The 72,089-nt window shown below is 40.5% G+C and overlaps 2 protein-coding genes, 1 long non-coding RNA gene and 1 pseudogene across 5 annotated transcripts; 3 read left to right on the forward strand and 1 right to left on the reverse strand.

Moving 5' to 3' along the window:
- The first annotated feature begins 15,137 nt into the window (after nt 1-15,137).
- On the forward strand, nt 15,138-28,028 carry LOC106022319 (leukocyte immunoglobulin-like receptor subfamily A member 6). Of its 3 annotated transcripts, none has more exons than XM_040734064.1 (4): nt 15,138-15,249; nt 16,093-16,314; nt 17,856-18,143; nt 26,438-28,028. In XM_040734064.1, the coding sequence occupies exons 1-4, from the start codon at nt 15,219-15,221 to the stop codon at nt 26,587-26,589; spliced, it is 693 nt and encodes a 230-aa protein (XP_040589998.1). In that variant the 5' UTR covers nt 15,138-15,218; the 3' UTR covers nt 26,590-28,028. The 3 variants fall into 3 exon arrangements, with proteins under 3 accessions (XP_040589998.1, XP_040589999.1, XP_040590000.1); XM_040734065.1 differs by lacking the exon at nt 26,438-28,028 and adding an exon at nt 23,950-24,220; XM_040734066.1 differs by lacking the exon at nt 26,438-28,028 and adding an exon at nt 23,870-24,003.
- Nucleotides 27,053-27,582, reverse strand: LOC110343537 (annotated as a pseudogene).
- A 6,362-nt stretch (nt 28,029-34,390) lies between the features above and the next one.
- LOC121135427 lies at nt 34,391-36,834 on the forward strand. Its single transcript, XR_005872552.1, has 2 exons — nt 34,391-34,773; nt 36,442-36,834. It is a non-coding gene; the product is annotated as an uncharacterized LOC121135427 (long non-coding RNA).
- Nucleotides 36,835-52,923: 16,089 nt separating this feature from the next.
- LOC121135316 (killer cell immunoglobulin-like receptor 3DL1) lies at nt 52,924-69,797 on the forward strand. Its single transcript, XM_040733840.1, has 5 exons — nt 52,924-52,957; nt 57,582-57,866; nt 66,950-67,255; nt 68,512-68,805; nt 69,667-69,797. The coding sequence occupies exons 1-5, from the start codon at nt 52,924-52,926 to the stop codon at nt 69,795-69,797; spliced, it is 1,050 nt and encodes a 349-aa protein (XP_040589774.1).
- The last annotated feature ends 2,292 nt before the right edge of the window (nt 69,798-72,089 follow it).

The following is a 72,089-nucleotide window of genomic DNA, read 5'->3' on the forward strand; positions in this document are numbered from 1 at the left end:
TTGACACCTCATGGGAGCTCTTACCCTTGTGAAACAAATAATTTTAAAAATATATGCATGAAGATCCAGTTGGCTCCATGGTATGTGACTTAATGGCTTTCACATACATTATCAAGAGTGGTGCATATGAAGAAAGAGGGGAACCTCATTTCTAAATATTTTATACAATTTTAAAATAGTAACGTTATCTTAATTTCTGTGCTAGTGTGTTATTTAGTTTTCAATGTCAACTTGCCACATGCTAGAATCACTTCATAATAGTGTCTAAATAAGAGTTTGCATAAATCAGAGAGAATTACTATAGGCGTATCTGAAGAAAAAGTTTTCCTGTTTAGTATAATTGATGTGAGAAAATGACAAATATTGGGGGATCTGATGCCATTCCCTAGGTATGATATCCTGAACGGTGTAAGAGTTAAGAAAGCAAGACAACTACATGCATACATCTTTGATTTCTGCTTTCTAACTATCGATGCATTATAACTAACCATCTGTTTTGACTGACTGTCTTTGTGACTCATACACAATGATGGAACTGTGGTTCAGGTAATCTTTTCCTCCATTAGAAAGTAAGGATAGGCTGGGCGTTGGTGGCACACGCCTTTAATCCCAGCACTTGGGAGGTAGAGGCAGGCGGATCTCTGTGAGTTCAAGGCCAGCCTGGTCTACATAGAAAGTTTCAGGACTGCCTCTAAAACAATGCAGAGAAACCCTCTCTCCAAAAACCAAAAAAAGTAAGGATAATGCATGGCTACAGATAAGTGTGGTAATGCATAGCTGTATTCCCAGCTTTTGGTAGGTTGAAGGAGGAGGAGCTCAAGTTTGAGTCCAATCTGTGCTTCCTAAATGAATTGAAGACTAACTGAAATGCAATATGAACCCTTCAAGAAAAAAAAAGAAATTTAAAATAAAAATAGAAGAGACTAAAATTTGAGACCCACTAGACACTGGTTTGAGGAAACGTCTTCTTCGTCATATGAAATATAAACAGATTCTTGGTCATTTCTAAAACTCTACCCAAGAGCAACTGAAAACTAAGTAGAAGAAACTGTTTCTTTTTCTTATGTAGTAACAAATGAAGAAATCCTGGGGTCAAGAACTCATACCTCACACATCCTGTGGGTCTTGCTTTCTCACAAGTATCTGTTGTTGTGAAAGCACAGGGACAGGAAGCTGACTGGGCTGGGGCTATAACAGCATTGTGCCCACACAGGACACCACCTTCCTTGTCTTTGTGAGTCCTGAAATGAAAGTGGCTTAGCAAGGAAGACAGGACTCCCACAAAAGTTAGAGACCTGCTGTTGACATGAAGACTGGGTGATTTTAGTGGCAGTCAATAATAGTCTAATCTCTTGGTCAGGCAGAGAGTGAAGTGTGGCCATATCTTCCTGCAGAGAGAGGAACAGAGCGAAAAATATAATTATCCTCCATCATCCCTGTGCACTTATCCTCCCCCTTTTCATTTCTTTTGGTCCTTTTTTATAACAGTTTTCTGTGAATTGAACCTTGCTTGATCCAAAGTGGTAGGTAGAGAATCTTGGGAGACTCAAGAGGAGAAACAAACTTCACAAGTCCTAGAAAGCTGAAAATGACAAGATTCACTATTACCCTTTCCAAGATCTGTAGGAGCAGTAAGCAACTAAGCTTGCTGAGATCTAAGAGGAGATTTCACAGAATTGATGAGGTACCTGAAAATTAGTCAGGCAGCTCCAGGATTTCTGCTTTGACAATAAGCTTTCAGTAAATGCTTTTGAGTCATCCCTTGCTTGTACAAGTTACCCTTTATCAATATAGATGTTAATAACCTCAATTAACTCATCAGTTCACAAAGTTGGATTTTAATGAAACCTTCCATTGGTCTGTTGTTAATTTTCTTTCTAGGGTGAGCAGATTTGTTTGTGTTGTCCTTTACCAAGAAAAGTCTCACTATAGGCTCATTTTCAAATGGTGGGTGTGAAAGACTGTAAATGTTCCTCAACTACCAAATACACAAGGTACATCTTTCTATGCTAAGATATATCAGTTTAAATTTTTAGTAAGTAGTTAATAATGAACTAGATTTGGTCATTAAAATTTTAAATCTAAAAAGAAATTACATCACATGAATTTAAGGTAATATTCATTTGTGTGTCCATCAAGTGGAAAATGAGGTTTGATGCCACCAAGAAAGTGGAAAAGTAATGTTCTTAATTCACACCCACAGACTCCAGAAATCTAAAACTGAATGTATCAGTTGGGGGACTTGGGAAGTCTATGGGGCTGCTGCCAGTGGAATCAGTATTTATCCCTAGTGCATGAACTGGCTTTTTGGAGCCCATTACCTATGGAAGGATACTTTTCTCAACCTAGATACAGCTAAGGCCCTCCCCCATATGATGTAATAGACTTTCGTGATTCTCCATGGGAGGCATCATCCTCTCTGAGGAGTGGGTAGTGGTTGGGATAGGGAGATGGTGGGGGTAATGGGAGGATGATTGGAGGAGGGAACTATGAATACTGTTTAAAATAAGATTGTTTTTAATTTAAAGAAAAAAGTATATAAAAGAAAATTATATTGTGAGCATCCTGTTATATATCAACTTCATTATGATAAAAGAAATGATAAGACAAAGAGATTAAAATAAATGGTGTATATAAGAAAGATGTGTGAGAAAGTTGTTAAACAGATAATTGAAAGATAAAGAATAGCAAATGGCCAGATGTTGCCTAACAGATTGATTGATACAATGAAGATGATAGAACAATGATGATCAACTGATAGAAAATATCTACATAGTTAGGTAAAGAGATGATAGATTATAGGTCAGTAGATAATACAGATAATAGATAATAGAGAGATAGATACAACATACTCTTAGATGCCAGTGATATACATAATAGACAACCCAAACATACAGGACACAATAAAGGCAGTTCAAAGAGGCAAGATCATAGCACTAAGTATCTAAGTAAAAATGCTTTATGGATAATATCCAAAGAACTTGACAGCACACCTGAAAGATTGAGAACAAAAAGTGAAAACCATACAAAAGAGGATTCAATGAAAAAAATAATAAAACTCAGGGCTGAAATTAATACAACAGAAAAATAAATACAAAGAATCAATTAAACAGAGTTGGATCTCTGAGAAAATCAGTAAGATTCACAAGTGCTTATCCAAATTAACTAAAAGGCAGAAGAAAATATATTAATAGCCTTAAGCTCATCTGCCAAGGAAAAGACTTTATGAACAAAACACAAATAATGCAGGCACTAAGATCAATAATTACTAAATGAGATTCAGGATATTGAGGAGATTCTACACAGCAAAGGACAATATCTATGAATTCATTCATAAGTGGATATTAGCTGTAAAGTAAAGGGTGATCATGATACAGTCCACAGACTCACAGAGGCTAAGTAACTCAGAAGGCTCAAGGGAGATATGCAAGTGTCTCTCTGGGAAGGGGAAATAGAATAAATTTTGAAGTTGGAATGGGGGTGGGCGGGAATGGGAACAGGAGCCATCAGGTGGAGGAAGGGAATGAGGTAGGTAGAGAGATGACTGTAATCAGGGTCATTTCAGGGGCAAGGAAGAAACCTAGTGTAATGGAAACTCACAGAAATTTGCAATGTTGACCCTAGCTAAAGTTCCTGGTAATGGGGATACAGAGCCCTAAATAGCCATCTTCTGTAACCAGATAAGGCTTCCAAGGGAAGGACTGAGATACAAACCCAGCCACAAAAATCTTTGACCTACAATCTTTCCTGTCTGCAAGATGTGCTAGGATGAAGGTGGTGTAGAACTTGTAGGAGTCACCAACCAATGACTGGCCCAAATTGAGAACCATGTCACAAGTGAAAGTCCACACCTTCGGCTGCCTTGAGGACCAGGAACAAGGGGCTGAATAGTCCAGACACCTAGGATAGAGCCAATAATGACCATCAAAAAAGTAAATGAAATGATTCCTAATGATACTCTGCTATACTTGCAGACCAAGATCTACCATGATCGTTATCAGAGAGGGTTCATCCAGCAACTGATGGGAGCATATGCAGAGTCACATTAGGTGGAGCTCTTGGAATTCCATGGAAAAGTGGACAGAACAATTGTAGGAGCCAGATGACTCAAAGACACCACAAGAAAATGGCTCATGGATTTAAGTCAGCAGGGCTCATGGGGGCTCACAGAGAATAAATTGACAATTAGGGAGACTATATGAGTATGACCTAAGTCCTCTGTATATGTTATAGTTGCAAAGCTTGGGGTTCCTGTGGGACTCCTAACAGTGGGAGCAGAGGCTGTCTCTGCCTCTTCTGCAGGTTTTTGTGATCCATTTTCTCCTTCTGGGTTGCTTTGCCCAGCCCTAGTATGAGGGGATGTGTCTTGTCTTATTGCAACTTCATATGCAATGCTTGGTTGTTATCCCTGCTCGGCCTGTCCTCCTCTGAATGGAAATGGAGGAGGAGTGGATCTGGCGGAGAGCAGAAGTGCAGGGAGGGATTAGGAGGAGAAAAGGCAGGAGAAACTGTGATCAAGATGTACTATATGAGAGAAGAATACATTTTTTAAAAGACTCCATCATTCAAAGTGGCAGACTAAAGAACGGGGCAATATTTTCCCTACTCCACATCTAATAGAAGACTTAAATCCAATATATATATATATATAAAGAACTCAAAAACCTAGTATATCAAGATAGAAAATAGCCCTATTTTAAAATGGGTTTCAGATATAAACATAATTCTCAGAAGAGGAAACATAAGCACAAATGGCTGAAAAGCAGAGATAGAGAGAGACAGAGAGACACACAGAGAGAGAGAGACAGAGAGAGAGAGACTCAGAAACAGAAAGGGCTGAATAAAATGGAGAAATACTGTCAGATGCTGTGTATTTCAAAACAGTCCAAGGGCGGTAAATGATAGATAACCCTTTAGCGGTACACACTAAGAGGAACAAGAGAGGGAAAGTCATAATAGCTTCTTTTCAAGGGAGACAACCACATTCATGGGAACGTTCAATCATTTAAGAAGACAGTTTAACAAAGGTTTGTAAAAAAATGAGGACAGAAAATGAGTAACTTAGAATAAAGTCAGATTCTAGAGTTTTAATGGACTTAAGAAGAGGGAGTCATAAGTCATGAGTTTTGGAAGTCAACCTCCAGAAAGGGGAAGAGCTGAACAGAGAGGATGTGACATGAAAGAGGAAATGAGGGTGAGGGAACTGACTAGTGGAGGGGATACAAAGGAGAAGCAGGGGAAGAAAATAAGCAAAATGAACATTATGAGGATGTGTTTCTTTTGTTTATGCAGCATTTGTTTAATTGTGTAAAGATGTGTTGCTGCTTTGCCTTGCCCACCTAAGGTACTTAATTTGTCTAATTGAAATCTGAAAGTCCAATATCTAGGCAGGGGAGTTACAAGTGGGACTTGCAGGCATGGAGAAAAGGTGATCCAGGCAGACAGTCAGTGATCAGCTGGAGAAGGGGTCTGCTTGCCAACCACCAGATAGCCAGATTTGGAGGAAGCAGGGGAGAAGGACAGAAAGAATAAATGTTTATTAAAAAGCCTCTAGGAAAACCACAGATGAAGGTAAACAGATTAAATTAAATTAAATTAAACTACTAAGTCTTGTGTCATCATTTGGGGGCTGGTAGTCCAAGAAAGCCTGCTAAATAATGAATCCTCCAGTCTAACAGTGAAGTTACATTAGTACCTTCCTGCATCACAGTGCTTCCTTGCATATGAAAGGCACCCCATCCTGGATTTTATACTCTAAAATATCTAGCTAAGTTACAAGCACTTTCTAGTGAAGATAGTAACAGAGTAAAAGGGATTCTGAAAGATCCTCCTTGCCTCCAATCACAGAATGGGTATCACATCTCATGTTTATTCTAAGAATTACAAGTTAGAAAATACAAATGGCAATATCAGGTAGATCCTTATTATATTTTAATTTTGTTTTTGCTAGTTATTTGATTACAAGCAATGTGCATTGATCACATTCATCCCCTGCCCCAACTTATCCTGGACCTACCTAGCCAACTGTGTGTCCTCTTTTAATCCATAAAGTTCAATACGTGGGACAAGATCCTCTGAATGGATGGGGAACACGGTGAGGGGGGGGAATGGGACCTGGGAAGAAGAGAGGGGGTGAAGAGGAAGGGAGTTGGTCATGGGGGAACAGGAAGTTGAGGGGGTGGGGGTAGAATAGGGGGAAAAGGGAATCATAGAATCGAAGACAGATCAGGCACCAGAGTGACCTCGAGTGATCTAAAGGGATAACACCAATTGGCAAGCTAAGCAATAGTGGAGGGACCACCTCGAATGCCCATTCCTGATAATGAACTTGATGTCTATAACCAACCGGGAGCCTTCATCCTGTGACTGATGGAAGCAGAGGCAAACACACAATTAATCACTGAACTGAACCCAAGGAACCCAGTGACAGAGAGAGAGGAGTGATGAGCAAATTGGCAAAGAATGGGCTGGCAAAGCCAGCAGAGACAGCTGATCTGAACAGGGGAGAGCTCTTGGACCCAGACCGACAGTGGGGAGGCCAGCATGGGACTGATCTGGACCCCCCCAAATGTGAGTGTCAGTGAGAAGGCCTGGGCAACCTATGGGGCCCTGAGCTGTGGATCAGTGTCTATCCCTGGTATACAAACTGTCTTCGTGTGCCTATAGCACAAAGAGAGATGCTCTCTCAGCCTGGACTCTTAGGGGAGTGCCTGGACCCTACCAAGAGTAAAATGACAGACTCTAGATATCCCCTATGTGGAAGGATTTGGCAATAGGGTGGGAGGGAGGGGGGGAAGGGGAGTGCAGGAGGAGGGGAGGGAGAGGGAACTGGGATTGACATGAAAAACAAGCTATTTAAAATTAAAATAAAAAATGATAAAAAAGTTCAATACATGGTGCCCATATGTTCATGGATGTGTGTAAGAGAGAGAACTAATGCTTATCTTTTATGACGATCTATGAAACTTATAGAGACACGTGTAATGTAGAGATTAAGGGAGCATATGGGAAGTAGAGAATAAAGAATTTTGGGTATCAAATTCAAGTAATAGGAAACCAGAAGAAACAACTAGAAGCAGAAAGATAACCAGATTTAGGACAGAGCTGTGACCTAAGTCTCCCAAGAACAAATTCAGTCATTTCTCAGACACTTCAGCTCCAGTGATCTAAAACAGTGTGTAGAGGAAAAACAGTCATCTTGGAACCTCTACATTAACCCCTTTCAAGCTTCAGAGAACATCACAAAAGAGGATCAGTGAAAAGACCATACAAGCTAGATGATGAAAGGAGTGCAGTGAGATGCTGGTCTCTGAACAGGGCATGGCTGCTACGCAGATGAATGCACAACAGCTGTGATTACCTAATGCATCAAAAAGTATGAATATGTTGGAGGTATGGGTATGAACATGTTGTAGTCTCTGACATGAAGGGTATAATCATAGAGAGTCTAGAAAGCAATTCAGTACAGACAGGAAATCTGGAAAAAAAACTTTGAACATCCGTGTGGTAGTTTGAAAGACAATGCCCCCAAAGGGAGTGGCACTATTAGGAGGTGTGGCCTTGTTGAAGTAGGTGTGGCCTTGTTGGAGGAAGTGTGACACTTGGGGGCAGACTTTGAGGTCTTCTATGTTCAAGACACTGGCTTCTATCACTGTCCACTTCCTGTTGCCTTTTGATGAAGATGTAGCCATCATCATGTCTGCCTGAATACTGTCATGATCCCCACCATGATAATAAGGTGCTGAACCTCTGAAACTGTAAGCAAACTACACCAATTAAATATTTTCTGTTATAAAAAGTATGAATATGCAACTGTATCTGTGGTATGCTGATGACAAAATTCCTTCAGATACATCCTCAAGGGAGGAGTAGCTGATAAAGTAGTGACACTTGTTTCCAAATATATTGGACAATTGAAATGGTAATATTATCTTGGTATTCAAATGCCAATTTGCCAGAATCTAGAATCACTTCAAGACAGAGTCTGAGAATTTATCAAAATCACAGAGTTGGCCTGTGGGTGTCTCAGGGGAAAATTTTTCTGTTTGGTAGAAAGATGTGAAGTAGCACCATTTCCTAAACAGGATGTTCTTAAATGTATAAGAGTGATGTAAACAGGCTGACTGTAAAAACTCATTCCCTGATAGCTCATTTTTAATATGGATCCAAATTGACCATCTGCTTCTCAATGGCAGTCCATTCATTTCACCCACAATGATGAAACTATTAAAAAAAGCATTTCTCCACTGAAAACAAAAATAAAGATGAAAAATGGTTAGACAAGTGTGGTAGTGTTTATTCACATGTATTACTCGCATTGGGCAGGATAGGGGGGAAGCAAATCATTTAAGATCACTCTGTCCTTCATGAGTGAACTCTGGCATAAACTGGGCAGAGTAATAAAGGCTGGTAGGAAACAAATAAGAAATTTAAGGTGAAAGATAGGAATTTGGGCACCACTAAACATTTTTAGAATAACCCTCATATTTCATTTGAAATTTAAACAGAAGAATGCCTTTTTGTTTCTTTTAAGTGTTCACATGAGGCCAACTAAGTATTTCAAAAAGAGCTGTTTATTTTGCATTTGAAGTAACAAATATACAAATGTGCGGTCAGAACTCAGAGTTCACACATCCTGTAGGTCCTAATGTCTCACAAATACCTGTTGTTTTCAATGAACACAGACAGGAAGCTGACTGGGCTGAGGCTGTGTCAGCATCTGGCCCCACAGGACACTACATTCCCGTGGCTCAGTGACACTTAATGAAAGTGAGTTATCAAGAAAGAAATGGCCCCCACAGAAACTAAACTGTCTCTTAACAGGAAGGTAAGCTTGTTTTAGTGCTAGCCAAGGATAATCTAATCTCCATAGTGTTCTGTTAATGTGACTGTAACTGTGTCTGAAGAATGGATGGAGAAAATGTGGTACATTTACACAATGGAGGATTACTCCGCAGAAAAAATGGAATCTTGAAAAATCATACCCAAGTGAATGGAACTGGAAGAAACCATTCTGAGTAATGTAACCCAGTCACAGAAAGACAAGCATGGAATGCATGGATATTAGACATAGAGCAAAGGATTACCCGCCTACAATCCACACCATCAGAAAAACTAGGAAACAAGGCAGACCCTAGGAGAAAAACATATGTTCCCCCAAAGAAGTGGAAAAGGTCAAGAACTCCTGAGCAAATTGGAAGTATGGGAGGAGGGCAGGGAGGTAGGAAAAAGAGAAGGGGAGAAGAAGAAGAGGGGGAGGACAAGAGTGATCACAAAGACTGATGCAGGTGAAGAACAGAGGAGAGCAAGAAATGAGACACCTTAATAGAGGGAGTCAGTATAGGTTTCAAGAGACATCTGGCACTAGAGAAATGTTCAGATATCCACAAAGTCCCCAACTAAGAATCTAGGCTATAGTGGAGAGGCTGCCTTCGATGCCCTTCCTGTATAATGAGATTGATGATTACCTTAATTGCCATCCCAGAGTCTTCATCCAGTAGCTAATGGAAGCAGAAGTAGGCACCCACAGCTAAGCACCAAACCAAACTCCTGGGATCCAGTTGCAGAGAGGGAGAAGGGATGAGCAAAGCCGTCAAGTCTGTGCTGGAGAAACCCACAGAAACAGCTGACCTGACCTAGTGAGAGCACATGAACGCCAGTCATAAAGCTGAACCAAACCCTCTGAATGTGGGTGCCAGTTAGGAGGCTTGGGCAGTCTATCGGACCTCTGATAGTGGAATCAATATTTATCCCTAGGACACAAATGGACTCTAGGAGCCTATACTCTATGGAGAGATCCTGTTTTAGTCCCTCCCCAAAATGGTGTGACAGACTTTTATGATTCCCCATTAAAGGCTTCACTGTCCTTGGGACTGAGTGGGGTGTCGGTTGGGGGTTGGTAGGGCGCATGGGAGGAAGAGAGAGAGGGAATGGGGAATTAATATGTAAAATGATTGTTTCTAAACATAAAAAGAAAAACAGGAATTGAAAATTTCATCTTGATGGATTCACTTAGATTAATATGGAGTGAACATTCTCCTTTCTTCTATTAGTTTTGCTTTGAAATCCATTTTGTTAGGTATTAAAATGGTTACACTAGCTTCGTTCTTATGTCCATTTGCTTGGAATTTCTTTTTCCACACTTTACTTTGAGATAATGTCTGTCCTTGATGTTAAGGTGTGTTTCTTGTATGCAGCAGAAGGATACATCCTAGTTTTTCACCTATGTCTTTTTATTGGGGAATTGAGATGTTTGACATTAAGAGATATCAATAACCAATGATTGCTGATTCCTGCTATAGTGCTGTGTGCAAATGTGTGTGTGTGTGTGTGTTTTCTTCTTTTGGTTTTTCTGATGTGAGAGTACCTATTTCCTCAGTTTTCATGAGTGTAGCTAACCTGCTTAGGTTGGATTTTCTCTGGTAGCACTTTATGTAAGGCTTGATTTCCAGACAGACGTCACTTAATTTTCACTTTCTTGTGAAAAATACCTTATCTTCTTCATATATGGTGATTGAAAGTTATTCTGGATATAGTAGTCTGGGATGGTATCTGTGATCTATTAGAACCTGCAAGACATTTTTCCAGGACCTTTAGAATCTCCATTAAGAAGCTGGGTATAATTCTAATAGGTCTGCCTGTTAATGCTTCTTGATCTTTTCCAATTGTATCTTTTAATATTCCTTCTTTGTTCTGTATGTGTTGTGTTTTGGTTATTATGTGGCAAGGAGACTTTCTTTAATGGTGCAATCAAGTGGTGTCATGTATTTTATTGTACTTTTATAGACATCTTATTTAGCTTAGGGAAATTTTCTTCTATGATTTTGTAGAAAATATTTTCTGTTCCTTTTAGCTGGGATTCTTCTCCTTCCTCTATTCTTATTATTTATAGTTTAGGCCTTTTCATAGAGTCCCAGATCTCCAGGATATTTTGCGTGATGAACTTCATAAGTTTAACATTTTCTTTGACGAATGTATATGTTTCTTTTCAATACCTGAGATTCTCTCTTTAATCTCTTGTATCCTGTTGGTGAATCTAGCCTATGTAGTTCCTGATCATTTACCCAGATTTTCGATTTCCAGAATTCCCTCCGTGTTTTCTTTATTGTCTCTATTTCAGTTTGAGGGTCTTGAACTGTTTGAATTGTTTCCTTCATACGTTTGATTGTTTTTTCTTGAGTTTCCTTGCTTTCTTGAAGGGATTTATTGATTTCATGTAGCTTTGTTTGTCTTTTCCTCCATTTCTTCCATTTTGTTTGTTTTTCTTTCATTTCTTTAAATAATTTTCTCATTTCCTCTTTGGGGAACTCTTCCATCTTCATAAAGTTGCTTTAAAGGTTGTTCTCTTGTGTTTCATCTGCATTGGGATGTTCAGGTCTTGATGGTGTAGAATCCCTGTACTCCGGTGGTATCATATAGTCTTTCTGTTGTTGCATGTGACCTTACACTGCCATCTTCCCATACCTTCTTCCAGTGGGTTCTCTGGAAGAAGGTATGGGTCTCTCCCTCTCCTGGTGGTTACAGCTTGGGTCTCTCCATCTCCTGGTGGGTTTGGGTCCAAGATAGGGATGGTGGCTGATGCTGGATGCTTTGCTCTGCGTCCAGGTGTCTGTGGGCGATTTGCTGATGGGATGAGTCTACAGGCTGCAGGCCAGGGAACTCCAAGAGGGAAAGGTTGGGAGGAGTGGCCCAGCATCGACCTTTCCCAGTGGGCGCAGGTCTGAGAGCGCAACGTTGGCAGATGCTGTATCATTTTTGATTTTTTGAGACAGGGTTTCTCTGTGTAGCTTTGTAGACCAGGCTTGCCTCAAGCTCATAGGGATCTGGCTGCTTCTGCCTCCCATGTGGTGGAATTATTACCTGGTCAATATATCCATTTCTTGTTGCATATCTTCAATGCCTGAGATTTTCTCTTCCAACTTCTGTATTTTGATGGTAAAGTTTGCTTCTCTGGTTCCTGTTCTCATCACTAAAATTTTCATTTCCTGGATTCCCTCCTTTTGAGTTTACTTTATTGAATCGATTTCCCTGTTGAGGTGTTCAACAATTTTGCTTCTTTAAAGTATTTGATTTTTTTCTCAGCTTTTTAGAATGGATTCAGTTCTTCTCTCAGGAGTTCTCTCAACTTCATGTTGTTTGTCTTGGAACATTTAGACCTTCCTGTGGTAGGATCTCTGAGTGCTGCTGGATACAGTGCCCTGGATGTTTTTTATTGTGATTTCACAGCCATATCTAGGCATCTCAGAGGTCTAGGTCATGATTTCTAGACTTGTCTTTTTTTCCGGGGTTGTTTTTCCTTGGCTTATCTTCTGTCTGGAATTTTGGAGGTGTGATAAGTTGTTTTGCCTCTTTTTCTTGCCTGTTCTGCTGTTATCTTCACAGGGAATAGCTGCTTCTATTGAAGGCTAGGATAATGGAATGAGATTGGAGAAGTTAGGTTGGAAGAGAAGGTTGTTGTGACACCTAATGGATGGAGTCAGAAAGGAAATGGACATCAGAGCAGATTTCCTGCCACGTGGCTTGGGATAAAACTAGGGGTATGGGATCTCAGGAGCAGTAGAAGATGTGTGGGTCTGCCTTCAGCCTTCTTGTTGCTCTGGGAGGAGATGCCCTTGCATTATCATGGGGTGCCTTTTGGATTGGGGAAGTGGAATGAGTGGAAGGAGGATGGTGAGAAGGGAGAAGATCTCTGGGACCCAAGGTAGAAGAATCAGGGGTTGGGTTGCCACATGTGTTGTTATAGAGCTGAAGATGAGGCTGGAGAATTGGATCTGGGGGAACAGAAAGAGATGTTTTGTGGGCAGTGATTGTAGTTTACTGGCAGGCATGGCTGGGGGGTTATATTAGGGCTGTCTGCTGTATATTGTGGCTGTTTTATTGTTTTGATAGGCTGGTGTGTTCCAGTGAATGACTTTTGTTTTCTTATTTAAAATCACATTTTTATTGATAATTCATGCTCATCTCCCAGTCTTCCTATGTCTGCTCCCCTCCTTTGTGGCATGCCTCCTGTAAGGATTCAGGCATTGTGCTGGCTTGACCCTGTCACCTGGCTGAATGCACTCAGACAGTTCTCTGTCCATCCCAGGGTTCCATGATTACTAGTCTGGACACAGGTACAAAGGACCCCTTTATAAGAAAGACCCACTCTCTGTTTCCCAGTCTCTTTCCTGCTGTTCCCCTGGGGAAGGCAGGACTTTTCCTGTCTCCCTCTTCTCTTCTGTCCTCTCTCTGCGTCTGTGTCTCTTTACCTCTTTTCTCTTTCCTTTGCTCCCTTTCCCTTTCTAATAAAACCTCTCACTTAAGCTCCATCTGCCTGGCCTGTTTGTCCCCAACCTTGGTCAACCTTTCCGACAATTGAATTCACCAAGGTTCCCCCATGCATGAGGTTTATCATAACACACCCCTCAACAGAAATAGAAAAATTCATTTTGGGTTGTCTATATATTCACTGGAGCATTGTCAGATTTCTAGTGGCAAACTTCCCAAAAGAGGATATATCCCTGCCAGCATCTCATGAGGAACCATCAACTGAGAAGAGTTCTGCTGGGGCCTGCTATCCCAAGCATGACCCGGCCAGCTCTCCCTCACACAGAGAAATCAACGTGGCTTCGGGGGCAGCCCCAACACAGGCATCTGCATGGGCTTTGGTGGTAATATGGGCCACAGTCATCAACATGGCCCTTGGCCATATCAGGAGCTCTGACCACTCATTGTTAGGATTTAGGCATTATGCTGTCATCTGGCAGGATGTCTCTGCTATCATTCAGAGACCCTGTGGCCATAAATCACTACATCAGGCATTGTGTGGCTATGACAGATTCTGTACACATGTGCAAATGGGCCCATTCAATTGAGGTCTCAGGCTCCATGCTATCTACACTATCTCCTCTCTCAGTCAACTGCCATGGCTCCATCTTTGCCCCCCCTTTCTTAATAAACTTCTTCACAGGTCTGTTGTATTTGTGATTCATTCTTGTCACTGTTGCTTAACAACTACACCCATGACCCCGGGTGTCTGCACAGAACATGAGGCTCAACATGGTCTAAGGTGGTTTCACATGCCACTCACATCAGCATGGCTCCCTGAGGCAGCAAAGCCCAAGGACCTCACCAAGGCATCAATCGGGCAATGGCACAGACTGCAAATGCATGCAAGGACCTCAGGAATTGTAATGTCTTGGGCCAGCATTGTGTACCACCAATACCAACATGTGGCTCTGAGGTATCTCAGACCATGGTGGACCTTCTAGGAGGTCCAATCTGGAAAGTGAACCATTCCCCATCTTATTCCTCCCTAATTGCCTAGAGTCAGGGGGTTCTCATGACTGGATGGCAGGTTCAGGGGCTGAGTCTGTGCCTGCATAAGCTCCAGAGTGTTGCATAGCATCCTGCTGAGCCTACTGGTCAATGGCAGTGTGTAGACCTCAGTCCTTTCCCTCACATGTGACCTCTGTCCTGTCTCCAGCCCTGCCTCTCTCCATGGCAACTTTTATTTTCTCAGTTAGCCATTCTGACTAGAGTAAAATGAAATTTCAAATTAGTTTTAATTTGAATTTCTGTGATGCCCGGGTTGGTGAACACTTTTTAAAGCATTTCTTGGCCATGTTTGTTTCTTGTTCTGTGTTTTCTCTGTTTGGTTCCACTGTCTGTTTCAATTTTTTGTTTTGTTTTGGTCAGTTGGGTATAGGGACTTGGCTGTGTGGTTATTTGGTCAGGGGAATTTACTGGGAACATCCACATACTACAGAATGACCAGTTTCCAGCATCTTCACTGGCCACACCCCATCCATGTTGTCAGATTTGGTGTCTGTCTGTGTCCCATCAAGAAAAGTCTAACTGTTCCAGTAGATTATTAATTTTGTTCCATTTTATCAGGTTTCATTTCACTGTTTTCTCTGAAACATTGGTCGCAAGTCTTCTACATCAGATATGAGGATGCCAGGGAATACCATCACTCCTACACCTTTGAATAGTGTCATTGAGAATTTAATGCCAGAATAGTAAGTACATAGAGGAATCATTGCCCTGTCTAGAGCTGTGGGATAGAAAGAAGACAGAGACAGGTCTTGTGCAAGAACACATCCTCTTCCTCTTTTTTGTTGGATGTCACAATCCCTTCCCTCAGCCTGCTCATTCCCATGGGTGTGTCCCTCTGTGTGTACTGGGTCACCACCAGTCCTATATGCTGTTTCTGCGGAGATCTGGCATGAGGCACTGTCATGGATCTTGAAGCTGCTCTTCTTGGATTTGGTAAGTGAGACAGGGGTCTTTTTTTAGCCAGAGTGGTAAAGAATACAGAATTCCACCAAATGCTGGTAATGCCCACTTGATATCTGTGTCTGATGGATATTGAAACAAATGACCCTGAGAAGGAGGAACCTGAACACACATGCTCCCTCGTGAGGATACAGACACTTGGTATCAAATTTGTTTTCTTTTACTCCCATCTCTTCTCACCTTGGCTGTTGTCTGGCACTCTTACTGAGATCTGTTCTTGGGAAGATGCAAGCTCCATGAGATAGAGGTGAATAAACACTGTCTAATGTGCATGTGGTGCAGATGGGATTCATTTATTCTCAGAGGCTCCCAGGCTTTGTGTGATATTGGAGGTGGGATAGTGCTTAGGTTTTACATGGAAGCAAGAGTCAAAGTCAGACATAGGTTAGTGATTTAATGGGGTTTCCTGCTGATTGGGCCAAGGAAGTGGTAAAGTTTGGTGTGAGGAATGGCAACCCATGGGTTTTCATTCCTGAGCTGGTTGATAGCACAAATGTATGGGAGTTATTCTTACATCGTTTGGGAAGAGTAAAGATGATTATGTCTTTGGAAATATGCCAGGAACTTAACTCTGAAAATGATGAGATTTCACTTTGGAGGTAAGCTGTTTACTTTTCTTTCAACAAGACACAAGGGAGAGTGATCTGGGATGAAGGGACATCAGCCGAGAAATCCCCCTCCCCCATGATGGCCTATGGGCATGTCTGTGGGGCATTCTCTTGATTAGTAATTGTTGTGGGAGCTACTCTATGACGCCTTGGGGTACTTTTTCTCCTGACATTAGTTAACTAGTGCTTTTTTCCTATGTCTCTCCAGGGCTACCACCCCAACCTTCCATCTGGGCAGTTCCAGGAGCTGTGATTTCCACAGACAGTGATGTGAGCATCTTCTGCAGGACACCTCCTGGAGTGACCAGAGTGCATCTCTACTATGATGAACCTTATGGAAAATGGTTTGATCATACCCCAGAGGGAGCCCAGGAGGTGTTTGAATTCTGTCAGCAGGATATGACGCACATCAGTGCAGGGATTTACTACTGTGAGTACACCAAGGGGAGGTCAATGGTCACAAACTAATGACAAACTGCAGATGGTGGTGACAGGTGAGGAACTGCCCAAGAACACTGTTCTTAAGCATCAGCTTCTGATGACTTCCTCGCTGAACCACACATGCCCGGTCACAGGCCCTGCCCTGTAGCTCTGCTCCCATATATTAATGTCTTCCCTCTCCTCTCCTCTACCCTCCTCTCCTCTCCCCTCTTCTCATCCCCTGTTCTCCCCTCTCCTCCTCCTCTCCTCTCCTTTCTCTTCCCTTCCTCCACTCTCCCCTGTTATCCCTTCCCCTCCTCTCCCTTTACCTTCCCTCCTCTTATCTCTCCTCCCCTCCTCTCCCCCTCCCCTTCTCTCTTCCCCTCTCTTCTCTTCTCTTGTCTCTTCTTCTCTCATTTCATCCTCTGCTTTTCAATTTCCATTTTTATTGGCAGGTGTCTCCGAGACATTTTCTCACATATTTCATACTGGCCTTGAACTTATCATGTAGCCTAACATAATCTTGAATTAATGATTCCTCCTTTCCTACTTTCCTAGTACTAACATTACTGACCTGGACAATGACTCCATTCATATGGCGATGAACAGAGAACACAGTGCATTGTGTACATTAGGAAATAACTCCACCAAATAAGATTCAACCCCTGAACCTCTGTTTGGTTTGTGACTCTCCATCTGTTCTGACCATGTTCTGGATTCCCTTCAGAAATTCGACTATAGCCCCTAAGTGATGGAGTTCATGGGATCTGACTTCAGCCTTCTATACATACTTAGAGCCTCTCTATGTTCCTGGTTCATGGATAAATAATTGAACCATGTTTTGTGATCCCTATAGATTAGCAATAGATGAGTTTCCTTTTGTCTTAATTTTTCTCTCTGGTCAGACTCTGAATTGTAGGCTTATTTTTCATCACTGTAAAAATAACACAGCTGTACTGTCCTGAATTTTGTCAACTTGACACAATGTAGAATCACCAGAGAGGAAGGAGTCCAAGCTGAGGAAAAGCCTCCATGAGATCCAGCTGCAATGCATTTTCTCAAGTAGTGATTAACAGGGAAGAGTCCAGATTATGGTGGCTGGTGCCTTGCTTGATATGGTGGTCCTGGTTTCGATAAGAATGCAATCAGAACAAGCCATGGGAAGCAAGCCAGTCTGAAGCACCACTCCATGGCCTCTGTATCAGCTCCTGCCTCCAGGATCATTATACCATGTTTGAGTTCCTATCCTGACTTCTTCAGTAATGAATAGCAATTTTGAATCATAAGCCAATAAACCCTTCCCTCCCTAACTCGGTTTTTGGTCATGGTATTCCATCACTGCAATAGAGACCTTAAATAATAAATATAGGAGTCTTTTTGTAGTTCTTTTGAAACAGGGTCTCATCATGTAACTCTGTCTGCCTTTGAAAGCTGGATATAGAGCAGGTTGTTTTTAATCTTACAAAGATCAATCTGCCTCTGTTTCCTGAGTGCTAGAATTAAAGCCATGTGTCACCATGACCAACTAATAGCAGGGTCTTTTACTTCCAGGTGTTTACAAGGAGAAACCATCCCTTACTGTAGATACAGGACCTCAGGGATTCTCAGAAAGAAATGTGACTCTCCTCTGTCACACACCTCATTCCTTTGAGATCTTCATCCTCTGCAGAGGTGGAAATGCTTCCTTACCCCAGAACTGCTCACATCAGTCCCACAGTGCATTCCTCATCTCCCCTGTGAGCCCAGGGAACAGGAGGACCTACAGATGCTTTGGCTCTTACAAAAGCAATTCCTACTTGTGGTCCCTGTCTAGTGATCCCCTTGAGTTGTCAATCCCGGGTAAGTATGTCTGGTTCTTTTTCCTTATCTCTGCTTAGAGAGGCCTCAAAAGATGCTATGTGACATATATCTATACCACTAGTAGTCTCCTGTGTGCTATGTGTTACACATGGGACTGCTATTATGACTGTATTTGCTCCATTTCCATTAAGGACTCTGAATTTTATGCATCAATTTTATTATTTTAGAGGCAGTTGCAAGTGTATTTATCTGGAGAATAGAAGTATTCACCTATCCATAATGGGAACCATTGTCAAAAATGGTATAACACTTATCTGGTGACTGCTATCCTCCAATATTCTTTTCTGAGTTGTGTGTGAGACAAGTACATCACTTATCAATGGTGATGGAAAATTGAAAGAATATCTTCTAGTTTCTCCATTGATCTGATTTTTTTGACCATCATTTTTCAGGTCTTACGAGATCATCAAGCTTTCTCATTGCCTTTTATATTATGATACAACATGCCATCTCTACCCTCCTTTGCCTCTCCCTAAACCCTCCCATGTACACCTCCTTGCTCTCCTTAATATTCATGGATTCTTTTCATTTTAATTGTTCTTATATGCATGTACATGGATATACATATGCATGTATGTATATGTATATACATGAATGTTTCTTTTTATTTTTTAGGGTTGTCCTATGATATTTTATTTTCTTATTTTTAAATTTAAATTAGAATCAAGGTTGCTTCACATGTCAATCCCAGGTCCCTTTAACTCCCCTCCTCCCACACCCTGCCACTACACACACCCAATTCCCCCTCCTTCCTCCAGGGCCTTCCATGGGGGTGTCCATAGTTGTTATTTGATCCAGGGAAGGGCCTAGACCCTCCCACAAGAGCCCAGGGTGAGAGTGCATCTATCATTGGGGGATGGGCACCCAAAGTCCATTTGTATGCCAGGGATAAATACTGATCAACTACCCAAGGCCCCATAAATTGCCTAGGACTCCTCACTGACACCCACATTCAGGGGGTCCTGAACAGTCCCATTCTGAATTCCCAGTCATCAGTCTGGTACTCAAGAGCTACCCCTTGTTCAGGTCAGCTACTTCTGGGGGTTAAACAAGCCCAGTCTTAACCCTTTTGCTCATTAGTCCTCCCTCTCTGTCCCTGGATTCCTTGAGTTCAGCTCAGTATTTAGCAGTGGGCTCTGTTTCCATCAGTCATTGGATGAAGGTTCTGTTTCCCAGACTCTCTGGCCATGGGATTGTAGTCTGGCACTCGCCATATATATTTCTAAAGTCCATATAGGAGAGAGTACATACAATGTTTGTCTTTTTGTGACTGGGTTACCTCACTCAGGATAGTTTCTACTAGTGCCATGCATTTGCCTGCAAATTTCAGGATTCCATTGTTCTCTGCTGAATAGTACTCCATTGTATAATGTAGCACATTTTCTCTTCAGCTGTGGGCCATCTAGCTTGCTTCCATGTTTTGGCTATTACAAATAATGCTGCTATGAACATAGTGGAACAGACATACTTGTTGTATGAATGGGCATCTTTTGGATATATGCCTAAGAGTTGTGTTGCTGGGTCTTGTGGTAGGTGTATTCCCAGTTTTCTGAGGAATCTCCATACTGATTTCCATAGTGGTGGTACAAGTTGGCACATCCACCAGGAGTGGAGGAGTGTTCCGCTTTCACCACAACCTCTCCAGCATAAATTGTCACTGGTGATTTTATTTTAGCCGTTCTGACACGAGTAAGATGGTATCTCAGAGTTGATTTGATTTGCATTTCCCAGAGGGCTAGGGATGTTGAGAACTTTCTCAAGTGCCTCTCAGTCATTTTAGACTCCTCTATTGAGAATTCTCTATTTAGTTCTGTAGCCAACTTTTTAATTAGCTCCTTTGGTGTTTTGGAGACTTGCTTCTTGAGTTCTTTGTAAATTTTGGAGATTAGCTCTCTGTCAGATGTGGGGGTAGTGAAGATCTTTTCCCATTCTATAGGCTGCCTTTCTGTCTTGTTTACTGTGTCCTTTGGCTTACAGAAGCTTCTCAGTTTCAGTAGATCCCATTTATTAATTGTTGATCTCACTGTCTGTGCTACTGGTGTTATGTTCAGGAAGCTGTCTCCCATACCAATTCGTTCAAGGGTACCACCCACTTTCTCTTCCAAGAGGTTCAGTGGCTGGATTTATGTTGAGGTCTTTGATCCATTTGGATTTAAGTTTTGTTCATGGCAATAGACATGGATCTATCCACATTCTTCTACATGCCAGCAACCAGTTATGCACCATTTGTTAAAGATGCTTTCTTTTTCCATTGTATATTTTTAGCTTCTTTGTGTAAGATCAGATATTCATACAGGTATGGCTTAATATCAGGATGTTCAATTCAATTCCATCGGTCTACCTGTCTATTTTGTGCCAATACCAAGCTGTTTTCAGGACTACAGCTCTATGATAGAGTGTGAAGTCATGGATGGTGATGCCTCCAGATGTTGCTTTGTTGAGTGAGGTTCTCTTGGCAATCCTGGATCTTTTGTTTTTTCATACAAAGTTGATTTTTGTTCTTTCAAGGTCTGTGAAGAATTGTACTTGTATTTTAATGGGGATTGCATTGAATCTGTAGATTGCTTTTGGCAGGATTGCCATTTTTACTACGTTGATCCTACCTATCCTAGAACATGGGAGATCTTTCCATTTTCTGAAGTCTTCTTCAATTTCTCTCTTTATAGACTCAAAGTTCTTGCTATACAGGTCTTTCGCTTGTTTGGATAGCATTACCCCAAGGTATTTTATATTGTTTGTGGCATTTGTAAAGGGTCATGCTTCTCTCGTTTTATTCTCAGTCCTATTATCGTCTGTATATAGTAGGGGTACTGATTTTCTTGAGTGCATCTTGTATCCAGCCACATTGCTGAAAGTATTTATCAGCTGTAGGAGTTCCCTGGTAGAGTTTTTTGGATCACTTATGTAAACTATCATCCACAAATATTGAAAGTTTGACCTTATCCTTTCCAAATTGTATCCCCTTGACCTCCTTTTGTTGTCATATGGCTCTGGCTAGAACTTCAAGTACTATTTTGAAGAGGTATGGAGAGAGTGGACAGCCTTGTCTTGTTCCTGATTTTAGAGGAATTGCTTTGAGTTTCTGTCCATTTAGTCTGATGCTGGCTATTGGTTTGGTGTGTATAGATTTTATTATGTTTAGGTATGTTCCTGTTGTCCCAGATCTCTCCAAGACATTTATCATGAAGGGGTGTTGGATTTTGTAAAAGGCTTTTTCTGCATCTAGTGAGATGATCATGTGATTTTTGTTTCTCAACTTGTTTATATGGTTTATTACATTTATGGATTTTTCGTATGTTGAACCATCCATGCATCCCTGGTATGAAATCTACTTGATCGTGATGAATGATTGTTTTGATGTGTTCTTGGATACAATTTGTCAGTATTTTATTGAGTATTTTTGCATTAATGTTCATGAGAGATATTGGTCTGAAGTTCTCTTTCTTAGTTGTGTCTTTGTGTGGCTTGGAGATCAATGTTATTGAAGCCTTGTAGAAAGAGTTCGGCAAAGACCCTTCTGCTTCTATTTCATGGAATACTTTGCGAAGAATTGGTATAAGCTGTTCTTTGAATTTCTGGTAGAATTATGCACTGAGGCCATCTGGACCTGGGCTGTTTTTGGTTGGGAGACTTTTGATGACTGCTTTTATTTCCATAGGGGTTATAGATCTATTTAAATTGCTTATCTTTCTTGATTTAAATTTAGCAAGTGATAGCTATCCAGAAAGTTGTCCATTTCCTTTAAATTTTCGAATTTTGTGACCTGATGATTCTCTGGATTTCCTCAGAGTCCATTGTTATATCCCCCTTTTCATTTCTGCTTTTGTTAATTGCATTTTCACATTCTGCCATTTCATGAGTTTGGATAAAGGTTTGTGTATCTTGTTGATTTTCTAAAAGAACCAACTCTTTGTTGCATTGATTCTTTGTATTGTTGTCCTAGTTTCTACTTTATTGATTTCAACCCTCATTTTGATTATTTCCTGACATCTACTCCTCCTTGGTGAGTTTGTGTCTTTGTGTTCTAGAGCTTTCAGCTGTGCTGTTAATTCTCTAATGTAACTATTCTCCAGTTTTTTCATTTGGGCACTTAGTGCTATGAACTTCCCTTGTAGCACTGCTTTCAATGTGTCCCACAAGTTTGGGTATGTTGTGTCTTCATTCTCATTGAATTCTAGGAAGTCTTTAATTTCTTTTTTATTTCTTCTTTGATCCAGGAATGGTGCAATTATGCATACTCCAGTTTCCATGAGTTTGTAGGTTTCTGCAATTTGTGTTGTTATTGAATTCTAATTTTAGCGAATGGTGGTCTGATTAGATGCATGGAGTTATTCCAATTTTTTGTACCTGTTGGGGTTTGATATGTTGCCAAATATGAGGTCAATTTTTGTGAAGGTTCCATGTGGCGCTGAGAAGAAGATTTATTAATTTTTGTATAGAATGTTCGGTAAATGTCTGTTAATCCCAATTGGGTCATAATTTCTACTAGTCCCTTTGCTTCTTTGTCAAGTGTCTGTCTGGTGTTCCTGCCTAGTGTTGATTGTGGGGTGTTGAACTCTCCCACTACAAGTGTGTGGGGCTTTATATGTGATTTGAGTTTTAGTAATGTTTCTTTTACAAACACGGATGCCTTTGTATTTGGGGCATGGATGTTCAGAATTGAACATGTATGTTTCTAATAAAACCTACTTATTCTATATTTTGTTATTGTGTGTTTCCAGAGCTGACCATTTTATGTTGGATAACCAGTTGGTGTTGTGTTCTCTGGAGAATACTGTTTCTCCCACTCTCTGTGGGAAATTCCTAATTCTCTGTAATTACTTATGTTGGGTTGAGAGCTCATGGGCTTTCTCCCATCTACTTTGGCATGTCTATTTTGTTGTCCCTTTTCAGCTTATGTTTAGGCAGTCATATTGGTAAAACTTTATGGGTGTTACTACTGACGTTTGTAGGAGACACAGTCCCATAACAAATTCCCTGATCTTTTGACTCCTTCAATCTTTCCTCCCTCTTTTTCACAATGTAGGATTTGTTTTGTATCTGTATCCATCGTGAGTGAGCTCCACAACTCTGCATTTTGGTTTGTTGTGTTTTTAGTGGTATATGAAATGTAATGTGTAATGGTCCTTGTCTGTTGCATAATAAAGTTTCCTTAATGTGGGATGTGTATGACATTTACCTGTCCCACCATAGTGCCACCTCTGAACAGTCCACTGAAGAATATAGGAAACATTAACAGAAGACAACTTAGAAACTGCGGTGCCAGATTTTTTAATGGAGGAGACTTATTTCCTTATATCTTAGAACCTCTGGTCATTTTGGATGTCTTGGGGTTTTAAGAGATTGGACATGTTACAGGTTTGGGGAACAAGGTGGGCAGGGCCATGGAAGTTCAACTTGGGAACATCCTTGAGATAGAAAGCGTGGGATAGAGAACATCAAGTACACACAGGTTAAAGATGGAAAGATGGACATTAGAAGGCATGAGTAAGAAATCTCATGTAGAATAGTGAAGGGTGTGGCACATGGTTACTTTTTGTGTGAGCAGATGTCATACAGGGTTGTTGTTGGGGACTACACAAACCAGGTGTCCATTTCTATGCAACATTTGCTGATTGATTTAAATTTTATTGCTTCAGCCAAGAAATACACTATGATCTTCAGAACCATATATCCAAAGGGATATTTGAAACTTATCTTTGCAGACATTTAACACACATCTCAAAAGATCCCCCAGCTGGAAAGCATCCATGCATCCTCCTCACACCTGTCCTTGTATTGACAGAGAGTCCATGTGTCCCCTTTGAACAAGAACTCTTCAGGATCTTCTTTCGCTGTCAGTTCTCACATGGATCATCATCAAACCACTTTTTTGTGTCCTGAAAACATTTTTCAAATGTTGTATCCTTTCTGTCATGCAAAATTCACCTTTCACCCAGCTACCTTATTGTGTTTCTACCCAATATTATATATCCATACATCCCACAGAAAGTTCACATTAAACATTTTTGTACTGATTGTAAGTTTACTGGATACATTAAAGATTATTCTCTTAAGACCTTAGAGTGTTCCTTTTTAACCTTAAAATGTAATGCGGAGTTTGTTTCTCCAATTGTTTTCTCAGTTAGGGTTTGAGTATCTCTATAATCAGCTGCAATAAGTCTCTCAAAGACCTGCATTATAGCATTCATATGAATTAACTTTTTTGAAATAAATCAAGAATTATCAAACCAACAACAAAGATTATGAAAACTATAATTAACAGTATGTCAATCTCAGGTGATTATCCCTTCATTTAATTTTTCCATTTTAAACCATCCATTTGTAATCACAAATAGACATACTTTTCTCCTGTTTGATAGTGTTTTCCATTATTTTAGTGTGTAGGGGTAAACTCTCTGTTTTAAAATGAATATTTATGCAACTTAAAAATTTTATACCAATTCCAGCTCCCTCTCCCTCCTATCATCCCTTGGTCCCCATCAACAACTGCCATCGTAGCCCCCATCCATTCCCCAGTATGGATAGGGCCTTGCATGAGGGATCATCAAAATCTGGCACATCATTTGGGGCAGACCTAGGCCCTGTCTCCTGTATATAGGCTGAGGGAGTATCCCTCCATAGTTAATGGGCTCTCAAAGCCCATTCCTGCTGTAGGGATAAATACTGGTTTCACTGCCAAAAGCCCCATAGACTTCCCAGGCCTCCTAACTGACACCCATGCTTAGGGGGTCTGGATCAGTCCTATGGTGGTTTCCCCAGCTGTTAAACTGTGTTCTGTGAGCAAGAAAATGGATAACTTAATAGAGGGAGACATTATAGGCTTAAAGAGAAATCTGACACTGGAGAAATGTCCAGAGATCCACAAGGATGACCCCAAATAAGAATCGAATCAATAGAGGAGAGGCTACCTCAAATATCCTTCCCCTATAATGAGATTGATGCCTACCTTAAACACACCATTCAAGCCAGCCTGTATCCAGTAGCTAATGGAAGCAGAAGGAGAGATTCACAACCAAGCACTGAGCCAAACTCATGGAACAGTTGTGGAGAGGGAGGAGTGATGAGCAAAGGGGTCAAAATGATTCTAGAGAAACCCACAAAACTCTCCCTTTTAACTAGTTTCTTCCTTTAAGAATTTTCCATTGACTTTTGAAGTCTGTTGATAGTGTCAGTGAATTGTTGTAGCATGTCTGAATCTGAGACCTACCTTGTGACTGTGAGCTGAGAGTGTCAGCCTGAGGGAGGGGCTGTAGGAAAAGGACAAAAGCCTGCTGAGTTTTGGTAGCATCTGAAGACAGTTTAGAAAAGTTACAACTGAAAAAATCCCACACTTGCTCAAAGAATTGAGGAGGAAGCAAACGAAAACCCAGCTGGTCATGCAGGGACTCAGGCAGGAGTCCCAGCCTGCAGCTCAGCCTTGGGTCTGGCCTGGTGGAGAGGCTTTTTCTGGTGAATTCCTACTTGAAGGTTGGGCTCCAATAGCAGCACAATAAATAGAAGACCCAGAGACTAATCTTGGGGTTTTAAGATTCAAGCTGAAGATCAGAAAAGCAAAGCATCTAGCTACTAGCTCTTATCTCTAGCTCAGGCTGAAAGGTGATCCTGCCTCCACCAAACCACAGACTGAAATCCCAAACAGCTATGCTCTCCTCAACATGCCTAGAGAATCCTCAGACTGAGTCTTCCTATCCTCAATGTGGCTGGAGAATGAATGCCAGCTCTGAGACCCTGTCTTAAATACCTCTCAAGAATCCTGGGATTAAAGGTGTGTGATCCCAAATGCTAAGACCATCTTTGTGTGAGCAGTTTCTCTTAAGGACTGGGTATATCTCATGTACCTCAGTGTGGCCTTAAACTGATAGAAGTCAGTCTGTCTCTGCCTCCCAAGTGGTGGGATTGAAGGTGTGTACCACCAACTTGTCTCTAGCTTGAGGTTGGCTTTGCCTTCTGAATATTCTGGCAAGCTTCCTTTTTCTTTTCCTTTCTTTTCTTTTTGACAGGGTTTCTCTGTATTGCTTTGGAGGCTGTCTTGTCCTGGAACTAGCTCTTGTAGAAGAGGATAGCCTCGAACTCACAGAGATCTGCCTGCCTCTGCCTCCCAAGTATTGGGATTAAAGGCTGTGCCACCAATGCCCAGCAACTTTGGCAAGCTTTAAGAAATCATAAATAATATATCACTACAAGAAGTGATTTAAGAGAAACCAGCACAAAATAAAGTTGATATTTGTTGTTATAGAATCTTTCAATTTTGCTTTTGCTTTCCTCCACAGAGACTTCTCCTTCAAATTACAGATTAGTGAATAGCGTCCGGCTCATTATGGCTGTCATCATTGTGTTAACCCTTGGGGCTCTATTGCTGGATGCTTGGAAGAGCAGAAGAGAGCCCATGGGGCCTTCAGAGAGCCCTAAGATGAGCACCTAGCTGCTCCCTTCTACACGTCAACAAAATGTTGGCAATCAAGAGTCTAAGAGGCGATGTGAATTCTCTGCTGAGTATTCAGTGTCAGCTGATGTGGTATTATACCTGCGATGTGACTAGAATTTCAGAATTCTTTGTGTGGTGTTTGTAGGAGAGATACCCTTAGTAGTAGTTCCCTGTTTCTGTCTCCTGTATATCCTGTAGGACAGTTCCATGTAGTGCCATTCTTCATTTCTTATTTCTCTGCACAAGATTGCTTTCCTCTTCATTCTTCCTTGCTACCCTGTGGACATCCTACTTTGGAATGTGAGTGTATTGCATTGTTTACATCAACACAGAGCTGTCACCAGTGCCAACATCCTACAGACATAGGAATGTCAACGCCTTCCCCTGGTCCTTGTGTAGATGCTGATTGCGAGTGCAGTAAGTTCCATATGCATCGTCCTCATCTATGATGACTGTTGTTTTAGGCCGTTCTCCTCCAATGACCACCAATGACAGGAGCTAACATAGACTTAGTGGTGTCATCTAGGCTTCTCTGTTCTTTATCCCTTGCAACATCAATGGTATATCTGAAGATATTCTTAAATGATGGCATGGCATTCATCTCTGAGCCCAGAGAATGAAATCTGCTCTGTAACTTCTGTGCAGTCACACTACAATGAGGTCATTCCCTTTAACCATTCTTCCTTGGTAAAAAAAGTCCCATGCTATTAGCCTCCACTTTCCACGATAAAACTTACTTAATATTTGCAGATTCACCACCAATGTCTTCACAAAATTCTTCCATTCCTTCTGGCCCCACAGTCTCACTAAGACCTGCATATTCATAAAACCAAGCCAGGCACGTTTTTCTTAAAGAATCTCCCTTCCACTACTAGTCTAGAAGAAGGCTGGGATCTGCAATAGCTGGAGATTTGATACTTTTTTAAGCCCCCCACATTCTGTGACAGCTCCTGCCACTCCATGGGCTTTTCTTTTTTCCTTCACTGGCATCTTCTGCCTTTCCTGGCAAGGTGGACAGGGCAGCTGGGGAGGAGGGTTGGACTCTGACTCAGTGCCAGCTCCTGCCTTCCAGGAACCCAGTGGAGGTCCAGGGAGTGAACCCGTGGTGACCTGCCCTGGTTGTGCTTCTCTGGGGCAGCCTGGGACAACATAGCTCTTCCCCCTTGCCAGGGGTGTGGATCACTGCCAGCAGGGCACCTCCAGTACTCTGGATGAGCAGTAAGTTCAGGCTGATCCAGAAGGGGATGGCTGTGGACCAGAAGTGAAGGAGAAGGTGGCTTGCCTGGCAGCAATGGGTTCCTGAAATGCCTGGCATTTACCTCCTCTGGGCCTCAGGTCTGCACAGGTAGAATCTGGTTGTTCTGAGTTTTCCTGTTTGTTTTTATTTTTATTTGAAAATGAATTATTCTCTTATAAAATACATCCTTATAACTGTTTCCACTCTCCCTTAGACTTTTCCTTCCCTTCCAATTCCCATTTCTCCAGATGCATTCTTCCTCTGTTTCCCTTCAGAATAAAAGCAGGCCTACAGGAGTTAACAACCAAACATGATAAAACAAGATAGAATAACAGAAGGCAAAAGCTGTCATATCAAGGCTGGATAAGGCAACTCCATAGGAGAAAAGAGTCCCAAGAGCAGGCAAAGGAGTCACAGACAAAGTTGCTTCTAATGTTAGGAGCCGCACAAATACACCAAGCTAACAAACATAACATATGTGCAGAGGACCTGATACAGACCCATGTGGGCCCCAAGATCAAAATGCTTCAGTCTCTTCATCTCCAAAGAGTCCTGCTTAGATGATGAAGTGGGCTGTATTCTCCTGGTGTCCTCTATCACCTCTGAATCATTCAATCTTTCTTACCCTCTTCTTCAGTGTTCCCTGAGCTGCAATATGAAGGACATAATGGAGACCTTCAATTTAGATCCCTTTCTGCAAAATGTCTGACTGTGGGTCTCTGCACCAGTTCCCATGTTCTGCTGGAAGAAGCCTCTCTGATGATGAATGATCCATCCCTCCTGCTCCTGTTCTAAGCTACCCCCAACCATCCACAAAATCTATTTTATTTCCCCTCCCCAGGAAGTCCCATGTGTCCATTTATTAATTGTTGATCAATATATCTCTCTCATAAATGTTCTGTTCTGTTCAGGAAGTCATCTACTGTACAAATGAACTCAAGGCAACTTTTCCTCTCTTTCATCAGGTTCATTGTATTAGGGTTTATATTGAGGTCTTTGATCCACTCAGACTTCAGGTTGTGCAAGGCAAAAATATGGTTCTATTTTACATTCTTCTACATGGAGACATCCAGCAACATTTGTTGAAGTAGCTTTCTCATTTCCACATACATTTGGCTTTATTAAAAATTTGGTGTCCTGGGTGTCCACTTGAGAAAGTGCTCAACATCACTAGCCATTAGGGAAATGCAAATCAAAACAACTCTGAGATATCATATTACTCCTGTCAGACAGGCAAAAATCAAAAACACCAATGACAGTTTGTGCTGGAGAGGATGTGGAGAAAGGGGAACACTCCTCCACTGCTGGTGGGAGTGCCAACTTGTACAGCCACTACGGAAATCAGTATGGAAATTCCTCAGGAAAATGGGACTCAGTCTACCACAAGACCCAGCAATTCCACTCTTAGGCATATACACAAAAGATGCCCATTCACACAACAATGATGTCTGTTCCACTGTGTTCATAGTAGCATTATTTGTAATAGCTAGATCCTGGAAGCAACCTAGATGCCCCACAAATAAAAATATAGAGAAAATGTGGTACATTTACACAATGGAGTACTACTCAGTGGATAAAAGCAATAGAATCTTGAAATTTGCAGGCAAATAGATGGCAATAGAGGAAACCATCCTGAATGAGGAAATCCAGTCACAAAAAGACAAACATGGTATGTACTCACTCATTTATGGATCAGGGGAGTGTCACCCTACAATCCCAGTGCCAGTGAGTCTGGGAAACAAGGAGGTTCCCAGGAGAGATGCATGATACCCCAGAGAAGTGGAATGAGGCAAGATATCCTGAGCAGATTGGGAACATAGGGGAATGGGAGATGGAAACAAGAAAAAGAGAGGGGGAGAAGAGGAGGGGAGAAGAAGGCATGGGGGAGCAGGAAGGTTGAGTCGAGGTAAGAACAGAGGAGAGCAGGATGAGAGATACCATAATAGTTCGAGTCATTTTAGGCTTGAGGAGAGAGCTGACACTAGTGAGATCTCCAGAGATCTACAAGGATAACACCAACTGGCAAACTAAACAATAGTGTTGAGACTACACTGATAGTCCTCCTTGATGATAGGGTTAATGACTACCCTACATGCCATCTTAGAACCTTCATCCAGGGACTGATGGAAGCAGAGACAGATACCCACAGCTAAACACTGAACTGAACTCCTGGATCCTAGTGACAGAGATGGAGGAGTGATGAGCAAAGGGGTCAAGACCATGATAATGAAACCTACAAAGGTAGCTGACCAGATAAGGGGAAGCTCTTGAATCCCAGACTAATGGCTGAGAGGCCAATAGGGGACTGATCCAGACTCCATGAATGCAGTGCCAGGGAGGAGGCCACATAAATCACTGGATCCTTGGGTAGTAGATCAGTGTTTACCATGGTTTATGGATGAGCTTTGGGAATCCATTCCAAATAGAGGGATGCTCTCTCAGCCTGGATACATGGGGAAGGGCCTAGGTCCTGCTCTGGATGAAATGACAGACTTTAGAGATCTACCCAAGGAGGGCCTCACCCTCCCTGGGGAATGATGTGGGGATTGGGTGTGGGGCTGGAGAACTGGGGAACTGGTGGAGGGACCAGGGAGGAGGGGTGGAAGAGGGAGCTGGGACTGACATGTGAAACATTCACATTTCTAATTTAAATAAAACATATACTGTGAAAAAATTCGGTGTCCACTTGAAATAACAATACTCAACTTGATATGGAGAAACAACAAAAACAAAAAACCCAGCATAGACAAAACAATCCTGTACAATAAAGGAATGTTGGGTGACACCACCATTCCTGTTTTAAAGCTCTACTATAGAGCTATATTCATGAAAATAGTTTAGACCAATGGAATTGAATTGAAGACCCTGAAATTAATCCACACACCTATGAACACTGGATTTTTGACAAAGAAGCTAAAATTATACAATAGAAGAAAGAAAGCATCTTTGGCAAATGGTGCTGGCTTAACTGGATAATGTTATGTAGAAGAATGCAAATAGGCCCATATATATCCTTAAGCACAAAAATGTAAGGCCAAATGGATTAAAGACTTCAACATCAATCCAGCCACACTGAACCTCATAGAAGAGAAAGTGGGGCATACTCTTAAGCACATTGGCACAGGAGATCACTTCGTAAATATCACCAGCAGCACAGACACTTAGAGCAACAATGAATAAATGGGACTTCCTGAAACTGAGAAGCTTCTGTAAGGCAAAGACACAGTCAGTATGATAAAATGGCAGCCTACAGAGTAGGAAAATATCTTCACCAACCTTATATCAGATAGATACCAAAATGCCTAAAGAACTTAAGAAACTAGACATCAAAATACCAAATAATCCTTTTAAATTAAGGGGTTCATATTTAAACAGAGACTTCTCAACAGAAGAATCTCAAATGACCAAAGCAATTTAAGGAATTGCTTGACATCTGTAGCCATCAGGAAAATGCAAATCAAAATGACTCTGAGATACCATATTACACCATTCACAATAGCTAAGATAAAAGACACCTATGATAGCTTATAAAGGAGAGTATGGGGAAAAAGGGGAACACTCCTCTATTGCTGGTGGGAATGCAAAATTTTACAGTCACTTTTGAAACTAATATGGTGGTTTCTCAGAAACCTGGAAATCAATCTACCTCAAGAGCCAGCAATATCATTCTTGGGCATATACCCAATGGATGCAAACTCATACAACATTGTCACTTGCTTAACTATGTTCACAGCAGCATTATTTGTAGTAACCAGACCTGGAAACAACATAGATTCCCATAACCAAAGAATGGATAAAAAATGTGGTACATCTACACAATGGAGTACTACTCAGCAGTAAAATACTATGACATTTTAGAATTTGCCGGCAAATGGGTGGAACTAAAAGAAGCCATCCTGAGTGAGGTAACCCAGACCCAGAAAGACAAACATGGTATTCACTCACTCATAAGAGGATGTCAGACATAAAGGAAAGGATAACCATCCTAAAGTCCATGACCACAGAGAAGCTGGGTAACAAGGAGAACCCTAAGAGAGACCTACATGGACCCTCTTGAGAAGCTGAAATAGACCAGCTCTCCTGAGAAAATTGATTGGGACCATTCGGGGTGGGAAAGATGTGGAGATTGGAGAGGAGAGGGAGAGGGGAATGGAGCAGAACATTAGGGAATGGGATGATGGAAACTGAAGCAGAAATATTAAACTACACAAATTTAGGGGTGTTCTATGATATTTATTGAAAGAGAAATCACTTAAGTGAAAAGGCAAGAAAGCTGGTACACATGCTGCTCTCCAGGTTGAAACCAAAACCCAAAGAGAAAGAGTCCCTTCCCCAGCTCTATTTACCAGAGTACTTTCATACTACATATCCCTGAACACACACATAGAAGTAGTCATCTCTTTTTTATTTTATTACTTTAATTTAAATAGCTTGCTTCACATATCAATCCCAGTTAATTCTCTCTCCCCTCCTCCCGCAGCCCCACCACTACCACCCAGCCTCCCACCCTATCCCCACTTCCTTCCACATAGGGGATATCTAGAGTCTGTCATTTCATTCAGGGCAGGGTCCAGGCACTCCCCTAAGAGTCCAGGCTGAGCGAGCATCCCTCTTTGTGTTATGGACACATGATGTTCCTTTGTATGCCATGGATAAACACTGATCCACTGCCCAGGGCCCCATAGGTTTCCCAGGCCTCCTCACTGACTCCCACACTCAGGGGGTCTGGATCAGTCCCATGCTGGCCTCCCAGCTGTCGGTCTGGGGTCCAAGAGCTCTCCCTTGTTCAGATCAGCTGTCTCTGCTGGTTTGCCCAGCCCATTCTTTGCCAATTTGCTCATCACTCCTCTCTCTCTCTCTGTCACTGGGTTCCATGGGTTCAGTTTAGTGTTTATCTGCACAAGTTTGCCTCTGCTTCCATCAGTCACTGGATGAAGGTTCTAGGATGGCATATAAGGTAGTCGTAAAACTCATTATCAGGAATGGGCATTTAAGGTAGTCTCTCCACTATTGCTTAGCTTGCAGGTTGGTGTCATCCTTTTAGATCACTATATGTCTCACTGGTGCCAGATCTCTCTTCTAACCTATTATGGTATTTCTCATCCTGTTCTCCCCCTATCCTACCCCCCACTCAACCTTCCTGTTCCCTCTTGACCTTGAAAGAAGAGGGGGGAGAAGAGGAAGAGAGAGTAGGTCATGGGGGAACAGGAAGGTTGAGTTGGGGATAGCATAGGGGAAGAACAGGATGGGAAATACCATAATAGAGGGAGTCATTATAGGTTTGAAGGAAGGTCTTGCACCAGTGAGATCTCTAGCGATCTACAATTATGACACCAACTAGCAAACTAAGTAATAATGGAGAGACTACCTTAAATGCCCATGCCTGATAATGAGTTTGACGACTACCTTATATGCCACCCTAGAACCTTCATCCAGTGACTGATGGAAGCAGAGGCGAACACTCATAGCTAAACACTGAACCCCTGGAGCCCAGTGACCTAGAGGGAGGAGTGATGAACAAAGGAGTAAAGAATGGGCTGGTGAAACCAGCAGAAACAGCTGACATGAACAAGGGAGAGCTCTTGAACCCCAAACCAACAGCTGGGAGGCCAGCATGGAACTGATCCAGACCCCCTGAATGTGGGAGTCAGTTAAGAGGTCTGGGCAACCTATGGGGCCCTGAACAGTATATCAGTATTTATCCCTGGCATACAAATGGATTTCATGTGTCCATAACACAAAGAGGGATGCTGTCTCAGCCTGGACTCTTAGGGAAGTACCTGGACCCTGCCCTGAGCAAAATGACAGACTCTGGATATACCCTATGTGGAAGGGAGTAGGGATAGTGTGGGAGGCTGGGTGGATAGTGAGGAGTGTGGGAGGAGGGGAAGGAGAGGGGGCTGGGATTGACATGTGAAGCAAGCCTTTTTCTAAAAAATGTAATAAAAATAATGGAAAAACTCGTGGGTTAGTATGTTGTGTCAGCTGCATCACACCTCTGTAGTCTCAGTGTCATCATTTCCCTTTGCTTCTCAGAATCTGCAACATCAGAAGATTTGTAAGGTAAGCATGGGACCTACAGGGATGATTCATCTCTAATTTCTGTACCTACGACCCCTGCAAGCTATCAAGATCAGAAACTTGCCTCCCTTCCAAGGAAAATTCAGCTGCTAATTCTAGCTCTGTTCCTCCTGAAGAGGGGTGGTGAGGCCTGAAATAGGAAGAATAGCAGAAGGGAAAATTTTAGAGAAACTATCTTTAAGGTAATGGGCATGACTTCAATTTTTCCCTTTGGGAGGATTTGCTGCTTGGTTAAAAGGTGTTGTAGAGATAGAAGTTGCAAAGCAGATTAACTGAGCACTGGTGTCAATCTCAGGTTAAGATGCTGATCACATGACCAGAACTATGTGTCCTGCAGTGCTCTGCCAATAGCATAAGGCTAATAATGTGAAATACTCATGTGCAAATGTCACATGAACTGACAATTAGTTACATGTAAGTTATAAGAGATAAAAACAGGATTTGTGGTGTTCCAATCTTCCAGATTTATGAAGCCTCAGGATGAAAGTGGGGTTGTATCCAAACCTGCCCTTCTTCCCTGAACAGCCACCCACAGGATCTGAAGGACAAATCAGTCTGAACTTCATATGCTGAGGACATAGGAGCACTTAGCTAAAGCATAAGGCATTTTCTAATACAAATAGTAACAGAGCACAGGATATTGTGGTAGGATCTTCCTCTCCACCATTAATGGCATTCGTGGCACATCTTATATATTTTTGCTTTTAACTTACTTCTTTCTCATACATCCTGACAGCAACCTCCCCTCCATATTGTCCTCCAAGACAATGGCATTGCCACCTCTCCAAAATCCACTGCTGCTGTATTTCCTATCAGAGAACGGCTGACTTCCCAGTGATGTCCACTGGTCAAGGCTTGAAAAGGTACAATAAGACCGGGCCAAAATTATTTTATCAGGCCTTGAGGAGGCAAACCAATACGAGTAAAACGGTCCCACCAGCAGGCAAAAGAGTCAGAGATGAAGATACTCTCATTGTCAGAAAACCAACAAAAGCCCAAGCTAAATAACAACAGCATTATGCAGACAGACTAGCTCAGATCTATGCAGGTTTCTGGGGGGTCACTTCAGTCTCTGGGAGCCCCTATGAGCCCTGCTCATTTGATTCTGTGGACTGTGTTCACTTGCTCCCCATCATCTGCCCGGTTCCCTGAGCTCCACATAAAGTTTGGCTGTATCAGCTCCCATTAACTGCTGGAAGAAGGCCCTGATGATAATTGGGATAGGTCTCAGTAAAGCAAAGTATCATTAGGAATTGTTTTATTCATGTTTTTATCTGCTATGTTTAGTTATACCCTGGGTCTCTGAGTTATCCAACTTCCAGAGCCTGCCTTCCGAACCTTGTCAGGCTTGGGCCTCAAGTTAGACCAATCATTTGTTTGTCACTTTCATAAGATCTGAAGCCACCATTGCTCCAGCGACTCTTACAAGCAGGACAGGTTGTGGATCATAGGTTTTGGAACTCAGTGTGACCTTGGTGTGGCACATGTTATATTTATTCCAGGAATTACATGTGGGAAAATTCAGATGACAAAGTCATCTTCCATCTAGATTCTTATTTTTTTAACTTTACTTGTATTATTTCTTTGTGAGTTACAAGTTATATGCTTTGATCATATTCCTCCCCTGTCCCAAACCATCCTGGACCTACTCACCTAACTTTGTGTTCTCATTTTTAAATTCAGGAAGTTTATTTCTGATGCTCATGTATTTGTGGATATGTGATGTTCTGTTGGAGCACAATCAACTTACTAGTATCAGGACTGCTAAAACTAACACTCCTCCAAGAAACTATCATTTGCTACAGCTCCTTGGCTATGAGTGGGTTTCATGTCCACCTCACCTCTCTGGAATTTTGTCTGGCTTGAGCTTGCACATCTGTTGAGGAAGCAGTCACAACCACTTATGAAGTTCATATACGGAGCTATCTAGCTGTGGTCAGAATACACTAAGTCCCTGTTATCCATAGCCTCTTTCTGCCATCTTTTTCTTCCATATATTCCACAATGATCCCTGAGTTTTTGGAGTGGGTGATACAAATGCCTCATTTCATGCCAAGAATTGTATACTCTTAATCTATGTACCTTGGCCAGTTTGGGGTTTCTGTGTTAATAACCATCTGTCATAAACATGAATTCCTCTCCTGAAAGCTGAAGAATCTATTAATATATGAGTCTAACAATAATTCCTTAAGACTCTGTTTAATACTGTGTACACTTAGCAGAAAAAATAGTATTAGGTTCACCATAGAGAACTGTGTCCTAAATAAATATTATATTAATTATCCACCAATAAATAAATATAGGGTAGCTGGACATGGTGGCACATGCCCTTTATCCAAGCACTCAGGAGGCAAAGGCAGGAAGATCTCTGTGAGTGAGTTCAGAGCCAGACTGATCTACAAAGCAAGTTCCAGGAAAACCAGGGCTGTTATACAGAGAAACCCTGCCTCAAAAAATAAATGAATAAATAAATGTAAGGTAATCCACCAAACTGGGGAATCACATTTAATTGGCTCCACTTCTTCTTCCAGATAATCATGGGCTCTGGAATATTCTGAATGGGCTGGCAGCGACCATGATGCTTGTCTTCTTCATCTTCCTCATGTATTCTTGGTGCTCTGCCAAAAAGAAAAACAACCTAAAGAAGAAGCCAGCCAGAGTCATGTGAGGAGTTTGAGGAAGCAAGACCAGATGAGCACAGATGTGTATTGTTCATTTACACAAAGGTACATGACCCAAGACAGAGCCACTGAGGCGTGGCTTTCTAGAAAGAGCAACAGAGATCCTGCTCTTCCTCTCATCTCTCACAGCACTATTTCCTCAATGCATCTTCTGTGTCCCATATACTGATTTGCTTGTTTTTTTGTTACTATTTGGGGGTCTGTCACCCCACTCCCAAATAAACAAAGACTTATTCATAGTTATTAATGTTTAGCCTTAGCTTGGATTATTTCTAGACAGATTTCCTTATCTTTCCCTATTCTATATACCTTTCTTTGCTTCTGGGATTGGTTTCCAGCTATGGGTCTCCCTGCAAATGCCTCAATTTGGTTTCCAGCTATGGGTCTCCCTGCAAATGCCTCACTTTGGTTTCCAGCTATGGGTCTCCCTGCAAATGCCTCACTTTGGTTTCCAGCTATGGGTCTCCCTGCAAATGCCTCACATTGGTTTCCAGCTATGGGTCTCCCTGTAAATGCTATGGGTTGCAAAGAAACAAACTATGAGAAGCAATAAGGAAGCACAGCTCAGCATGACTTAGTTGGACAGGCTGGTTCAAACTTCTGGAGTTTGAGCCTACGGAGTTGATTTTAAGCACCTTTAAACAAAGCACAAATGGGAGGAGGGGAAGTTTCCCAATGTCATGCAATTCCCAAGTGCAAAAGGAAGTATCATTATATTGAAACCCAACTCAGTGTGCATGTCATTCCTTCCAAGGATGCAGGCTCTAGAGATAGGCTTCCTGTATTAATTTAAGGGCCAAAGGAAGAATCTGGCATAGTCTCAATCACAAAAAAAAATCATTTAGAATTCATTTAGGCTATTAGCCATCTCTGCTCTGGGTTATCAGAACCTGAGGAAGATCCTGGTGCTATAAAAATCATAAGAGTCATTCAGACTTTTAAGTATCTTCAGGCATCATTGTGGGAGCTTGATATTGCCTGGCCTTTCAGATAACACAGAGATGATATAGATGATTAGCTACCTCTGGTCCTATTCATGGCGATTTATTTAATTTGACCCTTCAGAAAAAAAAAGAGCATCATGCTGTTTATTACATCTAATTCCAAGAATTCTGGATGGAAAAAACAGGTTAAAAAGTCTGTTTATTTGAAAAGATAACCATGCATGGTTTCCTTAATGGTTGCTGGGCACAAGGAACTTTGTGCTCGCCACATGAAATCATAAAGGAAAATTAAATAAACATTTACAAGACAATGAATGCAACTGGAAATTATTATGTTGATCTCAAAAGACCAGATTCAGAAAGGTAAATACTACATACTTCAATACATGTAAGGTAGATATTTCAGGTCAGCCCCTAAAGTACTGTGTGTCCTTACCACATACACACACACACACAAACACACACACACACACACACATTTAGTGTGTGTGAGAGAGAAAAACTAATTCTGTATCTTTTATAATGATCCCTGAATCTTGTAAAGACAGAAGTGATGTAGAGAAGAAGGGAGCATAAGGATGGTGGGGAAAGCACTGTGGATGACAGAATCCATATACTATCAAAGTAGAAGAGAGAACCATCTAGGAGAAGAAAGAAAAGAAAATCAAGAGGATCAGAGGAGGCTGTGATCTGAAGGATTCCAGCGACAATCTCAGTCATTTCTCAGACACTTCAGCCCAAGTGACCTGAACAATCTATAAAGACAAGCAGCCATCTTGTAGCCAAGCCTCAGGTAGCAACCCAAAAGTCATCCAAATGAAAGGAACATAAGAACTAGAAGATGGGGAGGTATCATGTGAGAGTATGGCCTCTGTATATGACATGTCGATTGCACAAATGAACTCACAGCACCTCTGATTACCTAGTGGATCAGTAAACATGAGCACCCAACTATATCCATGGTGTGCTGATGAATAGAGGTGTATTCAGGTATATTCTCAAGATTGCTTTTTACAGATAAACAAATTGGTGATACTTGTTTCTCAGATTTTTAGGCAATTGTAAATGATAGAGTTATCTTGGTATTTCTGCTAGGGTGATTGTTAATTCAAAATGTCATGTTGCCACAGTCTATACTCACTTCATGATAGAGTCTGGGAGTTTGCCTACATCATAAGAGAGTTGACCTATGGGCATGTCTGGGGGGGGATTTTCCTGTGTAGTTTAAGTGTTGTGAGAATACCTGGCCACTATTTACGGAGTATCACCATTCCCTAAGCAGAATGTCCTTAAATATTTTAAAGTAAAGAAGACAAGTTGAGAATAAGCTTGCATTCCCTAGGCTCTTTTTTTTAACTATGGACACAAGGTGGCCAATTGTATTCACCCACAGTGATGGAACTATAATTAACATGAACGTTTTATCCCTTAAAAACAAAAATAAAAATGGTTCAATATAAGGGTGGTAATGTACTTGTGTATTCCCAGCTTCGATCAGGCTAAAGGAGACAGATCTCATATTTAATTCTGCCATACACTGGGCTGCAAATAAAAACCTTCCAGGAAAAAATAAAAGAAATTTAAGGTAAAAAGACAGGCGAGAACAGGGAGGTTCCCAAGAGATATATGCATTATGCCCCAGATAAGTAGAAAGAGGTAAGATCTCGTGAGCATATTAGGAACATGGGGGGAGAGAAGAGGGAACCAGTATAAAGACAGGGGGATAAGAGGAGGATAGAAGAAGACATGGGGGAGCAGGAAGGTTGAGTCGGGGTAAGAATAGAGGAGACGAGGATGAGAGATACCATAATAGTTAGGGTCATTATAGCTTTGAGGAGAGAGCTGACACTAGTGAGATTTCCAGATATCTACAAGGATAATACCAAGGGCAAACTAAGCAACAGTGGAGAGAACATTAATAACCCCTACTTAATGATAAAGTTGATGACTTCCTTATATAACATCCTCGAACCTTCATCCAGTGACTTATGGAAGCAGAGATAGATACTCACAGCTAAACACGGAACTGACCCCCAGGAACTCAGTGACAGAGATGGAGGAGAGATGAGCAAAGAGGTCAACACCATGATGATGAAACCCATAAAGACAGCTGACTGGACAAGGGGGAGATCTTGAACCCCAGACTGATGGCTAAGAGGACAACATGGGACTGATCCAAACTCCATGAATGTAGTGTCAGTGAGGAGGTCACAGAAATCACTGGGGCCATGGGTTAGTGTTCACCATGGCATACAAATGACTTTGGAAGCCCACTCCACATGGAGGAATGTTCTCTCAGCCTGGACACATGGGGAAGGGACTAGGTCCTGCCGTGGATGAAGTGACAGACTCTGGAGATCCCCACAAGGAGGGTCTCACCCCTCTGGGGAAAGATGTGGGGATTGGGCTGGGGGTGGGTGATGGGGTGGAGCTGGGAGGGAGAAGGGGGGAGCTTTGATTGACATTTGAAACATGTATGTTTCTAATTTAAATAAAAAATGAAAAAAAGAGGCGGGATTTTGAGCACCAACATAAATTGTTTGAGGAAAACCCTCCTAAAAGGCAGAAATATAAAGAAAAGTATTCTTGGTCTCTTCTAAGAGTCTACCGTAGAGCAACGGAAAACTATTTCAAGAAGGCAGTTTTCCTTTTGTCTTTGGAGTAACAAATGTAGATATGTGTGGTTAAGAACTCAGACCTCATGCATCCGGTAAGTCAATCTACTCTACCACAAATAACTTGACACTGTCCTTAGGGATTTCACAGGTGTTTTACGAAACCTGCTCTGATGGTTCTAGCAGCATGACTGTGAGGTATCAGGGATGGAGCACCTAGCTGCAGCAGCAGCTGAAGCCTGGGCAGGTGCTGCAGTGAGACACAGATGCTGAATGCTGTTGGCTCAGAAAGTGGGTGCAGGAGTGCTGCATTAAAAAAATGACACCCGAAGAGCAGTTCCAGGAGGACTGTGAGAGAGAAGCTATCCATGTGGCATATGTGTCAGTGAGGAAAGGAGTAGCACAAGCAGAAGCCAGCACTCTGTCTGGCATGATGTTGCTCCATGCACTGAACACCAAATGTTGTTTTGAACTAAGTCTCTATCATTCTATTTACCAATAAAGACTCAGGAGACATATGTTGGGGTGAAAACCTGTTAGTTCACAGAGGCCAAGAAGCAACCAGGTGACCTTACTTTTTGGTCCAAGACACTTCAAGAGACGTTCCTTCCAACTGTCCCAAACCAAAAGAGAATGGGGAACTCCAAGTCCCTCCATATTCCTTTCTGTATATCTCCCTATCCATAATCTTCAACCTCCATAGTCTCTATGCTTAATTCCTATCAGTACTTTCCGGATCTTCCCCCTATCCTATTATGATTTTATTAACGATGTCTCAGGGTTTCACAGTATGACCAAATCTCCTGCAGCATAGACCACTGGTTAAATGCACTGGCAACTCTTCAATACAACCTGGGTTCAATTCCCAGTACTCACATAGCTGCTAAAATCACCTGCAGTTTAAAATCTAGGGGATCAAGTGCTCTCTTCTGGCATCTACAAGTACCAGAAATACACATGGTGCACAGACATACATGCAGGTGAAACACACATTCTCACGAATTAGTGTTTTTAAAGATAAGTTGGTTAACAATTAAGAAAAGAAAATAAATCACTCCAACTATATCAAAGAGGAGTTTATATAATTTAGTTTTTATATTTCTATTTATAGGGCACATATATTTGTAAATACTAGTAAATGGAAAGGATTGACACTGAATGATTTGGTGAAAGGTAGACAGATAATTTCTTAGTTAGGGTTCCTATTGCTGCAATGAAATACCATAACCAAGAAGTAAGTTGAGAAGAAAGGGCTTATTTGATTTAAACTATCATATTGGTGTTCATCAAAGGAGCTCAGGACAAGAATTCATACAGAACAGGAACATAGATAGATGAAGGACTGATGCAGACACCATGAATGGGTGATGCTTACTGGCTTGTTCCTCATCACTTACTCAACCTGATTTCTCATACAACCCATGGCCAACAGATCAGGGATTGCACCACCAACAATGGGCTGGGTGTGTCCCATCAATAAGTATGAAAATTAAAGCAGCATATCTTGGAGGAATTTTCTCAATCAAGGTTCCCTCCTTTGAGACAAAATTACTTTTTTTATATGAAGATGATATAATACTATCCAGAACAGATGATGACAGGCATTAGAGGGATGATATGTAAATAGGTGATAGACAAAATAGATGGTAGATAGATAGATAGATAGATAGATAGATAGATAGATAGACAGATAGTCTTATAAATACAGAGGTAAATAAATAAGAGATAAATAGATGACAGGCAGATGTTAGATATCAGATGGATAAGTAGACAATAGATACATGATAGATGATAGATAGATAGATAGATAGATAGATAGAACTATAGAGAAATAAAATAATGAGATGCACATTATGATGAAAATTGTGAGTTCTATACTCACTTTTTTCACAAAAACTTGCCTAACATCCTTGGGAGATACAGTGTCACACATATGGTAGGATTTAGGTGGTTTCACTTCTACTTCAATATCTTCTCTTTTAGTTTGCTGAAGTGTTGGAGCGATGTCAAAAGTCCCATCCAGATTTACGATTCTCTAATATTTGCCTTGCCACAGGAGACCCAGTCTTTAACAGAGCTGTTGACCTGCTCTGTATGTCTTGGAGTTTCTAGGGATGCAGGCCCTCCTGATGCATTTTTCCATCTGAATTCTATAAGCTACTATTGAATTAATTTGATAAATTCACAATGTAGTTAAATGGTAATAGGGGAAAATGGAACCAAAAAATACCACCTATGTATTAATTTTTCTTGATTACTATTTAATCTTTCATCAGACACACCACAATTGAACAAATGAGTTGGCATCAAAATTGTCTTTACAAAATAGAGACTAATGTCAGGAATTGTACAGTACACTAGTTGGAATATATAAACTGGCCAGGCAACATAGACAGACTGTGCAGAAGGGAGGACAGGGCGAATGAAGTGAGTGGGAGGAAAGGAGGGATGAGCAACTGGGATTGCTAAACCTGCTTTTTTATACAATTTAGGATAAACTGACTCTCTGTGGATGATAAACTGGGCAAGAACTGGACTGCATAACAAACCCTACCAGGAAAAATGAAATTTAAGGTTAAAAATAGAATGAGAAATTTGAGCATTAAGCGTGCATGACATACTTTGAGGGAAACCTTTCTCAATATAAGAAATATAAACAGAAGGATTCTTCTGTCTCTTCTAAGGGTCCAGTCAAGGCCAATTTAGAACTAAGCATTTCAAGAAGGAACAGTTCTTTTGTCTTTTAAGTAAAAGATATAGAAACATGTGGTCAGGATCTCAGAGCTCACCATCCTGTGGGTTCTACTCTATCACAATGCACACAGGCAGGAAGCTAACTGGGCTGAGGTTGTATCAACATCATGACCACAGAGGACACTGCCTTCCTGTATCTCAGTGAGTCCTGAAATGAAAGTAGATTAGCAAGAAAGGAGGCTTCCCACAAAAACTAGCCCCTCTACTAACATGAACACTAGCTAATTTTGCTAGGATCCAAGGACAGTCTAATCTCCTTAACATTCTGCTGAGGAGGCTACAAATAACTCTTGAGCTGTAGATCTTAGGTACCACTATTGAATCCATGACTTACTGTCAGGGTTTCTTGGTGACAGCTGGAATTCTGGAAAGGAGAGATAGGGGGCCAGAAAACTTAATGGTGACTCTCAATACTGTGGTTATTTGGAGAGGAAAGGTGCTTTTGGATATACAGACCAATGAGAGCTAGAAATAGATAAAAGAAAGGAGAGACAACAGGTAAAAAATATGGACTACAATGGACAGGCAGAAAGTAGCGAGGCAGAAGTGTAGACAGGTCTCCCAGACTAGCAGGTGTCTGGGAAAGGAATGTAGAAAGTTAGTTGCCAAGGAGATGCCATACAGTCACTAGGAAGGTAGGACAACCAAATATTCTCCAATAAGCCAAGACTATGTGGAGATGCATAGATTAATAAAAATGGGTTAAGCCAGGCATTGGTGGCTCATGCCTTTAATCCCAGCACTTGGTAGGCAGAGGCAAGTGGATCTCTGTGAGTTTGAGACCAGCCTGGTCTATAGAGCAAGTTCCAGGACAGTCTCCAAAGCCACAGAGAAACCCTGTCTCGAAAAAACAAAAAAAATGGGTTAATAATTAAGAGACAGCTAGCCAATAAGAAGCCTGAGCCACTGGCCAAACAGTTTATACTTTAAAAATCAAATGGCCTATAGAAGAAATATAATTGATAGATTATTGAAATGTAGTTTGATAATAGGGTATAGACAAATGGCTGAATGACAGATTTGTAGATAGATTGAAGATGACAGATAAAACATGATCAACTGATAAATAATAGTTATATAGCTAGGTAGATGCTAGATATAAAAATGATAGATGGATAATGTTTCAATCACTGAGCCATCTCACCAATACCTCAATATTTATTTTTAAAACAATAAATTTTGAGACCCTGAACCATTTATCTGCAAGGATAATTATCAGGAAGGTATTGCTGATTCTTCAGCATTTAGCAAGATGAATGTTTGAGAACTTGTGTAGTCTCTTCATGTCCTGCATGGCACATTAATTCTAAGGATGGAATAGTGGCACATAAATACTAGAGTTAGATAATATCTGTCAAAGTAGAGTGAAGGTTGGCTCATACAAGGAAATGTTGCTTGGTTCCAGAAATGTATCCATCTATCCAAAGCTAGTGAGATCATCGATTTTGGAGAACTCATCAACTGATACTTTACTAAATAAATATAATTCCAAATTGAATTTCAAATATCTAAATATTTTCCTGTATCCACAGACAAATGTAGTTCTCACACCAAAAAGAAACTTCGATTAGTCTCAAACACCATTACAAAAACTGAATCCAACAAAAATACAGAGAACAAGTGAATTATGCAGTGACCACCTCCAGCTGACCCATCTACAACAAACGCATGCACCTATAGCTGTGAGAACATCATACAAGAAGGTGTGGGAGGATTGTAAGAACCAGAGAAAAAGGAAATATGCTGTGAGACCGCATCTCCTAGTATTGGGGTCAACACTAAAATCAGATACATATAAATAGCATTATACAGATTAATCAGATTATGTTTATACTTAAGAATAAATGTGTGTAGATACATACAGGTGATTAAAGATAAAGATGTACTTGCAGAACTAAAGAGCTATAAAGGAGAGATGGAGTGGAGTAAAAACTAAGAGAAAGTGTATAAATGTAATTTATTTGAAAAACATATATAATTAAAAACTTTAGTCCCCCGGAAGGATGACCAAGCAACCACAAGCCTGCAGAGAGAGCTGGGCCACTGCTGCCCACACTCAAGGCAGAGGTCAGAGGTGAGCACCAGGTCCCCATCTTAGACCTGATTTCCTCCAGCTCACCCTCTCTCAGATCCCCTGGCTTGGGGACAGCAGCCAGGTCAACTCCCACTGGAAGGACTACGAAGCAACCAGGAGCCTGCACAGAGAGCTGCTTCACTTCCACCCAAACCCAGGGCAGAGGGCAGAGGTGAGCACCGGGTCCCCATCTTAAACCCGATTTCGTCCTGCTCACCCTCGCTCGGAGTCCCTGCTTGGGGACTGCATCCAGGTCGACTCCCCGTACACCTAGGAGGATGACCAAGTGACCAAGAGCATGCAGAGATTGCTGGTATACTTCTGCTCACACTCAGGGCAGAGGACAGAGGTGTGCATCGGGTCCCTATTTTAGACCCGATTTCCTCAAGCTCGCCCTCTCTCTGATCCCCTGTCTTGGGGACAGCAGCCAGGTAGACTCCACCCGGAAGGACTACCAAACAACCAGGAGCCTGCTGAGAGAGCTGCTCTTCCACCCAAACCCAGGGCAGAGGGAAGAGAGCAGAGGCCAGAGACTACTGGATTTGCTTGCATCCACCAAAAGGGAACCCTGATCGACTACCCACCAGGAGAGGAAGAGACTCTTTCTACACCCACTGGGAGAAGTGATGCGGAAAAGGCAATATAGGAACACATTCAGCAACAGAAAAGCAAATATGACACCACCAGAGTCTAGAGATTCTACAGCAGTAAGAACTGAACACCACAATGCAGATGAAGCATAAGGGAATGATCTTAAAAATGCCTTCATGAAAATTACAGAGGCCCTCAAAGAGGATATGAGATAATGCCTTAAAGAAATGGAAGAAAAAACAAACCAAAAATTCCAAAAAATAGAAAAAAAGGGAGGAAAACATGAAGCAAAAATTACAAGAAACAATGCGAACAATGCAAGAACTGAAAGCTGAAATGGAGACAATAAAAAACATTGTCAAGGAATGCTGGAAATCAAAAAACGGGGCAAACAGACAAGTACTACAGACACAAGCATAACAAACAGAATACAAGAAATAGAAGAGAGAATCTCAGGTGTTGAAAATACACTAGGACAAATGGATTCATCAATCAAAGAAAATGTGAAGTCCAAGAAATCCCTAACACAAAATATCCAGGAAATATGGGGCACCGTGAAAAGACCAAACCTAAGAATAATATGTATAGAAGAAGGTGAAGAAACCCAACTCAAAGGGACAGAAAATATATTCAACAAAATCATAGAAGAAAACATTCCCAACATAAAGAAAGACATGCCAATGAAGGTACAAGAAGCTTACAGAACACCAAATAAAGTGGATCACAAAAAAAATCACCTTGCCACATAATAATCAAGACCCCAAGCATACAGAATAAAGAAAGAATACTTAGAACAGCTAAGGAAAAAGGTCAAATAACATATGAAGGCAAACCTATAAGAATTACACCTGACTTCTCCATGGAAACTCTGAAATCCAGAAGGTCCTGGATAGATATTCTATCAACACTAAGAGACCACAGATGCCAGCTCAGACTACTACACCTACCAAATCTTTCAATCACTATAAATGGAGAAAACAAGATATTCCATGACAAAACCAGATTTAAACAATACGTATGCACTAACCCAGCCCTACAGAAAGTTCTGGAAGGAAAACTCCAGTCAAAAGCTGTTAACTACAACCAGAAAAACATAGGAAATAGATAATTCCACTTTACCAATACCCAAAAGAGAAAAGGAGTGGAAATCCACATACAATTCCACCAAGAACAACCATTCCAAAACAAATGAGAACCAGCAATCAAAGGTCGTTAATATCCATCAATATTAGTGGTCTTAATTCTCCCATAAAAAGTCAGGGGCTGACAAAATGGATTCAAAGACAGAACCCATCCTTCTGCTGTATACAAGAAACACACCTCACCCTCAAAGACAGACATTACCTCAGAGTTAAGGGTTGGGAAGAGATTTTTCAATCAAATGGACCCAAGGAACAAGCAGAGGTAGCAATCCTAATATCTAACAAACTCCACTTTAAACTGAAGTCAATCAAAAGACATGAAGGAGTTCATTTCATATTAATCACAGGAAAAATCCACAAGATGAAGTCTCGATTCTGAATATCTATGCCCCAAATACAAAGGCATCCACATTCGTAAAAGAAACATAACTAAAATTCAAACCACACAAAAAACCTCACACACTAATAGTGGGAGACTTCAACACCCCACTCTCACCACTAGAAAGGACTACAAGACAGAAACTTACCAATGAAACAAAGGAACTAATAGAGGTTAGGACCCAATTGGGTTTGAGAGACACCTATATAGCATTCCATCCAAACACAATAGAATATACCTTCTTCTCAGTGCCATATGGAACCTGCTCAAAGATTGATCACATAGTTGGCAACATAGCAAACCTCCACAGATACAAAAAAGTTGGAATAACTCCATGTATCTTATCAAACAACCATGCTTTAGAGTTAGAGTCCAACAACAACACAAACTGCAGGAACCCTACACACTCAAGGAAATTGAATAATGTGCTATTGCACCATGCCTGGTTCAAAGAAGAAATAAAAAAAGAAATTAAAGTCTTCCTAGAATTCAATGAGAAAGAAGACACAACATATCCAAACTTATGGGACACTTTGAAAGCAGTGCTAAGAGGAAAGTTCATAGCACTAATTGCCCATATGAAGAAACTGCAGATTAGTTACACTAGAGAACTAACAGCACAGCTGAAATCTCTAGAACACAAAGAAGTAAACTCACCCAGGAGGAGTAAAAATGTCAGGAAAAAAATCAAATTGAGGGCTGAAATCAATAAAGCAGAAACTAGGAAAACAATACAAAGAATCAATGTAACAAAGAGTTGGTTATTTGATAAAGTCAACAAGATAGACAACCTTTATCCAAACTCACCAAACGGCAGAATGTGAACATGCAAATTAACAAACTCAGAAACAAAAAGGGGGACATAAGAACAGACACTGAGAAAATCCAGAGAACCATCAGGTCATACTTTGAAAACCTGTACTCCACAAAATTCGAAAATGTAAAGGAAATGGACAACTTCCTTGATAGATGTCACCTGCCAAAATTAAATTAAGAACAGATGAGCAATTTAAATAGACCTATAACCCCTATTGAAATAGAAGCAGTCATCAAAAGTCTCCCAACCCAAAAAGCCCAGGGCCAGATGGCTTCAGTGGAGAATTCTACCAGAAATTCAAAAAACAGCTTAGACCAATTCTCCTCAAAGTATTCCATGCAATAGAAGCAGAAAGGTCTTTGCCAAACTCTTTTTATGAGGCTTCAAACATTGATACCCAAGCCACACAAAGACACAACTAAAAAAGAGAACTTCAGACCAATTTCCCTCGGGAACATTGATGCAAAAATATTCAATAAAATACTGGCAAAGCGAGTCCAAGAACACATCAGAAAACTCATCCACCATGATTAAGTAGGCTTCATTCCAGGTATGCAGGGATGGTTCAACATGCGAAAATCTATCAATGTAATCCACCATATAAACAAGCTGAGGAACAAAAATCACATGATCATCTCACTAGATGCTGAAAAAGCCTTTGACAAATCCAACACCACTTCATGGTAAATGTCTTGGGGAGATCTGGGATAACAGGAACATACCTAAACATCATAAAAGCTATATACAGCAAACCAACAACCAACCTCAAAATAAATGGACAGAAACTCAACACAATTCCGCTAAAATCCAGAACAAGACAAGGCTGTCCCCTCTCCCCATACCTTATCAAAATTGTACTTGAAGTTCTATCTAGAGCAATAAGACAACAAAAGGAGATCAAGGGGATAAAAATTGGAAAGGAAGAGGTCAAACTTTCACTATTTGCAGATGATATGACAGTTTACATAAGTGACCCAAAGAACTCTACCAGGGAACTCTTACAGCTGATTAACACCTTCAGAAAAGTAACAGGATACAATATCAACTCAAAAAAATCAGTAGCCCTACTATATACAGAAGATAAGAGAGCTGAGAAAGAAATCATAGAAACATCATCTTTACAATTTCCACACCCAAGATAAAATACCTTGGGTAATGCTAACCAAAAAGTGAAAGAACTTTATAGAGAGAACTTTGAGTCCTTAAAGAGAGAAATTAAAGAAGAAACGAGAAAATGGAAAAATCTCCCATGCTCTTGGATAGGTAGGATCAATATAGTAAAAATGGCAATCCTGCCAAGATAAATCTACAGACACAATGCAATCCCAATCAAAATACCAGCACAATTCTTCACAGACATTGAAAGTACAATTCTCAACTTTATGTGGCAAAACAAAAGACCTGGGATAGCCAAGACAACCCTGTTTACGAAAGCAACATCCGGAGGCATCACCATCCCGGACTTCAGGCTCTATTATAGAGCTATAGTCCTGAAAACAGCTTGGTATTGGCACAAAAATAGACAGGTATACCAGTGGAATCGAATTGAGCACTCTTAGATTAATCCACAAACCTATGAGCAGCTGATTTTCTACAAAGAAGCTAAAATTATACAATGTAAAAAATATAGCATCTTCAACAAATGGTGGCTGGCATAACTGGCATATAGAATACTGCAGATAGATCCATATCTATCTCCATACACAAAACTTAAGTACAAATGGATCAAAGACCCCAACATAAATCCAGCCACACTGAACCTCTTAGAAGACAAAGTGGGAGGTACCCTTGAACGAAGGGTACAGGTACCCTTGGTACAGGAGACTGCTTCCTGAACATAAGACCAGCGGCACAAACACTGAGATTGATAATTAATAAATGGGACCTCCTAAAACTGAGTAGCTTCTGTAAAGCAAAGAACACAGTCAGCAAGACAAAAAGGCAACCCACAGATTGGGAAAAGATCTTCACTAACCCCACATCTGACAGAGGGTTGATCTCCAAAATGTACAAAGAACTCAAGAAGCTATTCTTCAAAACACCAAAAGGACCCAATTAAAAAGTGGTGGACTGAAATAAAAAGAGATTTCTCAATAGAAGAGAATAAAATGGCTGAGAGACACTTGAGAAAGTGCTCAACATCCATATCCATTAGGGAAATGCAAATCAAAACAAACCTGAGATATCATCTTACTCCTGTCAGAATGTCTAAAATCAAAAACACCAATGACAGCTTATGCTGGATAGGATGTGGAGCAGGGGAACACTCGTCCACTTCTGGTGGGAGTGCAAACTTGTACAGCCACTTTGGAAAGAAGTATGGAGATTCCTCAGGAAAATGGGAGTCAATCTACCACAAGACCCAGCAATTCCACTCTTAGGCAAATACCCAAAATATTCCCATTCATACAGTAAGGAGGTCTGTTCCACTATGTTCATAGCAGCATTATTTGTGATAGCTAGGTCCTGGAAGCAAACTTCCTGCCCCTGAACTGAAGAGTGGATATAGAAAATGTACATTTACACAATGGAGTACTACTCAGTGGGAAAAAAACAACAGAATCTTGAAATTTGCAGGCAAATGGATGGCACTAGAAGAAACCATCCTGAGTGAGGTAACCCAGTCACAAAAAGACAAACATGGTATGTACTCATTCATATATGGATTTTAGACATGGACCAGGGGAGTGTGAGCCTACAATCCTAGAGACACTGAGTCTGGTAAACAGGGAGGTTCCAAGGAGATATCCATTATACCCCAGAGAAGTAAAAAGAGGCAAGATCTCCTGAGCAGATTGGGAACATGGGGGGAGAAAAGAGGGAACCAGGAAAAAGAGAGGAGGATAAGAGAAGTTTAGAAGAAGACATGGGGGAGCAGCAAGGCTGATTCGGGGTAAGAATAGAGGACACCAGGATGAGAGATACCATAATAGTTAGAGTCATTATAGCTTTGAGGAGAGAGCTGACAGTAGTGAGATTCCCAGAGATGTACAAGGATAACACCAACTGGAAAACTAAGTAATAGCAGAGAGACTACATTAATAGCCCCTACTTGATGATAATGTTGATGACTACCTTCTGTAACATCTTAGAACATTCATCCTGTGACTGATGGAAGCAGAGAGAGATACTCAAAACTAAACACTGAACTGACCCCCTGGAACCCAGTAACAGAGATGGAGGAGTGATGAGCAAGGAGGTCAAGACTATGCTGGTGAAACCCACAAAGGCAGCTGACTGGACAAGGGGGAGCTCTTGAACCCCAGACTGATGACTAAGAGGACAACATTCAGACCCCATGAATGTAGTGTCCGTGAGGAGGCCTCAGAAATCTCTTGGGCCTTGGGTAGTAGATTAGTGTTCACCATGGCATATGAATGAACTTTTGGGGCCCATTTCACATGGAGGGATGCTCTCTGAGCCTGGACACATGAGGAAGGGCCTAGGTCCTTCCCTGTATGAAATGACACACTCTGGATATCCCCCAAGGAAGGCCTTACCCTCCCTAGTTAATGATGTGTGGACTGGGCTGGTGATGGTGGGTGGGTGTGGGGCTGGTCGAGGGAGAAGAGGGGAGCTGAGATTGACATTTGAAACATGCATGTTTCCAATTTAAATTTTAAAAATAAAATGAAAAATAAAAAAGAGACAGAGAAAAAACTTTAAGTTTAAAATATAGAGTCATACATAACAAAAATCCTAACAATGCAATAAAATGCAGAAGAAAATAACTGCATGTGTATATTACACTCCCCAAGTTTGTGCAGTCTGTAATTATTCCTGTTGCAAATGTTCCCATTTAATTACAGTTTTTTCAAGTTCTTTTACTCTGATTCTTCCATAAATACATCATAATGTTGGTGTTTCTTATCTAGGTTCAATGTCTTATATTTAATATGTCCTAATGAATTAAAGAATTAGTGCTATAAAGTTAGAAACTTGCCTTGTAAAATAATAATATCTGAAAATGCAAAAAACAGCTTGCCAATTGCACCTATCAAACATTCTCAGATATTTCTATGTCAGCCAATCACTATGAAGTGAAACAACATGAAATAATAAATGTTTGTCTGGGAATTTTGGTAAATAATCTTAAGTACATAGGACTGGAAAGATCACATAGTGGATAAGAGTTTGTTCTGAATTACAGAGGACTCGGTGTTAGTTCCCAATGCCTACAACAAAGGCTCAAAACTGTCTGTGACTACAGCTCCAGCACATACAATCAATGCCCACTTCAGGTCTTACAAGCAAACAAAACTAATATACACATAAGCATACAGACATGGACATATTCACACATACTTTAAAATGAAAATTTTTAAGAATATGAATGCTAGGTCTTGAAATAACTTTCAGTTAAAGCAAAAAAGCACTTACTTAATTTTTTATCATTCTAAAAAAAGTACACAATTAATTATGTAAGAAATTGAGTCATAATGCCCTGACACTGTATTATCCAATAATAATTTTGATTGACATAGTAAGATTTCTGTAATAACATAAATAATCATTGGACATGTTGCACAGAAAGCCAATACATGCATTGAGTCTCAGATTTTAAAAAGCAAAAATAAGCAACTATTTAGTTGGACAATCAAATTTGAATATTTGGAATAAAATGTGTTGGGTCCAGCATTCAACACAGGTATACTCATGGTAAATGCTGTGCCTGAAGAACTGAGGTGTGAACAGTTTCCAAGAAGCTTTGGTCCTCTAATGCCTTAGTGAAAGGATGAGCACATGTGATGCCTCCTTTGGGAAAACACACCCTTAAAACAAGCATATGGGGGGCACTCTAAGGTAGACCATTGAAGACAAAGCCAGCCTGGACTTTCCAGGCTAGCCAGGGCTACAGAGAAATCCTGTGTGAAAAAGGGTCCATAAACATGGGGTGAGGGCAGATGTGCTCTGATGCTCAGCTTTCCGTGCTGTGGTCAAGTAGACGCTTTAGCCTCTCAGGACATCCTGTAAGTTTTTATTCTGACTCTGCCTCTTGTCAGCTGAAGCAGCACGATGCTGTCTGTGCCCCTAAACATTTTGTGCACTGGTGAGTCCTGCTGGGAATGAGGGTGTGGAATACCAAGGTGAATATATCATCGAGGGAGGCTGTATTCATCCACAGCAGAAATACTGGATTCCATGGTGGGGTTGGTGCATGAGTTCACCTTAACTTAAGTGATCTCTGAATCTACTGTACAGAGGTTATACAAAGATGGGGAGGTCAGATCACCAGGTTATTGGAAGGAGATAGATCACCCATCATGAATTTTTCTTTCCAGGCTTCTTCCTAGTCCAGGGGACATTGGTACAAGCAGGTGAGTCTATCCTTAAAACCTTGATTTATACTACCCATTGCAATATATAGGCTGGGTTCTATCAGAAGAGCAGATATTATGGGTGGTGGCTGGTGGCTTATGAGAGTGATTTGTTGATGAGTCTTCTGAACTTCGAAGTTAGGAACTCTATCTCCCTTCTCTCCCAGACCATCCGAGACTCTGCCCCTGGCTGAGTTAGACATCAATTTTGGTCAGATAAACATTATTTCGGTTTTTCAAGACTAGGTTTCTCTGTGCAGCTCTAACTATCTTAGAACTCACTTTTTAGACCAGGCTGCCCATGGACTCAGTTATCCACCTGCCTCTGTAACCCAAATGCTAAGACTAAAAGAGTGGGCCATAACACCTGGAGAATAGTCAGTATTTTAAATAAAATGGCCTTTGCTATACTCTTGCCTGACAACCCCACCTATTTTGAGATTTTGATAACATAGTTTATGATTCTATAAATCTCTATGACACCTGACAAACCACTGACATTTTATTTTTGCCTTCAAATATCAACGCTGCAGACATAATTTGTTTACCACCAGCACTCTATTGTAACCTCTTGTTTTGACTCACTTTTAGAGAACCATTTTTCCTTTTTCTACAAGATATTTCATGTAACTCATTAGCAACCTTCCCTTTCAGCGTGAAGTATGTGCCATTTTTGTGCTTATGATGAACTCTATCTGGGATTGTTTCCTGAGAAATTAATTATCTCCATTTCTGATGGACAGTGTTGCTGACATTTATAGTCAGGGTTTTTCTTTTTACCACTCACTTTATGAATGCATCCTCCCAGGCTATTGTGTCCTGAGGTCTTTGCTCGGAAGTCTGCCATTAACTGTCCTGGAAGTCCCTTTTGTGTTCTTTGCTTCGCTTGTCATCCTGAACCCAGGAACTCTTACAATAATAATATACTCTGTGATCATGACTATATGGAGTGAATTCGCTTTGTGTCATTTGACCCTCTTGGACCTGACCATGTTCATTTTACTACAAGTTTCAACAGTGTTATATATATATACTTCCATCTCTAGGGGATTTTTTTGTTTATTCTTATTATCGTTCTTATTTCTGTCTTCTTGTTAATATTTTACTGATTCAGAATTTTATATGATGTATTTTAATTACATTCATTCCTCTGCCTAAAGTCATTCTAGTTCCACCACCTCCTCTACAGACCCAAAGAAACATCTATAATACTTTACTTTATCACGAATTTTTATAACTTATATTTTGGTACTTGGATGCTATCAGAAAATCCTGTCACACTCTGTTATTGTATTTTCACAGAGTTTCTGTATTTACCCATCAGGTTACATAAGGCCTGATCTCAGCTCACTCATTGTTCTACTAAATCAAGCATACTGTTGAAACATTCTATTAACATTTTGAAATTCTGCATTTTATGAGGCACATCTGTGTGCACATACACACATGTGCATGTGTAAGTGTGTGAGTGTGTGTGTGTGTGTGCATCTTCTATGTCACAAGTGTGTAGGTCAGTGGACAACCTACTGCATCAATTTTTTTTTTACTTTAACCACATGGGTCCTACCGATGGAATCCAAAGAGTCATGCAGAGCAGCAAAAGTCTTTATCTAATTAGACAACAAGATGACCCATACATTTTTCCAACTCAATAATTGTATTCTTTACTTAACAGGGATGTTGGTAAAAGTTACTGTTATTCAATGATTCATTTCCAAATTTCATTGAATATTTAGAGAGTTTCTTTTTATGTGTAGATCATTTGTTTTTCTTTGAACAAAGAGTCTTCTTTTTACATTTAATTTCTTGAGACCTCCACTCATGAGTACTTTCATTGCTGACTATGAGGGTCCAGCTCCATTTCAGCACCAGGACATGTGAACAAAATTCAGGGATGTGACAATAGCTTAGGAAAAGTTCTTATCTAACAGTTATACCTCTTTATCGGATGGAAAAAATAAGGAAGCACAGACACTTTCTGATGACCATTTTTTATATTTAATCTAGAAAAATAATCTCTGAAATATTTCTCTTGCTCTCCTCCCATTGCTCTATTCAACGGTTTTCCCTAATTAGTTCTACATTTTTCTCTCTCTCCATTTTCACTGATTCCCTGCTGTCTCGGCCATTCTCTCTGCCTCCCTACTTCATTAGCTCTATGTGGGTGAGGGTTCCCAGAAAGATGACATTGGAAATCAAGACTGAACAATAACAATTAGTTAGCTGAATCTTGAGCGGTAAAGAGTATATGAAGACTAAAGTTGCTTCAAAATCTGACTGTGAATCAATAAACAACACGTGGGAGAATGACCTTGTGTATTTGTCTCTAGGCGCAAACAGTTGCCTAGCAATCTACTGAGTTCTTGGTTAAGTGTGTGTGTGAAAGGCTGGCTTTGTAGCTGAGAATTCTCCTACGTCAGTCGGAGTCAGGAAAAATACCCCTGCATTATTTCTGATCATCAATATTATATAACTTAGGTAGACTCATCCTCTGGATCATCCATACATGACCAAAAAGTGTAAAACACACCAACAAAGGGCTATGCAAAGAACCCCAAGGCTGTTATTATTTTGGAGGCACAGCAGTGGACCTGAGAATGTTAGACAGAAAACAACCAGTCATTCACTGTCAATAGTCCCACAGTTGTCAAGTGGGGGTCCTCAATAACACCTGAAGAGTCAGCTTGGCAAAGTAGCATTCACCAACAACTACTACTTGGTTGATTGTTACATCCTAGTTGTCACTGATGTACACTCCCATGGCCATCTGCACACTATGTTTGTAACATTTTTACCCATTGGCATCCTATGTCATGGATGCTTCTCCAGTCATTTTTGGCTACTCTATTCTTAATAGCTAGGATGAAGAAAAACCTGAATGTCTTTCACTTAAACAATGGATGATGAAAATGTGCCACATGTACACTGTGGGGTACTACTCAGTGGTAAATAACAAGGAGACCGTGAAATTTTGAAAAATAAATGGAACTAGAAAATATTATCCTGAGTAAGATAACCCAGAACCATAAAGACAAATGCCACATTTTCACTCTCAGCTGTGCTTCCTAGTTCCAAATATTTTTATGGCTTCTTACAATCCCGTTGCGTAACTAAAAAGACTACTGTGAACATAATGTCTTGCACACCATGGGCCTTCCTTTCCTCTGTGGTTACATACCACAGCCTCACCACTGTTCTCTGGTACCTTGTATCTCTCTGATTTTCGTGCTTAAGTTCTTACACACAGACAACTGCAATTTGAAGAGAACCACCTCCTCTGTCACATGGAGAAGTTTTTGTTTTCAGATGCACCTTTACCATTTAGTATAACCTGAGAATGAAGTCGGGAAAAATTATTACCACCATACATCAGATTATCTTGGTGATGATTTCTCTTGTTTGACTAGCCTGCTTCCTCTGTTTTGATGACCAGATGCTGGAGCTATCTCAGCTCCCTAAATCAATAATATGACTGACCACACTCCACATCAGGGACAATTTCATGCTAGGTCCCATGATATCCTCTATTTGGGCAGTGTTGCAAGATGTTCACACTGGCTGGAGTCTATATGGTCTTCACTGCAGTGTTTTTCTACTGTCCCTTTTCTCAGTAACATCCAGCATTTGGATGCAAGATTCATGGTAGGGTAATCAAGAATCCAAATGGTTTTTATCTCAGGTGACCCAAGTGGCAAAAAAATCTACATTCTTAATGTTTCATATACAAGGAGCACTGAAATGGTGGAGAAGCTGTATGTCTGACCATAACTTCTCACTATTGGTGTAAATAATGAGCCAACAGGAACGCTGGGAATGAAGTCATGTACAAGAGTACATAAGGGACAGAATAGTTCAAATGACTCATTCCTCCTGTTTCATTGTCCATTTTCTTAGTTCTTTGTTCCTATGGGCTGACACACCCTCAACCCTAAGGTCTGTAATATTCACAATGTCATTCTAATCTGAGTATTATTTTTGCATTTCTAGAGTCAGTGAGTATGAATCAAAAGCATTGTGGAAAGCACAACTTAATGTGGTTGATTATTATTAAAGCCCCTAGAGCCCTCTGCTCTTCTAGTAGGCAGATAAACAGGTCTCAGATATCTCATCTAGGAATTCAGAAGGCCCAGTAGCTTACTGTTTCTATAGAGCAGAAATGTGGTGAGTTTTAGCTTCCTAGTACTTATGTTTGTTTACCTACTGATTGCCCTGAGCTTTTCAGTTTCTCACATTGAAACAGGGATGTTTCAATTCAGAGAAAATTGTTCTAAAGCTACCTGAAGAATTAAAAATTGGAAGCTTAACTCTCAGGAATGAAGGGAGATCGTTAAATTATTTTCTGTGTGATTTCTCCAGGAAGTTATCAAAAACATTTACTTTCTGCCTGGCCAAGCCCTGTTGTTGCACTGGGACAGCATGTGGAGCTTCGATGTGACTCTCATAGAGAGTCTGACTTGTTCCAGCTGTACAAGGAACTTGGAGACTTTATTCCTCAGGTCCATGAAAGAATATTCAAGAAGAGCATGCTTTTGGGCCCTGTGACAACCGCACATGGAGGAACGTACAGATGTTATAATCACTATCATCAGAACCCTAATGACCTCTCATTACACAGTAACCCTTTGAAAATCATAATCTCAGGTCAGCAATCATGTTTGAAGTGTCATTTCATTCTCCCAAATCTCCTCATGTTAGAATTTCCAGAACAGAGTCTCAATATTATAAAGGAATATTCAACACAGAAATTAGATATTATGGTGGGCATAGCATAAACCCAAGGACATGCTCTTTCCATTCCTAAGACTTCATGGGTGTTAAGGAAGTGGTAAGGAGTTTCAAGTCAGGGAAAAAGTGGACTTGAAAGGGGAATTCAGGTACTAACAGGTTGTCATCAGGATGAGAGAATGTCCTGATTTGTCCTGGGTCTGCAGAATCATCAGGGTAAATATAACAAAATAAGGAAATTTCATTAGTGGCAGAACTAAGAATAATGGGAGATGCACCATATTGATTATTATTATTATTTATTTTTAATTTTAAAATTAAATTAGAAACAAGGTTGCTTCACAAATCAGTTCCAAGTCCCTCTCCGTTTCCCTATCCTCCTCCAGTGCCCTCCCCACAACCACCCCCAATATCCCCCTATTTCCCCAGGGAGGGTGAGGCCCTCCATGAGGGTATCCATAGTCTGTCATTTCATCCAGGGCAGAGCCTAGACCATCCCCAAGAGTTCAGGGTGACAGTGCAACTCACATTGTTGGATGGAAGCCCAAAGTCCATTTGTATACCAGGGATAAATACTGATCAACTACCCAAGGCTCAATAGATTACCTAGGCCACCTCAATGACACACACATTCAAGGGGTCATGATCAGTCCCATGCTGGATTCCCAGTCATCAACCTGGAATTCAAGAGCTAATCCTTGCCAGGGGAGCTGTTTCTGGGAGTTAAACCAGCCCAGTCTTAATCCCTTTGGTCATCAATCCTCCCTCTCTGTTAATGAATTTCTTGAGATCATCTCAGTGCTTAGCCATGGGAGTCTCCCTCTTCTTCCACCAGCCACTGAATGAAGGTTCTGTTTCCCAGACTCTCTGGCCATGGGATTGTATGTGGGCATTCACCAGAACTATGTCTAAAATCCATATATGAGAGAGTAAATGCCATGTTTCTCTTTTTGTGACTGGGTTACCTCACTCAGGATGGTTTCTTCTAGTGCCATCCATTTGCCTGCAAATCTCAGGATTCCATTGTTTTGTTTTTCTGCTGAATAGTACTCCATTGTGTAAATGTACCACATTTTTTCTATCTACTCTTCTTTGAGGGGCATCTAGGTTGCTTACAAGTTCTGGCTATTACAAATAATGCTGCTATGAACATAGTGGAACAGAAATCCTTGTTGTATGAATGGGCATCTTTTGGATATATGCCTAAGAGTGGAGTGGCTGAGTCTTGTGGTAGGTTTATTCCCATTTTTCTGAGGAAGCTCCATACTGATTTACAAAGTGGCTGAACAAGTTGGCACTCCCACCAGCAATGGAGGAGTGTTCCCCTTTCACCACAACCTCTCCAGCATGAATTGTCCTTGGTGGTTTCAATTTTGTCCATTCTGACAGGAGTGAGATGGCATCACAGAGTTGTTTTGATTTGCATTTCCTGGATGGCTAAGGATGCTGAGCACTTTCTCAAGTGCTTCTCACCGATTTTAGACTCCTCTATTGAAAATTCTCTAGTTCTTCAGCTCACTTTTTAATTGGATCCTTTGGTGTTTTGGAGACTTGCTCCTTGAGTTCTTTGTAAATTTTGGAGATCAACCCTCTGTCAAATGTGGGATTAGTGAATATATTTCCCATTGTGTGGACTGCCTTTTTGTCTGGTTGACTGTGTCCTTTGCCTTACAGAAGCTTCTCAGTTTCAGGAGGTCCCATTTATTAATTGGTAATCTCACTATCTGTGGTACTCATGTTATGTTCAGGAAGCTGTCTCCTGTACCAATTCGTTCAAGGGTACCACCCACTTTCTCTTTTAAGAGATTCAGTGTGGCTGGATTTATGTTGAGATTTTGTGCATGGGGATAAACATGGATCGATCCGCATTCTTCTACATGCCAGCCCTCCAGTTATGTCAGCACAATTTGTTGAAGACGCTTTCTTTTTTCCATTGTATATGTTTAGCTTCTTTGTGAAAGATCAGATGTGCATAAATGTGTGAGTTAATATCAGGGTTTTCAATTAGATTCCATTGGTTTACCTGTCTATTTCTCTGTCAATACTAAGCTGTTTTCAGTAATATATCTCTATACTAGAGCTTGAAGTCAGGGATGGTGATGAATCTGGATATTGCCTTGTTGAACAGGGTTGTTTTGGCTATCCTGGGTCTTTTGTATTTCCATATAAAATTGATTATTATTCTTTCAAGGTCTGTAAAGAATTGTGCTGGGATTTTAATGGGGATTGCATTGAATCTTTAGATTGCTTTTGGTAAGATTGCCATTTTTACTACATTGATCCTACCTATTCAAGAGTATGGGAGATCTTTCCATTTTCTGAGGGCTTCTTTAGTTTCTTTCTTTAAAGATTCGAAGTTCTTGTGATACAGTCTTTCACTTGTTTGGTTAGCATTACCCAAAAAGGTTTTCATGTTGTTTATGGCAATTGTAAAGGGTGATGTTTCTCACATTTCTTTCTCAGGCTTTTTATCATCTGTATATAGTAGGGCTACTGATTTTCTTGAGTTGATCTTGTAGCCTGCCACTTTGTTGAAGGTGGTAACCAGCTGTAAGAGTTCCCTGGTAGAGTTCTTTGGGTCATTGATGTAAACTATCATATCATCTGCAAATAGTGAAAGTTTGACCACTTCCTTCCCAATTTGTATCCCCTTGATCCCCTTTTGTTGTCATATGGCTCTGGCTAGAACTTCAAGTACAATATTGAAAAGGTATGGAGAGAGTGGAAAACCTTGTCTTGTTCCTGATTTTGGAGGAATTGAATTGCGTTTTGTAAAATTAGTTTGATGTTGGCTGATGGTTTGGTGTATGTAACTTTTATTATGTTTAGGTATGTTCCTGTTATCCCAGATCTTTCCAAGACCTTTATCATGAAGAGATGTTGGATTTTGTAAAAGGATTTTTCAGCATCAAGTGAGATGATCATGTGATTTTTGTTTTTCACCTTGTTTATATGGTGGATTTCATTGACAGATTTTCGTATGTTGAACCATCCCTGCATCCCTGGGATGAAACCTACTTGACCGTGTCGAATGATTGTTTTGATGTGTTCTTGGATCCGATTTGCCAGTATTTTATTGAATATTTTCCATCAATATTCATGAGGGATATTGGTCTGAAGTTCTCTTTCTTAGTCGTGTTTTTGTACGGTTTGGGGATCAAGGTTATTGAAGCCTCGTAGAAAGACTTTGGCAAAGACTCTTCTGCTTCAATTGCATGGAATACTTTGAGAAGAATTGGTATAAGCTGTTTTTTGAATTTCTGGTAGAATTCTGCACTGAGGCCATCTGGACCTGTGCTTTTTTTGGTTGGGAGATTTTTGATGACTGCTTCTATTTCCATAGGGGTTATAGATCTGTTACTTATCTGTTCTTGATTTAAATTTGGCAATGGATAGCTATACAGGAAGTTATCCATTTCCTTTAAATTTTTGAATTTTGTACAGTACAGGTTTTCAAAATATGATCTGATGATTCTCTGAATTTCCTCAGAGTCTGTTGTTATGTCCCCCTTTTCATTTCTGATTTTGTTAATTTGCTTGTTCACACTCTGCTGTTTGGTAAGTTTGGACAAAGGTATGTCTATCTTGTTGATTTTCTCAAAGAAACAACTCTTCATTGAATTGAATCTTTGGTTGTTTTCCTAGTTTCTACTTCATTGATTACAGCCCTCAATTTGATTATTTTCAGGCGTCTAATCCTCCTGGGGGAGTTTGCTTCATTGTGTTCTAGAGCTTTCAGCTGTTCTGTTAATTCTCTACTATAACTATTCTCCAGTTTCTTCATGTGAGCACTTAGTGCTACGAACTACTTTCAAAGTGTGCCATAGGTTTCGGTATGTTGTGTCTTCATTCTTATTGAATTCTAGGAAGTCTTTAATTTCTTTTTTATTTCTTCTTTGACCCAGGAGTGGTGCAGTTGTGCATTATTCAATTTCCATGAGTTTGTAGGTTTTCTGCAATTTGTGTGGTTGTTGAATAATAATTTTAAAGCATGGTAGTCTGATGAGATGCATGGAGTTATTCTAATTTTTTGAAGCTGCTGAGGTTGGATATGTTGCCAAGTATGTGGTCAATTTTTGAGAAGGTTCCATGTGTTGGTGAGAAGAAGGTATATTCTTTTTTATGTGCATGAAATGTTCTATAGACGTCTGTTAATCCCAGTTGGGTCAACACTTCTATTAGACCATTTGCTTCATTTTGAATTTCTGTCTGGTGTTTCTGTCTAGTGGTGAGAGTTCTGTGTTGAAATCTCCCACTATAAGTGTGTGGGGCTTTATATGTGATTTAAGTTTTAGTAATATTTCTTTTCGGAATGTGTATGTCTTAGTATTTGGGGCATAGATATTCAGGATAGACACTTCATCTGTGTGGATTTTGCCTGAGATGAGTATGTAATGACCTCCTTCATCTCTTTTGATTGATTTTATTTTAAAGTCTAATTTGTTAGATATTAGGATTGCTACCCCTGCTTGTTTCTTGGGTCCATTAGATTGGAAAAATTTTCCCAACCTTTAACTCTCAGGTAATGTCTGTCTTTGAGGGTGAGGTGTGTTTCTTGTATTCTTGGAATCCATTTTGCTAGCCTGTGTCTTTTTATGGGTGGGTTAAGGCCATTAATGTTGAGAGATGTTAATTACCATTGATTGCTCTTTCTTCTTTGATTTGGAATGCTTGTTGTTGGTGGAATTATGCATGGAAGTTTACCCCTTTGTTCTTTTGGCTGATGATAGAGAGTGATTCTCTAATTCCTATGTTTTTCTGGTTGTGGTTAACTTCCTTGGGCTGGAGTTTTCCTTCCAAAACTTTCTGTAGGGCTGGGTTAGTGTACACATATTGCTTGAAACTAGTTTTGTCATGGAATATCTTGTTTTCTCCATTTATAGTGATTGAGAGCTTTGCTGGCTATAGCAGCCTGGGATGGCATCCATGGTCTCTTAGTGTTGGTAGAATATCTATCCAGGACCTTCTGGATTTCAGAGTTTCCATGGAGAAGTCAGGTGTAATTCTCATAGGTTTGCCTTCATATGTTACTTGGCCTTTTTCCTTAGCTGCTCTTAATATTATTTCTTTATTCTGTATATTTGGGGTCTTGATTATTATTTTTGTGATCCACTCTATTTGGTGCTCTGTAAGCTTCTTATACCTTCATTGGCATGTCTTTCTTAAGGCTGGGAAAGTTTTCTTCTATGACTTTTTTGGTATGTTTCTTCTTCCATTTCTTTCATGTTTTGCTTTGTTTTTCCTTCTATTTCTTGCATTTTTTGCTTTATTTCTTCTTCCATTTCCTGCCTTTTTTGCTTTGTTTTTTCTTCCATTTCTTTGAGGGATTTTCCTATATCCTCTTTTAGGGCCTCTATCATTTTCATGAAAGTGGTTTTAAGGTCATTCTCTTCTGCTTCCTTTGCATTGGAATGTTGGAGGCTTGTTGATGTGGAGTCTCTGGAATCTGGCAGTGTCATGTTTGTTTTTCTGTTGCTGAGTATTTTTTGTATTGTCTCTTTTCCATCTCTTCTTCTAGTGCATGCAGAAAGAGCCCCTTACTGGTCTGGTGGTTAGGGGACCAGAGTTCCCTTTTGGTGGGTTTTAACAAGTCCAATAATCAGGTAGCTTTTCTATTCCTCATCCTCATTCTGGTCCCGTGGGTGGAGAAGAAGACCAAGAATCTGGGGTGTTTAGCCTGTCACTTGATCCCCTGGTCCCTTTGCTGGATCTGCTGGTTTCCTGGTCTCGTTGGTGGAAGAGAAGACCTGGAATCTGGGGTGCTTGGCTCCTGCTGGGAATGGAAGCTCTGTGCAGTTCCCAGGCAATCCTCAGGCACTAGAAAGCAGGACTGGATGCAGGGCTTGATTTCCTTGGTTCCAGCGAAACAGCTGGTCCTCTGCTTTCCTGGATCTGCTGGTTTACTTGTCTCCATAGTGGAAGAGAAGACCTTGAATGTGGGATGCTGGGCTCCTGCCGGGATTGGAAACCCTGTGTAGTTCCCAGGCAATCCCCAGGCACTAGAACGCAGGCCTGGGTGCAGGGCCTGTTGTACCTGGTCCTGCCAGACCAGCTGGTCCCCTGGTCTCCCTGGATGTGCTCTACAACCTATTGTTAATTCTAGAAATGGGCAAATGACCCAAGTGCCACAGAATGCATGAGGCCTCTAGAAGCTGAAAGGCAAAAAGCAATGGACACTTGCCTAGGAAATTTTCTAAGTAAAATGTCACTGCCTATACCTGATTTATACTATTAGGCTTATTTCAGAATTCTGATGTCCATTGTACACTTTTTTAAAAATCACATTTGTGATAATTTGTTATGGTACTGATTAGAAACTAAAACAGGTCTGTTTACATTGTTTATCTGCCCTTGATTTAGATTTGCAAGTGAGACCTATAACCCCTAATGAAATAGGAGCAGTCATCAAAAGCCTCCCAAACAAAAAAAGCCCAGGCCCAGATGGCTTCAGTGCAGAATTCTACCAGCAATTCAAAGAAGAGCTAAGTCCAATATTCCTCAAAGTACTCCACACAATAGACACAGGAGGCTCACTGCCAAACTCTTTATGATGATACAATTACCTTGATACCCAAGCCACACAAAGACACAACTAAGAAAGAGAACTATAGACCAATTTCCCTCATGAACATCGATGCAAAAATATTCAATAAAATACTCGCAAACCGGATTCAAGTAAACATAAGAAAAATCATCCATCATGATCAAGTAGGCTTCATCCCAGGAATGCAGGGATGGTTCAACATTACAAATTCTATCAATGTAATCCACCATATAAACAAACTGCGGAAGAAAAACCATAGGATCATCTCACTAGATGCTGAAAAATCCTTTGACAAAATCCAGCACCCCTTCATTATAAAGGTCCTAGAGAGCTCAGGGATAAAAGAACATAACTGAATATAATAAAAGCAATATTCAGTAAACTAACAACTAACATCAAACTAAATGGAGAGAAACTCAAAGCAATTCCTCTAAAATCAGGAACAAGACAAGGCTGTCCACTCTCTCTATATCTCTTCAATATTGTTCTTGAAGATCTAGCTACAGAAATAAGAAAACAAAAGGAGATCAAGGGGATACAAATAGGAAAAGAAGAAGTTAAGCTTTCATTATTTGCAGATGATATGATAGTTTACATAAGTGACCCGAAAAAATCTGCAAGGGAACTCATAGAGCTGATAAACACCTTCAGCAAAATGGCAGGCTACAAGGTAAACTCAAAAAAATCAGTGGCCCTATTATATACAGACAATGAAGTGACTGGGAAAGAAATCAGAGTAACATCACCCTTTAGAGTAACCATAAACAGCATCAAATATCTGGGGATAATGTTAAACAAGGAACTTTGAGTCTTTAAAGAAAAAAATCAAAGAGGACACCAGAAAATGGAAAGATCTCCCATGCTCTTGTATTGGTAGGATCAACATAATAAAAATGTCAATCTTGCCAAAAGCAGTCTACAGGTTCAATGCAATCCCTATCAAAATTCCATCACAATTCTTCACAGACCTGGAAAGAACATTAATCAACTTTATATGGAAAAACAAAAAGCCCAGGATAGCCAAAACAACTCTATACAATAAAGGAACTTCAGGAGGCATCACCATACCTGACTTCAAGCTCTATTATAGAGCTATAGTCCTGAAAATAGCTTGGTATTGGCACAAAAATTGGCAGGTAGACCAAAGGAACCGAATTGAAAACCCCAATTTTAACCCACACACCTATGAACACTTGATTTTTGACAATAAAGCTAAACCATACAATGGAAAAAAGAAAGCATCTTCAACAAATGGTGCTGGCATAACTGGGTACTGGTATGCAGAAGACTGCAGATAGATCCATGTCTATCGCCTTGTACAAAACATAAGTCCAAATGGATCAAAGGTCTCAACTGAAACTTTTAGAAGAGAAAGTGGGAGATACTCTTCAACAAATTGATACAGGAGACTACTTCATGAACATAGCACCAGTGACACAGACACTGATATCGACAATTAACAAATGGGACCTCCTAAAACTAAAAGCTTCTGTAAGGCAAAGGACACAGTCAACAAGACAAAAAGGCAGTCCACAGAATGGGAAAAGATATTCACTAACCCCATATCTGACAGAGGGCTAATCTCCAAAATTTACAAAGAACTCAAGAAGCAAGTCTCCAAAACACCAAAGGATCTAATTAAATGGTTGGGTACAGAACTAAATAGAGAATTCTCAATAAGGGTGGCTAAAATGGCCAAGGGACACTTAAGAAAGTGCTCAGCATCCTTAGCCATCAGGGAAATGCAAATCAAAACAACTTTGGGATACCATCTTGCTCCTGTCAGAATGGCTAAAATAAAAAACACCGAAGACAATTTATGCCGGAAAGGATGTGTAGACAGGGGAACAGAATTCCACAGCTGGTGGGTGTCTCAACTTGTACAGTCACTTTGGAAATCAGTATGGAGATTCCTCAGGAAAATGGGAATCAATCTCCTGGAAGACCCAAGAATTCCACTCTTAGGCATATATCCAAATGAGGCAAATTCATACAACAAGGGCATCTGCTCCACTATGTTCATAGCAGCATTATTTGTAATAGCCAGAACCTGGAAGCAACCTATATGTCCTAGATTGCAAGGTTGAACATGACTTCTAATTGTTTTATCTTGCCATGGTTTTTATTTATTCCAAAATAGCATTAAAAGGACACATGAATGAGCCTGGAGTAAAGCTTGCCATACTTTCTGCATTCCTCAAATTTTAAAAGGGGCAATAGTGGCTATGGTAGACAGATTCAGAAAAAACATTCTCACAGCAAGTCAATGGGAAAATATTGTGCTGCTGCCAAAGCCAAATAAGCAGGAAATGGTCAGAGAAAGATGGAGGAGTCTGTGTACACAGAAAAGGACACTGGGACACTGACAGGAAGGACACGTTAATGGGGAAAGCATAGGTTTTCGGGGATATATAGACTGGAGTCATGTTCAACCTTGTAATCTCTTTATTTCTAGGAATCTACAGGAAGCCTTTACTCTTTGTCCCACATACTAACCTGGTAAATTCAGGAGAGAAGGTGACCCTGAAGTGTCACTCACAGATTGTGTTTGACATCTTCATTTTGAATTTACAAATAAATAGAATAGGCAAAGAATCTTTCCAACATTCTGCAGAATCCCATCTTGGAGGGTCCCATGCCAGCTTCTCAATAGGACCCACAACACCTGCTCATGCTGGGACTTATATTTGTTATGGATCTTTCAATCACACACCATATGAATGGTCTGAATCCAGTGACCCAGTTGACATAGTGATCACAGGTAAGAGGGTGTCACCTGATCATCATCTTCTCTGTGATGCAGAGCAGTTATTCTATAGAAATACTGGGAAGTCATAGGGAAGATGACTGTGGGGATCAAAAAGGTAGTCTTCATGAGTACGTTTCTTACATAGACAATTAAAGTGTAGACACAAGGACAAATCATTTGTTTTAATGTAAATCACTGATACAGGTTGGTAAAAGGAATCTTAACTAGAGGTAAAGAGAAAGGGTGACTTCATGAGCTTGATATGAATCAAAGACAATGAAGTCCTTTTGCTACTTTTCAGTATCCTAAACAGGTCAGAATTTTGTTTGCTTCTATCTCTAAAAGACATCTGCCAGAGACAAATTGACATCATGTGTGTCTTGAATGTATGTGCTGAATTGGACTGGTTCTCTATGAGTCCTGAGGCCTTGGTGCAGTTGGCACCCACAGAGTTTCTGTCTAGTTTGACAGTCCTTCCATTCTTGTGTTTGATCAATTATTTATGAAAAATAGCATAACCCTGGGTCATTGAGTAGACCACCAATCACTGTCTCTTCTCTACATTACCAAACAGTTGAAAATACATGTTCCAATAACTACCATAAAAATTACCATGAGTAAAATGAAGTGAATTAGGATCTCTTAATGAAGACATTTACTTTGTATGCTAATTTAAAAAATAAACATCTCTAACTAAACCAACAGATTGGCAAAACATTTGGACAGAATGAAAGGATGAAGAAGAAAACCTGGGTAAAGGAATAAAATCAGTGGAAGTTGATGGACAAGAGAAGTTAATATCATAATATGACCAAGATTAAACATATAAATACATATGTCATAACACTTAAAGAAAATGAGGCAAGAAAATGATGCAACTGGACTTGAATTTCAAAATTTTAATAAAAAACATAAAAATACATTATGCATGCAAGTTTGTATTTTATAATGAATCCAACCGCTGTATAAATCTAATATATGTTAATAAAAACAAATTTAAACAGGCAGATGAAATGAGCCAATGCATATAGGGCCAGAAACTGTCAAAAGCAAAACTGTGGTAAAATGCATGGTTACAGAACTGTGGTCAGAGACTCGGTAAGATAGAAGGAAAGAGAGAGGGAAGAGATAGGGAGGTAGGAAAAGGAGAGGTAACGGTGGGGCAGAGAGAGAGACCACAGCAATGTAAGCATGGAGAAAGAACTCTGAGACGTGGATGAACACCAGTAAGGAACTGCCCCCTAATTGTCTCTGCTCTTTTTTTCCAGGTTTATACAAGAAACCTTCATTGGCAGTCCTGATGGGCCCCATGGTGATGTCAGGAGAGAACATGACCTTGGCTTGCATCTCTGATCATCAGTTTGACATGTTCCATCTGTCCAGGGAGCAGGTGTCTAAGGGACATGGGCTGCCTGCCATGCAGAGTCACAATGGGATATTCCAGGCCAATTTCTTTCTTGGGCCTGTGATCCAGGCAGGCAACTACAGGTGCTATGGCTCTTTCAGGAACTCCTCCTTTGTGTGGTCATCCCCAAGTGACCCCTTGTATCTTCCTGTCACAGGTATACATATCTCATGTCTTGTGACTTAAAAAACCTAAAGCCATGACTGAGAACCATCTTACTAATGAGAGTGAGATAGATGCAAGTATTTCCATGTGTCCATTTGAAGTAAATAAATATATTTTATACATACATATGTAAATATTTGTGTGTGTGCATAACATATATTGCACACATATACCTGTATACACAAATATGTGGGTATTAAAAGAAGGTACTCAAAAAACCGTATATATAAAATATTGTATGTATAGGTATATACACAACCTATATCACATACAATATCACATACAATAATAATAGTAAATGAAAAAGATGCTATTGACTTAAGAGTGGGGTGGGTGTGGGAAAATGTAGAGGAAGGATATCTGGGAGGATACAGAGAAATGAACTGGAGAGGGAAGGGATATCATTATATTCAGTTAAAATGTCTTTTCAAACAGATGGAGTTAGGTTATCAGATGATAAAATGATACAGAGGATTTTCCCAAACAATCTTTACCTAGCTTGGCCAGACCCACATGAATATCTTGCATACAGGCAGTTATAGAAAATGGTCAGCAGAGCCCCATAATGGATGAAGTTGGGGTCAGTTGGGCAGAGCATACATGGAACAGCCCAACTGATATCTCTATCACATAGATCTCTCCACAGTATTCCTATTATCTCATCACAACTTGACATCCAAGGACAGTAACATTTACTAAGCATATCAAATAAAGGTATCCTATAACACAGGCAATCAGAAGTAACGGGTTAAATAGATGCTGGTCACTGAAAACCTGATAGGACTGTACATTAGAGGAAGACAGATAATATCTTTGACCACCTCTCTGTCCTTCTTTTGTTTCCATTCTCTAGGAAATTACACTTCTTTTCCAGAACCAGACTTCAAAACTAGTAAGCAAATTATTCCTCTTCTTTATTTAAAACTGTTGGTACTAAAGTCTACTGAAGTCATGTGCTGTGCAAGCTTCCTCACACATCTTTAATCTTAGCCTCATCAAGCATCTTCTCTCATTCTAAATCTGTGCAAAATCAGAAGATATTTAGGGGCAGCATGAATCCTGTAGGGACTCCTCATATCTTGGGAGTAATGAAGTCCTAATATATGAGAACCACCGTCCTTATGATGGACAGAAAGTCTCATAAGAAGCTACCAGAGGACATCAGCGACATTTTGACGTGTGTGTGTGTGTGTGTGTGTGTGTGTGTGTCCTGCAATTTCCTGATAGAGGCAGGATGGTGATGAGACAGAACAATCCTGTACAAGTCACATGAAATAGAAGGTGTTAGAGATAAAATTTAAGAATTCATGGTGATCCCACCAGGCAGTATTCAGGAAGGCTGCAGATTAACAATGGATTTGTAATAGTACCATCCCCTGAATTTTGAATCATAGAATATTAAGGACTTGTCCATCCTGGATTTTATTCCCTGGAGCCATAGAAAGTCTAGCTGTATGTACTACAGACAGTAGAAGAGCCTAGGATATTTTGGAAGGATTCCTTATCTCCATTCCTACCAGGTATAGTACATATTAAATGTATTCTATGAATTTCACTTGAGAAAATAAAGAACACATAGTCATATGACATATGCCTTCCAAGTTCCTATTCTTATTAATGTATTTGCATCAGTTCTTTCAGAATCTCAAACAATGTGATTTGATAACCTCCATCACTTCCCCATCTCCTCCGGGGCCCATCCACCAAACTGTGTGGTCTTCTTTATCCATTAAGTTGAATTTGTGATGCACATCTATTCAGGAATGTGTGTCTTCCCACTAGAGAGCAGCAACCGTCTTACAAATAAATCTCCATCTCCCAGATATCATATGCTGATGCTGCAACGATAAACGGCATGCTAGTTGAGGGTATAGATAACTGTTTATTGTACAAATTGCTCACAAGAGAAAAACAAGCAACCCAGATGAGTTGAATAGTTTTCTGCCACCGAACTGGAAGCCGAAAGAGAGCGAGCGATCTTCTGCTCAGTCTTTATTCCTTCCTCTGTACATGTCCCAGCCATGCACAATAGTGGGCCAAACTATATGTTACAATGTGCCTATAGAGTCTTGGATAATGTGTTACTTCATGTCCAACACCCATCTGCATGTTGGCATTTGGTCTGATTTGAATTTGTATTAGTATTGTTCCTGCTGTCACAAATGGTGGGAGTTCATAGGTGCAAATGCAGAGTTGTGTCCAGGGAACACTATATGTTTGCAGTTTGCTTTAGCTTCTTTAAGCCGTTATGGTCCCTGCCTATTCCAGTGAACATTGAGACTGTGAAGAAGAGAATTTGATACAAATGTCCCATTTAGACCTATTCTCTCATCCTTTGCATCGTTGCTAAGCATGGGAACGTGCATTCATCACCAACTATTGGAAATAAAATCCTTCCTGCTGAGGTTGAGCGAAGAATTAACATATGGTTCTCAGAAAAAGACATTAGGAGTCACTTTAATACTGTGAGCATTTAGCATAAAATAGTAGTACTACTATATTGAATGGTAGGATTATATTATATTGCGTAGTATAATCTTTTTCTAAAGAAATACTATATTGATTATTTATCAATCAATAAAGCAATTTACTGCAGTGTGCCTAAATTGTCTTATTAAATTCACATCTTCCATCAGATAACCAAGTGTTCCTGCATATTCTTATAAGACTGTCACTTTTCATTATAACTGTTTTCCTCATCATCCTCGTTTATTCTTGGTATTCTGCCAAGAGAAATAAGTATAGAGAAGAAGACACTGAGTGTCATCTGAAGAGAGAGACACTGAACATGAAGGAATAGAGGTATGTGGTATGCTTTTACTTTCTCTGGACAGGTCCACTGGTGGAAGGGGCCTTCTGGAGAGAACAATGGAGCATTTGCTCTTTCCCTTAGCACGCAGACCAGTAATTAATTATTCATCATATACACACACTCAAAGCAGATTAAATTTAAGAGAACGATTTATAAGAATTACATGGGGGCAGAGAGAGAGAATGGTGAAAAGAAAATAGTATCGTAGCGTAAGTATGAGATGGGATTTATAACATAGAGATGAAAAAACAACTGACTATACTGTGTATTAGAAGAGCAACCTTGGGTTTTATCATCTCTCTCGTTAATATGTTGTTATTTAGAATGAGACTGCGGACATGATTTCTTAAATGTTTTTAATTATTCTTGTTCCCTATAAATACAGCACCTGTGGACCAAGAGATTGTCGTTCAAACAACAAAGAACAGACAGGTCCTTCTGAGCCCACCCTGTTTCATTCAGTC

This window comes from Mesocricetus auratus, unplaced genomic scaffold (assembly GCF_017639785.1).
Source record: "Mesocricetus auratus isolate SY011 unplaced genomic scaffold, BCM_Maur_2.0 Super-Scaffold_100037, whole genome shotgun sequence".
NCBI classification, from domain to species: domain Eukaryota; kingdom Metazoa; phylum Chordata; class Mammalia; order Rodentia; family Cricetidae; genus Mesocricetus; species Mesocricetus auratus.

What these genes read in the sequence shown, in the direction of transcription:
- LOC106022319 (XM_040734064.1), top strand. Translation starts at nt 15,219, where the DNA reads ATGGATCTTGAAGCTGCTCTTCTTGGATTTG. An exon ending in AGCTGCTCTTCTTGGATTTG is followed by an intron (nt 15,250 to 16,092) that starts GTAAGTGAGACA and finishes ATGTCTCTCCAG; the next exon opens with GGCTACCACCCCAACCTTCC. An exon ending in CCTTGAGTTGTCAATCCCGG is followed by an intron (nt 18,144 to 26,437) that starts GTAAGTATGTCT and finishes TTTCCTCCACAG; the next exon opens with AGACTTCTCCTTCAAATTAC.
- LOC121135316 (XM_040733840.1), top strand. Translation starts at nt 52,924, where the DNA reads ATGCTGTCTGTGCCCCTAAACATTTTGTGCACTG. An exon ending in TTTGAAAATCATAATCTCAG is followed by an intron (nt 57,867 to 66,949) that starts GTCAGCAATCAT and finishes CTTTATTTCTAG; the next exon opens with GAATCTACAGGAAGCCTTTA. An exon ending in AGTTGACATAGTGATCACAG is followed by an intron (nt 67,256 to 68,511) that starts GTAAGAGGGTGT and finishes CTTTTTTTCCAG; the next exon opens with GTTTATACAAGAAACCTTCA.